We start from the raw sequence: 72,089 nt of genomic DNA on the forward strand, positions 1-72,089 counted from the left end.
GATCATGTGATGACCGGAGTGACGTCACCACAGGTCCTGTAACTGTATTTAATGCTCACCACAGGTCCTTTTCAACAAAAGAGGCAGAAGTAGATGCCGGGCTGCGATCAAGTGGACTAAGGTGAGTTAAATTATTTTTTATTTATTTTTTAACCCCTCCAGCGCTGTTTTACTTTGCATTCTGTATTCAGAATTCTATTATTTTCCCTTTATAACCATGTTATAAGGGGAAATAATACAATCTACAGAACACCGATCCCAAGCCCGAACTTCTGTGAAGAAGTTCGGGTTTGGGTACCAAACATGCGCGATTTTTCTCACGCGAGTGCAAAACGCATTACAATGTTTTGCACTCGCGCGGAAAAATCGCAGGTGTTCCCGCAACGCCCGTGTGAAAGGGTCCTTAGGGACGCGCACTACTTTGAACACACCCATTCATGAAAACCTTAGACAGCAAACGGGTGCTTAGGAAACTGAAAAGCTTTTTGTTTTTTTTAAATTGCTGGGTTTTTTTACAGACAAAAAACAATCAAAACTTTCTGAGCTTGGAGGTTGCCAAAGGACTGGGCAAATTTAAATTCAGCATGTCTTACCCCTCTTTCCTCCCACATCTGCCATCAGGGCAGTAGGGAGTTCCCCATAGGCAAGGTTGTCTGTGAATTCTGATGACTTTTATCTAAAGTACATGGTCTGCTGAAAGGGTCTTTCTGGGATCAGGATGTAGATGGCCATAAGTATCAGATTGGTCAGTGTCTGACACTAGACACCCCTTGAGGGTCAGCTGCTTGAAGGGGCTGCGGAGCTCGTGTGATCGCTGCAGCCTCCTCATTGTTTACGTGGCTCAGTCTACCTAGTAGTGCCGGTCCCGAATATTGGAACATCATTGATACACTGCTGCTACAAAGTAGACCAATGCAAACAACGAAGAGGCCACAGACTTTCATAGCCAACCCTGAAGATAAGCCACCGTCAGCCCCCTGCCTTACCAAAAGGCCAATATCCGTGCCTGTAGAAATTGCTCCTCTCAGGAAGATTTCTATAGAGAAACTTGTAAATTACGTTCCAGGTTTCATGCAAGGGATTATCCCACTCCCGTATTACATAACGTGGCCAATGTGGACTGCAACTGACTCCTAGCCCCCGAACAGAAACCGGTGTCATATCCTCTGATCAGATTGATAGCCACATTTGATAATCACAATAACTCAATACATAAAATATTGGCCAATATTGAGAATGGACACAGACCTTTCTGCCGGTTCTGGACTACCCCAGTATAACATATCGTAGGGGTAGGAGCCTAAAAGATAGTCATAGTACTCATCCCAAACCAAAGGGCACCTGGTTAGACAGAAGACCCCCGGGCACTGTAAGGTGTGGGGGGGTGTACAGCGTGTGGGCATATCCTTACCACAATAATAGCTGTTCCATCGGTTAATAATTCCAGTTTCACCATCTGCTAATTGCAAAACACTAGGAGTCATTTATCTGAATGTTCTTGCCCTTTGGACTATGCAGGAAAAAAACATTTGTGTTCTAATATCCTGAACCCAGAGAACACGAAGAAGTGGCATGTCAGGAAGCGGATTTTTCTATAATACACTCCACATCCGCTTATTTGCTGCCTGGTATGTATTCTGCAGCCGTTTACACTGCGGAGAGAAGAATAAGATGTAAGATCTAATACACCGTATATAATAAACCATAAGATACCCACCAATATACACTGCTCAAAAAAATAAAGGGAACACTTAAACAACACAATGTAACTCCAAGTCAATCACACTTCTGTGAAATCAAACTGTCCACTTAGGAAGCAACACTGAGTGACAATCAATTTCACATGCTGTTGTGCAAATGGGATAGACAACAGGTGGAAATTATAGGCAATTAGCAAGACACCCCCAATAAAGGAGTGGTTCTGCAGGTGGTAACCACAGACCACTTCTCAGTTCCTATGCTTCCTGGCTGATGTTTTGGTCACTTTTGAATGCTGGCGGTGCTTTCACTCTAGTGGTAGCATGAGACGGAGTCTACAACCCACACAAGTGGCTCAGGTAGTGCAGCTTATCCAGGATGGCACATCAATGCAAGCTGTGGCAAGAAGGTTTGCTGTGTCTGTCAGCGTAGTGTCCAGAGCATGGAGGCGCTACCAGGAGACAGGCCAGTACATCAGGAGACGTGGAGGAGGCCGTAGGAGGGCAACAACCCAGCAGCAGGACCCCTACCTCCGCCTTTGTGCAAGGAGGAACAGGAGGAGCACTGCCAGAGCCCTGCAAAATGACCTCCAGCAGGCCATAAATGTGCATGTGTCTGCTCAAACGGTCAGAAACAGACTCCATGAGGGCCCGACGTCCACAGGTGGGGGTTTTGCTTACAGCCCAACACCGTGCAGGACGTTTGGCCTTTGCCAGAGAACACCAAGATTGGCAAATTCGCCACTGGCGCCCTGTGCTCTTCACAGATGAAAGCAGGTTCACACTGAGCACATGTGACAGACGTGACAGAGTCTGGAGACTCCGTGGAGAACGTTCTGCTGCCTGCAACATCCTCCAGCATGACCGGTTTGGCATTGGGTCAGTAATGGTGTGGGGTGGCATTTCTTTGGAGGGCCGCACAGCCCTCCATGTGCTTGCCAGAGGTAGCCTGACTGCCATTAGGTCCCGAGATGAGATCCTCAGACCCCTTGTGAGACCATATGCTGGTGCGGTTGGCCCTGGGTTCCTCCTAATGCAAGACAATGCTAGACCTCATGTGGCTGGAGTGTGTCAGCAGTTCCTGCAAGACGAAGGCATTGATGCTATGGACTGGCCCGCCCGTTCCCCAGACCTGAATCCAATTGAGCACATATGGGACATCATGTCTCGCTCTATCCACCAACGTCACGTTGCACCACAGACTGTCCAGGAGTTGGCAGATGCTTTAGTCCAGGTCTGGGAGGAGATCCCTCAGGAGACCGTCCGCCACCTCATCAGGAGCATGCACAGGCGTTGTAGGGAGGTCATACAGGCACGTGGAGGCCACACACACTACTGAGCCTCATTTTGACTTGTTTTAAGGACATTACATCAAAGTTGGATCAGCCTGTAGTGTGTTTTTCCACTTTAATTTTGAGTGTGACTCCAAATCCAGACCTCCATGGGTTGAAAAATTTGATTTCCATTTTTTTATTTTTGTGTGATTTTGTTGTCAGCACATTCAACTATGTAAAGAACAAAGTATTTCAGAAGAATATCTAATTAACTCAGATCTAGGATGTGTTATTTTTGTGTTCCCTTTATTTTTTTGAGCAGTGTACTAATACACCGTATATAATATACCATAAGATCCCAACCAATCTATTAATACACTTATTAATACGATGACAACTGATGGATTGCAGGGTGGTCGTAACCATGGAAACAAGCAGTGTATAATGTAATGGAAAAATTAATCCAGCTACCAAAAGAAGCAATATGGACAATCACAATACATTAGTAAGGCCCCTTTCACACAAGCGAGTATTCTGCGAGGGTGCAATGGGTGATGTGAACGCATTGCGCCCGCACGGAATCCGGACCCATTCATTTCAATGGATCTGTGTACATGAGCGTTGTTTTTCACGCATCACTTGTGCTTTGCGTGAAAATCACAGCATGTTCTATATTCAGCGATTTTCACTCAACTCTGGCCCCATAGAAGTGAATGGGGCTGCGTGAAAATCGCATCCGCAAGCAAGTGCGGAAGCGATGCGTTTTTCACTGATGGTTGCTAAGAGATGTTGTTTGTAAACATTCCGTTTTTTATCACGCGCGTGAAAAACGCATTAAATCGCATTGCACCCGCGCGATAAAAACGAACGCGATCGCAGACAGAACTGAATGAACTTGCTTGTGAAATCGCGCATTTTTCACTGAACGCATCCGGACCTATTCCGCTCACGCTCGTCTGCAAGGGGCCCTAGTGTCTTGTATTCACTTTCTCTACATGATAAATGCCATTTGCTGAAGTGCGACAGCCCCTATAATACACTTATGTATGCCGTGAATAAATTAGCTTTAATTAGTGTTAATTACACACAGCACCTCATTCCAAAATCTGCATTCATGAATATTCATTGCCAACATTTTTTGCTCACGTGCAGAACACCATGACTGGCATTCTGTCACCGCGCGGCGCTCGGCTCTGCTGTGTCCAGGAGATCACAATTGATTTGAATAGAAATGGAGGGCGGCTGAGGAATACAAAATGTACAGTAAGGTCGTGTTCACACATAGCGGGAAGAATCTGAACAGAAATCATCGGATGCTCATTCATATTTGGGAAAATATGGGTTTGGTCCTATGTAATGCATAGGGTTAAAATCCACAATACTGAAAAAAAGGCATACGTGGGCTTCCCCTTAAAGGGGTTATTATACGTTTTTAAGTTGTCCACAGGATAGAGGTTTAAAGGGGTTTTCCCGACACCTGGCTTAAAGGGGTTTTCCCGACACCTGGCACCCCAACAATCCTATGAGTACTGTGGCCTTCTCACAGCTTACCAAGCACAGCGCCATACATTGTCTAGTGGTTTTGCTTGGTATTGCAGCTCACGCTCATTCACTTCAATGGGACTGAGCTGCTCCTAGGCCATGTGACAGGAATGTTACATCTCTGGCCTACGGTAAGCTGCGAGGGGCCCCGGCACTGTAGCAGCTGATCAGCAGGGGTTCAGGTAGTCAGACTCCCACCGATCCTGATAGATCATTAGTATGAGACACTTGGAGAACCCCTTTGAAGGGTTATACCCATCTAATACATTGATGGCATATCTCTAGGACATGGACCAGCAACCTCCGCCACTTCAGCTGTTCAGAAACTACAACTCCCAGAATGCTTCATTCACTTCCATGGGAGATAGAAGAACAGCCAAGCATGTTTGCATGTTGGGAGTTGTAGTTTCACAGCAGCTGGTGCGCCGAAAGTTGCTGATCCAAGAATGCCAGATAGGTGAGAGCACTGAACATGCCTGGCATTCACTTCTATGGGAGTTCTGAAAAGAGGGTGGCTGCGCTTGCGCAGGGTCTTCTTCACTTTGGGGGCTTGTTCTGGAGATAGGAGCAGGTCCCAGAGGTGGGACCCGCACCTATCTGACACTGGTGGTGTATCCTAGCTATATGCCACCCATGTCTGAGAAAAGAATACCACTTTAAAGTATCTGAGTGGAGGGGGACCAACTGCTGGGGACTCCACCGATTCTGATAAAGGGGGTCCTGTTCCTCCGTATGGATAGGGTGGCCGGTTGGTCTTGCGTGCTGTCGCCTTTGTCCTGTCGTCCGCTGTCTCCAGGAAATTCTATGGAGAGTGAATGGAGCAGAAGTCCAAGCTCAACCTGCTGATCCATTCATGTGGGGGAACGGGACCCCATTGGGATCGGTGGGGGTCCCAGCAGTGGGATCAGATACCTATCCCCTATCCTCTAGAAAGAAGATAAGTCATAAACGTGTTACATCCCCTTTAAATTCATAAAGTTTATTAAAGGGGTTGTGCATGCGTACTGTTAGTCCGATCTGATACATCTGCGCAAGTCGCATTACCTTGAGATCAATGTATGATGTGTAAGGGGGCAGTCCCTGGTGTTCCGCAGGGTACCGCCACATGGGCAGACTGGGAACTTAAAATGGCCCTGGAAAAAAACCTAAATGTGGCCCCAATGTTGTAGGTGGGTCCAAATAGACACAAGTAGGCAGGGCCAGCAATACCACAGTGCAGCACAATATACTGCCCCAGCAGCACCAAATACCACAGTGCAGCACAATATACTGCCCCAGCAGAACCAAATACCACAGTGCAGCACAATATACTGCCCCAGCAGCACCAAATACAACAGTGCAGCACAATATACTGCCCCAGCAGCACCAAATACAACAGTGCAGCACAATATACTGCCCCAGCAGAACCAAATACCACAGTGCAGCACAATATACCGCCTCATCAGAACCAAATACTACAGTGCAGCACAATATACTGCCCCAGCAGAACCAAATACCACAGTGCAGCACAATATACTGCCCCAGCAGAACCAAATACCACAGTGCAGCACAATATACTGCCCCAGCAGCACCAAATACAACAGTGCAGCACAATATACTGCCCCAGCAGCACCAAATACAACAGTGCAGCACAATATACTGCCCCAGCAGAACCAAATACCACAGTGCAGCACAATATACCGCCTCATCAGAACCAAATACTACAGTGCAGCACAATATACTGCCCCAGCAGAACCAAATACCACAGTGCAGCACAATATACTGCCCCAGCAGAACCAAATACCACAGTGCAGCACAATATACTGCCCCAGCAGAACCAAATACCACAGTGCAGCACAATATACTGCCCCAGCAGAACCAAATACCACAGTGCAGCACAATATACTGCCCCAGCAGAACCAAATACAACAGTGCAGCACAATATACTGCCCCAGCAGCACCAAATACAACAGTGCAGCACAATATACTGCCCCAGCAGAACCAAATACCACAGTGCAGCACAATATACCGCCTCATCAGAACCAAATACTACAGTGCAGCACAATATACTGCCCCAGCAGAACCAAATACCACAGTGCAGCACAATATACCGCCTCATCAGAACCAAATACTACAGTGCAGCACAATATACTGCCCCAGCAGAACCAAATACCACAGTGCAGCACAATATACTGCCCCAGCAGAACCAAATACCACAGTGCAGCACAATATACTGCCCCAGCAGAACCAAATACCACAGTGCAGCACAATATACTGCCCCAGCAGAACCGAATACCACAGTGCAGCACAATATACTGCCCCAGCAGAACCGAATACCACAGTGCAGCACAATATACTGCCCCAGCAGAACCAAATACCACAGTGCGGCACAAAATACTGCCCCAGCAGAACCAAATACCACAGTGCGGCACAAAATACCGCCCCAGCAGAATTAAATACCACAGTGCAGCACAATATACTGCCCCAGCAGAACCAAATACCACAGTGCAGCACAATATACTGCCCCAGCAGAACCGAATACCACAGTGCAGCACAATATACTGCCCCAGCAGAACCAAATACCACAGTGCAGCACAATATACTGCCCCAGCAGAACCAAATACCACAGTGCAGCACAATATACTGCCCCAGCAGAACCAAATACCACAGTGCAGCACAATATACTGCCCCAGCAGAACCAAATACCACAGTGCAGCACAATATACTGCCCCAGCAGAACCAAATACCACAGTGCAGCACAATATACTGCCCCAGCAGAACCAAATACCACAGTGCAGCACAATATACTGCCCCAGCAGAACCGAATACCACAGTGCAGCACAATATACTGCCCCAGCAGAACCAAATACCGCAGTGCAGCACAATATACTGCCCCAGCAGAACCAAATACCACAGTGCAGCACAATATACTTCCACAGCAGAACCGAATACCACAGTGCAGCACAATATACTGCCCCAGCAGAACCAGGTACCACAGTGCAGCACAATATACTGCCCCAGCAGAACCAGATACCACAGTGCGGCACAATATACTGCCCCAGCAGAACCAAATACCACAGTGCGGCACAATATACTGCCCCAGCAGAACCGAATACCACAGTGCAGCACAATATACTGCCCCAGCAGAACCAGGTACCACAGTGCAGCACAATATACTGCCCCAGCAGAACCAGATACCACAGTGCAGCAAAATATACTGCCCCAGCAGAACCAAATACCACAGTGCAGCACAATATACTGCCCCAGCAGAACCAAATACCACAGTGCAGCACAATATACTGCCCCAGCAGAACCAAATACCACAGTGCAGCACAATATACTTCCCCAGCAGAACCGAATACCACAGTGCAGCACAATATACTGCCCCAGCAGAACCAAATACCACAGTGCAGCACAATATACTGCCCCAGCAGAACCAAATGCCGCAGTGCAGCACAATATACTGCCCCAGCAGAACCAAATACCACAGTGCAGCACAATATACTTCCACAGCAGAACCGAATACCACAGTGCAGCACAATATACTGCCCCAGCAGAACCAGGTACCACAGTGCAGCACAATATACTGCCCCAGCAGAACCAGATACCACAGTGCGGCACAATATACTGCCCCAGCAGAACCAAATACCACAGTGCGGCACAATATACTGCCCCAGCAGAACCGAATACCACAGTGCAGCACAATATACTGCCCCAGCAGAACCAGGTACCACAGTGCAGCACAATATACTGCCCCAGCAGAACCAGATACCACAGTGCAGCAAAATATACTGCCCCAGCAGAACCAAATACCACAGTGCAGCACAATATACTGCCCCAGCAGAACCAAATACCACAGTGCAGCACAATATACTGCCCCAGCAGAACCAAATACCACAGTGCAGCACAATATACTTCCCCAGCAGAACCGAATACCACAGTGCAGCACAATATACTGCCCCAGCAGAACCAAATACCACAGTGCAGCACAATATACTGCCCCAGCAGAACCAAATGCCACAGTGCAGCACAAAATACCGCCACCACAGTATTCAATTGCTGCACTGTCCTGTGGCCACTGATAAGTACCTGATGCTCCTACATTAAAGGATCGGATCGTTATATACCAGACTAGTAGCTGCGGGGGCGGCTTCGGTGGCCCTATGGGCATCGGCCCAGGGGGAAATTTCCCCCTAGGGTCTATGATGGCCAGTCCGGCCTTGATGTCAGCCATTTTTTTTTTGTGTCGAATGGGTGTGTCGGAACCTCCACATCGCACGCAACTCACAGTCGAATTGCGTCGTAGAAAAGTCGCGTGACTGCTATGAAAAACCGTATGTGACTTCATGTCGTAGCATAATTACCCAGGGCAGCACATGGCAACCTAGGAATACCGTCACCATAGTGAACTATTATATAGATAGTATTGGGAACCCCCTTTTTATGAAAATGTGTGGGGATGAGCTGGATAAATATGGCACTGACTATTCAATGACTGAATACAGATGTATATAATATTTGGCATAAGTTCACAATCTGAAAAATGAAGCAACACAACCACTTCGAACATGATTCCGGATATGAAGGGTTAATAGTAAAAAAAAATTCCACAGCAGTGACAGGACGGTCACGTGACATGGCTGCGCGCTTCTCGGCGGTCGGCTGCTTTGGGCTCCGCTGTTTCCGGTCGGAGGGCATTGAGCGCTGCGCACTGGCGGACAGGGCTATGTGAGGCGGGCGGCGGGCTGTCGCTGTACCGGAGTCAGAGCTCACGTCACCCGGTAGCGGACTAGGAGCCGTCAGGATGCCGGGGCTGCAGATGTTCGGCCGGCGCTGGGCCATCGCCAGTGATGACCTGGTGTTCCCCGGAGCCTTTGAGCTGCTGGTGAGGTTTATCTGGTGAGTGATGTGCGGATGTCACCGGGGGAGACCCCCTCGGCGTGCTGGGACTTGTAGTGACTGACGAGGCCCCCCCCCCCCAGGCTGTCATCACGTGACTTACTGATGTTTTTGACACTTATTGCTCACAAGTAACATTTGGGGCCCCCACCTAATAGGGGTTTCTGGCTGATCACATCCTCCATGGAAGTGCAGCCGGATGGGGAGCACTGCAGAGGGGTCGCACAGGATGGGCTTGGACGCCCCCGTTCTCAGGAGCAGTAAGACCCCCCCCCCCCCATATTTAAAGGGCTTCTCTCAGCAGGATCCTTATTAAACCAGCCATATGTCTGGTAGGGTTGACCCTGCTGATTAATTAAAAGCATACCTTCCTTCCCCCAATCCGTGACTGGATTTAAGAGCAGTAAGGGTTTATAAAGTAATATGCAAATTCCGGCTATAACAAGTTACCCCTATCCCTACTTTTGGGACCCCCACCGATCACGAGATAGCTGATCGCTCCCATAGAAATGAATGGAGCAGGCTTTATGGCTGGTTTAATAGGGTTGATCATGATGACAGATTTTGTAACAGTCATTGTGTAATCAAAAATTGAGAAGTACATTTCATGAAAACCTGAATGTTGTAACTAGAGATGAGCGAATTTCATATTTTAAAATTTGTTGGCTGGTAAAAGCAGAATTGCGTTATGGATTCCGTTACTACGGACCATAACGCAATTCTATGACGGAATGCCTTTAGAGTCCTCTCCTGCATAACGGAAACGGTACAGATCCGTTATGCAGCCTATAGACTTCTATTATGACGGAATGGATAATGGAATGCTTCTAAAGCAGGCATGCCCAATCTGCGGCCCTCCAGCTGTTGCAAAACTACAACTCCCATCATTACTGGACAGCCCACAGCTACAGTCCTGATCAAAAGTTTAAGACCACTTGAAAAATGGCAAAAAATCATATTTAGCATGGCTGCATCTTAACAAGGTTCCAAGTAGAGCTTCAACATGCAACAAGAAGAAATGGGAGTGAGACAAAACATTTTTTGAGCATTCAATTTAATGAAAACAACGAATAAACTGAAACAGGCTGTTTTTCAGCTGATCAAAAGTTTAGGACCACACCTCCAAAAAAAACCTAAACCCCCCCCAAAACAGAAATCCAACTTCCAAACATGAACTCAGTAATGAGTAGCTCCGCTGTTATTGTTTCGGCATGCTTGATGCAAGCGTTTCCATGAGGTGAGTGGGAACATTTCTCCAAGTGGTGAAGACGGCCGCACGATGGCCATCTACTGTCTGGAACTGTTGTCCATTTTTGTAAACTTCCCTTGCCATCCATCCCCAAAGGTTCTCAATTGGATTTAGATCAGGGGAACACGCAGGATGGGCCAAAAGAGTGATGTTATTCTCCTGGAAGAAGTCCCTTGTCCTGCGGGCATTGTGTACTGTAGCGTAGTCCTGTTGAAAAACCCAGTCGTTACCACACGGACGAGGCCCTCAGTCATGAGGAATGCTCTCTGCAACATCTGGACATAGCCAGCGGCCGTTTGACGCCCCTGCACTTCCTGAAGCTCCATTGTTCCACTGAAGGAAAAAGCACCCCAGACCATTATGGCGCCCCCTCCACTGTGGCGCGTAGAAAACATCTCAGGTGGGATCTGCTTGTCATGCCAGTAACGTTGGAAACCATCAGGACTATCAAGGTTAAAAAAATTCTCATCAGAGAATAAAACTTTCTTCCACCTTTGAATGTCCCATGTTTGGTGCTCTCTTGCAAAGTCCAAATAAGCAGTTCTGTGACGTTCAAGGAGACGAGGTCTTTGAAGACGTTTTTTGTTTTTGAAGCCCTTCAGTCTCAGATGCCGTCTGATGGTTCTGGGGCTGCAGTCAGCACCAGTAAGGGCCTTAATTTGGGTCGAGGATCGTCCAGTGTCTTGACGGACAGCCAATTGGATCCTCCGGCTCAGTGCTGATGAAATATTTTTGGATCTTCCACTTGACTTTTTTGTTCCATAATCCTCAGGATCATTTAAGAAATTCCAAATGACTGTCTTACTGCGTCCCACCTCAGCAGCGATGGCGCGCTGTGAGAGACCCTGCTTATGCAGTTCAACAACCCGACCACGTTCAAAAAGGGAGAGTTTTTTTGCCTTTGCCATCACAACGTGTGACTACCTGACAGAAAATGACAATGAATCCACATCTTTGCACAGATTTGGCCTTTTGAAGGCATGTGGTCCTAAAATTTTGATCAACTGAAAAACAGCCTGTTTCAGTTTAATCGTTATTTTCAATTAATTAAAAGCTCAAAAAATGTTTTGTCTCACTCTCATTTCTTCTTGTTGCATGTTGAAGCTCTACTTGGAACCTTGTTAAGATCCAACAATGTAAAATATGATTTCTTGCCATTTTTCAAGTGGTCTTAAACCTTTGATCAGGACTGTATCGGCCTACAGAAGGGCATGGTGGGAGTTGTAGTTTTACAACAGCTGGAGGGCCGCAGGTTGGGCATCCCTGCTCTAAAGGCATACCGTTATACATTCCGTCATAGAATTGCGTTCTTTTCCATGGTAACGGAATCCATAACGCAATTCTGCTTTTACCAGTAAACGAATCGCAAATGAATTTCATAAGCGGAAATTCGCTCATCTCTAGTTGTAACTTCCATCTAGTAAGGAGAACACCGCTTCTGTTCTCTTCCATCCAATGTGTAAATGGGTCAAAGAGGAAACTGGAGATAGTAAGTGTAAATCATGCTGGGAGTTGTAGTCCTACAGTAGCTGGGGAGCCACAGGGTGTTTTTCTGAGGGTGCCATGGCACGTGTGGCCTGCATGCAGTTTCCAGCTGGGCTGCCTCTATCTGTGCCCGGCACCCACTGCTCAGCCGCAGTCATGTAGTGGCACCCTAACTTTAGGCAGGGATCCATATGGGCACATTGGGGGAGAATTATCAAACTGGTGTAAAGGAAGACTGGCTTGGTTGCCCATAGCAACCAATCAGATTCCACCTTTCATTTTTCACTGCTCCTTTGGAAAATGAAAGGTGGAATCTGATTGGTTGCTATGGGCAACTAAGCCAGTCTTCCTTTATACCAGTTTGATAAATCTCTCCCGTTGTCCTGTCATTTAAAGGGATATCCCACCTACGTTTGAAGCTGTGTACAGGGTTCAAAATGTCCATCAATAAAAAATATCCCCATCCGACCTGTGTCTCCATAAGAGATACACACAAGCCAATGGCCGCGGGGGATGTTGTACTCAAGCTGACTTGGTGCCGAAGGCAGGAGTTTCAGAATACGCTCCACCACCCTTGGGCCTGGACTTCAGTCTTGGTTTCTGGAAGATTTAGGACCACTTTTACACAGTCAGTGTTTGATCGGTGATTTTCCTCAGTGATTGTGAGCCAAAACCAGACATGGAGTCTGCACAGTGATCAGGTATAATGGAAAGATCTGCTCCTGTTCTGTGTTTGCATGGTGCAAGTCCGCCGAGGCTGGTGATTGGCTGCAGCACGCACGTGTATGTCTATGTCACCACTGCAGCCGTGTAAACAGAGACCGGAGTGCAGAGCTGGCACTGGGGGAGATTAGGTGGTCAGAGTGTCACGCTCCAGACTTGCAGCCCAGCAGCTCCCGTCCTGACCTCCCAGCACTGCCGGGGTCCCGTAGCATTATATTTATTTATGATGCTTTGTAACCCTTACACTTCTGCAATGTATTGGATAAGGCCTCATTCACACATACGTGTATTTTCATGGACCACGGTCCGTAAAAAAACCGTCCTGCTTAGAGCACAAACACACTGCGTCATTGGTTGCTATACTGCGCTGTACAGTAATACACTCGTATGATCTATATGAGTGTGTTACTGTACAGTGGCACAAAGCGCACGGCGTCATAGCAACCAGTGACACTGTGCACTCGACAGGCCGGGTTTTCACGGACCGTATGTGTGAATGAGGCCTAACGCTTATGGGATTATGTCAGCGTTATCCAATACATTCCAGACCTCTAAGTCCTCTTTCACACGGGCGTTCCGGGAAAATGCGCAATTTTTCAGCGCGAGTGCAAAGTGTTCTAATGTGTTTTGCACGCCCGTAAGAAAAATCGGCATGTTTGGTACCCGGACTTCTTCACAGAAGTTCGGGTTTGGGATCGGTGTTGTGTAGATTTTATTATTTTCCCTTTATAACATGGTTATAAGGGGAAATAATAGCATTCTTAATACAGAATACTTAGTAAAATGTCCATTGAGGGGTTAAAAATAATAAACAAATTTAACTTAACCAATCCACTTGATCGCGCAGCTCCTCTTCTTTCGACTTTCTTCAGGACCTGGCTAAAGGACCTTTGATGACGTCACTGCGCTCATCACAAGGTCCATCACAGTGACGTCATCAAAGGTCCTTTAGCCAGGTCCTGAAGAAAGTAGAAAGAAGAAGAGCTGTGCGATCAAGTGGATTGGTTAAGTTAAATTTGTTTATTTTTAACCCCTCAATGGACATTTTACTAAGTATTCTGCATTAAGAATGCTATTATTTTCCCTTATAACCATGTTATAAAGGGAAAATAATAAAGATCGGGTCCCCATCCCGATCGTCTCCTAGCAACCGTGCGTGAAAATCGCACCGCATCCGCACTTGCTTGCGGATGCTTGCAAATTTCACGCAGGCCCATTCACTTCTATGGGGCCTGCGTTGCGTGAAAAACGCACAATATAGAACATGCTGCGATTTTCATGCAACGCACAAGTGATGCGTGAAAATCGCCCCTCATGTACACAGCCCCATTGGAGTGAATGGGTCCGGATTCAGTGCGGGTGCAATGCATTAACCTCACGCATTGCACCAGCGCGGAATTCTCGCCCATGTGAAAGAGGCCTAAGGGTTACATAGCGTCATAACGCAATATAATGCTACTCGACCCCAGCAGTGCTGGGAGGTCAGGACGGGAGCTGCTGCGCTGAGTCGGGAGCGTGACACCCTCTTGTGTGAAACCAGCCTTACTATTTTAACACATTTAGGGAAGATGGGCTTTTGATTAATTCGGCCAACCCCTTTACAGTCTATGAACCCTTTCAGAGGCACTTTTTTTTTGCTTATGACTGCATTTTACTCATTTTGGACTAAAAATCTTTTTTTCAATTGGTCTTTATTAAAAATTTTCAGCAGTTTTTGTCATAAACACCTGGGACCCCCGCCGATCAGCTGTTTGAGATGGCATCGGCACTCCTGTGAGCGCCGTGGCCTTCTCACAGCTCACCAAGCACAGCGCCGTACATTGTATAGCGGTTTTGCTTGGTATAACACTCAGCCACATTTACAGAACTTCATCGAGACCATGTGACCGATGAACATGATGTCACTTGCCTAGAAAAAGCTGGAGAAGTCGGCAGCACCGCTGCCTTCTCGAACAGCTGATCATCAGGGGGGTCCCGGGTGTCGGACCTCCACCGATCAGATACTGATGACCTGTTAAGAGGAAAGGTCATCAGTATTAAACACTCGTTTAACCCCTTTAAGCCATAGTCTTATCAGTAGGATAAGTTATGAGGTCAGGAGCTCAGAGATAAGAAGCCGTCAGCAGTATAAGCACAGAGTCTGGTACTAGAGAATCTCAAAGCTATACAGAGATTATTTATTTTTTATAGAGAACAATTGAAAAAATGGTACACTTCAATAATGATAATAATAAATTACCCCCTAACGTACGCCTATAGTAAAAATAGCAGATTTCCAATATGTTGAGATGGATGATCAGTCATTCATGTTCATCTGTATTTTCTCTTCTTTTCCAGGTGGATTGGGATGTTGGCCCTCTACTTCGTCCATAAAGGGCACTTTGATTGCCCCGGGGGACCCCTCCTGCAGAGCTACTTCATTGTACTGATTGCCATGCTGGGTGCAATTATCTGCTCCGTGTCGGCAATCGTCTATATCAGTATGCAAGGTGGGAACAGCTCCTTATAACCTCATCCTACATTTGTGAGCAGCGCTGTTGCTATGCCATATACTCTTTGAACTACCTCAAGTGTGAACAGAGCCATACATTTCACCTCCTTCTTTCTCTCCCTGACTTTCTATCTATGTACAACATGTAAGGCTACTTTCACACTGGCGTTTTGGCTTTCCGTTCGGGGCTCTCACCAGCGGTCCAAAACGGATCAGTTTTGCCCTAATGCATTCTGAATGGAAAAGGATCCGCTCAGAATGCATCAGTTTTCAGTTAACAGCGAAATTAATTGATCCCAACGGTAGGTTTCTATTTATTAAGGGAAAGGTCTCAAACTCAATGGTTACCCTTGCAGCTATATATGCACCTAACAAGGGTCAAATTAAGTGGCTGATACAAGTTCTAGAGTCTCTGAAGGAATTTTAGTACTAGGAGGGGATTTCAATCTTGCACTAGATCATGGGATGGACTCCACATCTGCCACGACCCAGTTATCGGGAAGACAGAAGCGTAGATTGCAGATAGCTCTGGCAGATATGGGTCTATCTAATGTGTGGAGATTGTCTCACCCAGAGGAGAAGGACTTCACCTTTTTCTCTAAAGTGCACGGTTCCTACCAGCGCATTGATTATATATTTTTATCTAATACCGTTATCCCCATGGTTAGAGAAGCCACCATAGGGTCGATCACGATATCGGATCATGCCCCGGTGAGCCTGAAGTTAGTATTGAATGGCATGCCTGCAAGGTCCTGGTCATGGAGGCTCAATTCAACCCTTTTGGAGGAGAATGAACATAAAGATAGGGTTAAGAAGGTAATCCTAGACTATTTTAGCTTAAATGAAACCCCTCAGATGTCATGCCCGATATTGTGGGAGGCCCACAAAGCTGTAGTAAGGGGAGAGTTTATCAGTATAGGCTCCAAAGTTAAAAGACAAAGAACACAATTGATAAACTCTCTGCTCTTGCAGATTTCCACACTGGAAAAGCTACATAAAAAGGCGCAGACAATTGAAGTTTTAAATCAGCTAAAATCCCTAAGATCTCAGCTAAAAGACAAGTTGAACATTAAATCTGCTAAAATGTTACAGGCTCTGCGTTTCAAATACTACTCACACGGGGATAAGAGCTCTAAATTGATGTCGAACCTGCTAAAGGCACAGAGGAATAAGTCCTTTATTCAAATAATTAAATCAAAAGAAGGCCACAGATTAACGGCTACGCCGGCTATAGCGAAAGAATTCTGCAGGTTCTATACTTCATTATATAATCTGGAAGGGGAAAGAGGGCCCGAAACTAGGGATAGTATGTTGCTGCAAAATAACATAGATGCTTTCCTGAAATCTATTGATGTGCCTGCCTTGTCTGCCAGGGATAGAATAGATCTACTGAAGCCATTCACTGAGGAGGAGGTTGCTAAGGTTCTCAATAGCATCCCACAAGGAAGGGAAAGATCCGGAAGCGTGTGGTAGCTATCGCCCAATCTCACTCCTTAACACAGATTTAAAATGGTGGGCTAAATTGCTAAGTCATCGTATAGCAGGTTTGTTGCCTGGGTTGGTGGGGGAGGAGCAAGTTGGGTTCGTACCCGGCAGGGAAGGCAGGCACAATGTTAGCCGAGTGGTTAATGCAGTTTGCTATGCTAAAAAGAAAAACATGCCTTTAATATTGCTAGGGACAGATGCTGAAAAGGCTTTCGATAGGGTTGGTTGGCCTTTCATGCGTAGTACCTTGTTGGCGTTTGGCTTCCCTGATACATTTGTCAGAGCAATTTTCTCCCTGTACTCAGCTCCCACAGCCCGTATTTTAGTCAATGGTACATTGTCTGACCCCTTCATTATTAAGAACGGTACTAGGCAGGGATGTCCCCTCTCCCCATCTTTATTTATATAAGTCCTAGAAACACTTCTGCTGAAGTTCAGGCAGGATCCCAGTATCAGGGGAATCAAGGTCAGGAGTGATATGCAGAAAATGGCAGCATTTGCTGACGACTTGCTGCTATTAGTCACCAACCCTGTCGAAGCAATGAAGCAAATATTAGACACCTTTAAAGCCTTTGGGGAGATTTCCAATTTTAAAATTAACATGGAAAAGTCTGAAGCCATTGGAGTCTCAATACCCCCTTCCCAAATGAAAAAGATAAGAGGAATGACCCCCTTTAAGTGGCCCTCCACTGCGATTAAATACTTGGGAGTCATGATCCCAGCCAATCCTTCCCAGCTGTTCCAGCTTAATTACACTCCGTTATTAACAAAAGTGCAAACGTTCCTGAATAAATCCCTATTACCCAGAATTTCATGGTTAGGACGGAAAAGCGTATTAACCTCATACATCCTACCCCAAATACTTTATATGTTTCGCTCCCTCCCAATAACAATACCCAGATCATTCCTGAACAGATTGAGATCTATTATGGGGAAATTTCTATGGGGTAATAAAAAAGCTAGATTAGGGCTCTTTCACACCTGCGTTATTGTCTTCCGGCATAGAGTTCCGTCGTCGGGGCTCTATGCCGGAAGAATCCTGATCAGGATTATCCTAATGCATTCTGAATGGAGAGTAATCCGTTCAGGATGCATCAGGATGTCTTCAGTTCCGGTACGGAACGTTTGTTGGCCGGAGAAAATACCGCAGCATGCTGCGCTTTTTGCTCCGGCCAAAAATCCGGAACACTTGCCGCAAGGCCGGATCCGGAATTAATGCCCATTGAAAGGCATTGATCCGGATCCGGCCTTAAGCTAAACGTCGTTTCGGCGCATTGCCGGAGCCGACATTTAGCTTTTTCAGAGTGGTTACCATGGCTGCCGGGACGCTAAAGTCCTGACAGCCATGGTAAGTGTAGCGGGGAGCGGGGGAGCAGTGTACTTACCGTCCGTGCGGCTCCCGGGGCGCTCCAGAGTGACGTCAGGGCGCCCCAAGCGCATGGATCACGTGATCGCATGGATCACGTCATCCATGCGCATGGGGCGCTCTGACGTCATTCTGGAGCGCCCCGGGAGCCGCACTGACTGTAAGTATACCGCTCCCCCGCTCCTACTATGGCAACCAGGACTTTAATAGCGTCCTGGGTGCCATAGTAACACTGAAAGCATTTGGAAGACGGTTCCGTCTTCAAATGCTTTCAGTACACTTGCGTTTTTCCGGATCCGGCAGGCACCTCCGGCAACGGAAGTGCATGCCGGATCCCAACAACGCAAGTGTGAAAGAGGCCTTACCTCACTCTCTACTTATAAGGAAGAAGAGACATGAAGGTATATCTTTGCCAGATATCTCCGCCTATGTTCAGGCTATCCATCTAGAGAGATGGTTGACTTTAACTAGAACTGGGGATAATCCTCTACATGCACGCTTTGAAAGAGAGGTATTGGGGAAAAATAGTACACACTTGCTATGGCACAAACCTCCAACTTTAAACCCTCAGGAAATTATAAGTGTTATAACTAAAAGTACTATTAAAGAGTGTCAGAGGTCATCAGCGTTAAACTTAAACAAAGGAGATCTATCCCCTATTACTCCTCTCAATATATTGCCCTATGTCCTTTCAGATAGAATTATAGAGGCCAATCCGGTGTGGGAATCTGTATCAGAGTTCAAAGTAGGGGACCTTTTGAAACTGCCTCTCACTACCGATATCTTTGAATCTCTCAGAGGGGAGCCACCTAGAGTAGGATCAGATATTCAAAAATGGGACTTTGAAGTAACATGTAAGAAGTTTAAGTTATCTAAAAACCACTCGAAGATAGATCCATCTTGGTTAGAGACTATGGTTCTATTGCCAAAATTGCCAACTAAAACTTTATCCTTAATATACAGACAGATTCTAGAGAAAAGAGGAGACAATCCGCCCACTTACCTTAAAGAATGGGAGAAGGAACTAGGGATAAGTCTTGATGAACCTAACAGGGCCTTTATTCTGTCACATTCACATGGTTTCTCCAGATGTGTCAGAGTGCAGGAGAAGTCACTCAAAACCTTAACCAGATGGTACCGTACACCTGAATTTCTCCGAAAAATCCACTTAATCAGCTCTAGTGAATGCTGGAGATGTATGGAGGATGTGGGTAGTATTTCCCATATATGGTGGCATTGTCATAAAATTAGACAGTTTTGGGATTCAGTGGAGGAGACTATGAATAGGATCTGCTCAGGGAAATTGTCACTTACTGCCCCCCTAGTTCTGTTGTGGAGGCCAGAGGGCAATTTTACTCCTAATAAAAATAATCTACAGACACATATGATAACAGCCGCCAAGTTATTGGTTCCAGCTTTATGGAGAACTACAGAACCGCCTAGTATAGCCATGTGGTATGAGAAAATGAATCACCTATGCAGAATGGAGGAATTGGCCAGTTGGGAGTCTCACAACAGACAGGGGTTTTTGAAAACTTGGCAACCTTGGTTGTCACACATGGTTACTCAACAAGAACAGAGACCCTGAGATACCGCCATACGGAAAGTATTGGAGGAGCAGAACTCCTTTCAACCCAGAGGGGAACCAATTTGAATGTAAGAATAGGGTCTATCTTAACATGTGTCTCAAGATATGGTTACAGTTTTTGCGGAAGAAAAACAGGTCTATAACACACTTTTTCTGGTATATAGTCTTCAGAATGCGGCTGATCAGGTCTAAAGAGCGAACCATCTCGACTCTTAAGTGTTATCTAAAGATTTTGTTTTAAGGTCCAATTTTTTGTTATGTTAATTATTTTATGTTCATTAAAGTGGGAAATTCATTGTATGGAACCTGCAATCTCACAATGCATGATATGTTAGGTTTGCGAACCACTTGTTATCTTTGGATAGAGGTTATACTTGTGACTTGCACTAATTTGCCATTTAGACCAGTTGCACTGGTCATGCCTTTTTCCTAATTATTCAAAAAGTATATGTGATATTATGCTTTATTGTTGTAAACTTTAATAAAAAGAGAAGAATGCATCAGTTTGTATCAGTTCTGTCTCCATTCCGCTCTGGAGGCGGACACCAAGACACTCCTTGCAGCGTTTTGGTGTCCGTCTGACGAAACTGAGCCAAACGGATGCGTCCTGGCACACAATGTAAGTCAATGGGGACGGATCCGTTTTCTATGACACAATCTGGCACAATAGAAAACGGATCCGTCCTCCATTGACTTTCAATAGTGTGAAGACTGATCCGTCTTGGCTATGTTAAACATAATACAAACGGATCCGTTCTGAACGGATGCAGACGGTTGTATTATCTGAACAGATCCGTCCATGACTGATCCGCACAAAACGCGAGTGTGAAAGTAGCTTAATCTGCATGGGCATGAACGGTCACACTAACAATTGGTCTTCCCCATGCAGTTTGCATAGGCCCCTGTGAGGGTCACTGATTGATGTGTTAGGCCTCATTCCCCCTTCCAGTGATTCATGGACATTAGAGAACACGGACAGCACACGTAACCATTCATTTTAATGTGTGTTTTCACACATCAGTGTTTTAGCACGGAAGCTAGCCGTATTTTTGTCCGTGTCCACGGATCCATCACACCCATTATAGTCTAGGGGTCGTTATCCGTGTTTCATGGAGAGGAGATGCTTTGAAAATTAATTTAAAGCTGTGCAGTGTCCATGGAACACGGATGACACACGGAGAGCAGACACACGGATCCTTCACGGATTTCATCACAGACACAGATGTGTGAATGAGGCCTTACGGTTCTTCACGCACACTTTTGTATATGACCTTAAAAAAAAGCACCATGCTAAAACAAGTTGCACTTTTTTTTTTTTTTTTTTAAGCTGCAAAATACCCAATTGAGGTCTATGGGAGAAAAATGCCAGGCAATGAGGGCAAACCGCCAGACCCAGAGCATGCTGCAATTTGAAAAAAGTTGTACCTCCAAAGGTGAAAAAACTCCACTAGACTAAAACGCCTGTTAGTATATCCTACAGATTTCCAGGTAACATCTGGAGCTGGCGTTTTTTTTGCAAAAATAAAAGTGGTAAAGATGATGCACCAAACAATGCAGAATGCTACATAACCGCCCCTATTCATTATGCCATTATGCCCCCGGTAAAGATACCCATACACCTCCAACCGCTAATGGCTAAAAGCTTGTTTTGCTGACGGTTATTCTTCCCGACTCCCCAAAACACGTGCATTTATGTGGACAGTAAGCCACTGCAGACACCTATGGTGGTGACTTATCTACCTTTTGGGAATTAAAGGATTGGGCGTTATAATTCAACATGTCTAATCCTTTAGATGTTGGGGAGATTTGGATCGCCCGCATACACGTAAGCTGGTCGGCCACTCCTGCAGAAACCGGCGGCTTCGGCTGAATTTACTCTTGTGTGTATTGGGTTTACTCTTGTGTGTATTGGGACTTCTGCATCTGTGACCACAGTCTGATGGCTCCTGAAATCATCCATCTTTCTAGGCAGTCTGCAATTTTCTGCAAGTTCTGTCTCGTCTGAGGATCAGCTTTTCACTGCTTTGGTTGATACAGATGATGACACGTATGTATGAGGAGCTTCAGGCAGAATACTGATGGAATATCTAGCATGCCGATACTTGTGTCATTCCGCTGAAGGCTTTCACAACGACCAAGGAATGATTGTGGTATTGTCACATTGTAAAACCGTAGTATGGCGGTATCAGACACGCAGTACGTTTTGGCCAAATGTTGTTTACATTACAGTAGAGTGGGTAAGCAGCGGCCAGACGCCTCCGATGCCGCTCATCTAGGGAAGAAACAATGTAATTGGAAAGGTCTAAATCCTATCTGTTGGATCCTTGTGTAGAAAGTAGTGTAATGTCTCAAGACAGAAGCGTTACTTAAAGGGGTTGTCTGAGCTTTTTAATATATATCAGATTTGCGGGGGTCTGACACCCGGCACCCCCGTCGATCAGCTGTATGAGCAGTGCGCACGTGCCGTCTCTTTTCTCTCTTCCTGCTGCTGTCTATGGCAAAAACCATAGACAGCAGAAGCGGGCAGGAAGAGATAAGAGACGGCATGTGCGCACTGCGCGCGCCGTCTCCTCATACAGCTGATTGGCGGGGGTGCTGGGTGTCGGACCCCCGCCGATCTGATATTGATGACCTATCCTGAGGATAGGTCATCAATATTAAAAAGCCCAGACAACCTCTTTATTGAAGCACTCCCACAATTTTTTTTATTCTCTGACCTATTAGAAAGGTAATGTTCTTACCAGTGACTGTATATGTGAGTTATAACCTCCCTTCTGATCCTCAGCTGTGTCATGTGACCAACACTCTTATCTCCAACCGACACAGCATCTTATGTATGGACAGGAAGCCCATTTCTTTATGTATTCCTATGGGAGCCTCAATGTCAGTCTCCTAGGAATGCATAGACAAGTAACTGACTTCCTGTCCTGTGTCAGTTGGAGATCAGAGAGTTGGTCACATGACACAGCTTAGGATCAGAACGGAGGGGATAACTAACATATACAGTCACCGGTAAGAAGATTACCTTAACTACAGTTTATATTATGTACCCTTCTAATGGTCCAGAGAAGAAAGATTTTTGTGGGAGTGCTTCTTTAAAGACACACTAAATTGATCAAACCTTGTACGGCATTTAATAAATTTGCCACAAATCACGGCAACATAGACTCCTGCAAAATTGATAATCGTCCCCTATACGTCTGTTGACGTCTCCAGTGGACTTCAGCCTCTGCCTTTACAGCGGCAGAGAAATGACAGCTCCCAGCGTGTCCTGACAGCTGCAAGCATGCTGGGGGTTGTAGTTGGAGAGCACTGGGAGAGGTACAAACTGAAGAAGACTCGACACATTGAGGTGTTAGTTTTGTTTATATTATATTTGTATTTCTTAATCTTTTTTTCCCTTTTGTTTTGCAGGTACAATCGCCAACCCGGGGCCCAGGAAGTGCATGCCCAAACTGGTGTACATCCGCCTGGCCCTCTATCTGCCAGAATTCGCGTGGGCCATTATGGGGGCAATCTGGGTGTCGGATAATGGGGTTCACTGTGAGAAAACCGTGGTGAATGTCATTCTGCTTACTGTTGTCGCTAGGTAAGAGCCTCACCCTGATCTTTCGAGAGTTTCTTTGGTTTTATGGCCTGTTGACCTGTTTAAAGCTGGATTCTCACACAGTTGTTTTCGTGGTTTAGTAGCATATATATATATTTTTTTTAACATGCTTTTTTTTGATATTCGCTAAAAGTCTGTGGGAATTTGAACTTTTTTTTTTTTTGCTAGTGGTGTTTTTTTTTTTTTAAACACAGCGTGTTGAGGCCATTTTTCCATACCCTTGTCTATAGCAGACAAATTCAATTAACATGTGTTACGAAAAAATTTCTACAAAAAAAAAAAGCACACCTTTTTATCACTGGGTTTTTTAGCAGTAAAAAATAAGCCCAAGCAAGTGTGGGAGCTCTAAATTAGTATTCCCACCTCCAAACATTTTTGGCCTATCCACAGGAGGTGGGAATACCCCTTTTATTGGAGTTTTGATGCCAAAAGACTGGTGATGTGATAGCACCAATTAAATGCCCCCCAAACTTGCATCATGGACCAATTGTTGCATGTAAAGTATGCCAACTGAGCAATTTTGAATTGAAAATTTAAGTTGCAATGTCACCAGTCACGTGATCCTTCTTAACCAATCAGCCCCCAGGGTTGCCCTGTTTTGGAGATGTATTACTTTCAGAACTTTGACAAAAAAAATTCAGGGTGCCCCTCCTTGGGTGGTTTTGCTGACATACAGGTGCCATCATGTATAGATCTGTTTTAATATTAAAGGGGTTGTCGGGTTCAGACATATCCCTGTTTTTTACCCAGACAGCTCTTCTGACATGAGCATATATGCTCCGATGCTATCCTTTGTCCTGCGCTGAATCGCCCAGGACAAAGGCTTTTTTTTTTGAGATCCGGTGACGTACCGGGCTCTCCATGGGTAAAGCTAGGCAGAGGCTTCTGCCTAGCAGTAAGCCCAGTGATGTCACCGGCACTAATGGAAGGGCCTGTAAAACGGCTAGGGCAGCGCTAAAGCCCGCCCTTCAGTGCCAATGACATTACCGGCAACGCTGCTAGGCGGAAGCCTCAGCCTAGCAGTGTGAAAGTATAAACAAAACATCCCTTGCCCTGCGCGATACAGCGCAGGGCAAGGGAGAGCATCGGAGCATGAAATGCTCCGATGCTCATATCAGAAGGGCTGCCTTGGTGAAAATGGGGGTATGTCCGGGTTCAGCTCTGAACCCGGACAACCCCTTTAAAGGGAAAGTATTATATAATATAGCTTTGTGTGACTGGTCAGTTTGAGGCCTGGGCTAGACTGTGATCTGTAAGTGATATGTAACATACATAATCAAGATGTTGATGCCATCCAGCACAGGCAGTAGGGGGGGGGGTAACCCCAAATGGCCAACCCTTTCTCGGGATTAGAGGGATTTTCCTGGAGTTAAATGTCAATGACCTAAGGATAGACCATAATATCTGATCATCCAACATCCTCACTGTTTGAAGGGGTCGCAACATGTGGGCTGCTGTCTCTTCATAGTATACCAAGCACAGCGCCGTTCATTGTATAGTGGCTGTGCTGGGTACTGCAGCTCAATCCCTTTCACTTGGAATGGGACGGAGCTGCAGAAAGGTCTGATGAACATTACATTACAGGCCAAAGAAAAGAAGCCACTGCACTGGCCTGAGTGTCGCAGCTTGTTCCAGCATCTGACCTGCAGGGGCCCCAGGAGTTGAACCCCCACCAATCATATTAATAACTTGTTCTGAGGATAGGTAATCAGTGTATATGCCGGCTCAATATTCACGCCTCATGAGATATTGCAGATGAAGGGCGCAATATGTAAAGCCCGAAACTTTAATGATGTAAAGTCCGGCTGAATAAAAACACTAATTGCATTGAAAATTCCTATTGGTGTGCTGTCTCAAACTCTGATTAATCGATAGGTCGTCGGTGTATAAGTCCTGGACAAGTCTCTCTGCAGTCAGTTGGTTGCAGCAAGGCATTGTCACTGGGGGAAGCTGGGTGGGAATATCAATATAAGTGTAGCATATTCAATTAATGAATGCATTCGGAAATTCTTTAGACCCTTTCACTTTTTCCCATTTTGTTATGTTGCGGCTTTGTGCTCAAATAAATATATATATATTTTTTTTAAGTTTTCCCCTTCAATCTGCATTCCATACCCCATAATGAGAAAGTGAAAAGAGCATGTTCAAAATCTTTTTTAATTTATTGAAAAACTAAAATCTACCATTGACATAAGTATTCAGACTTCGGGCTCATGCACAAGAACGTATTTTCTTTCCGTGTCCGTTCCATTTTTTTTGCGGACCGTATGCGGAACCATTCACTTCAATGGGTCTGCAAAAAAATACAACATATCCTATTATTGTCCGCATTACGGACTAGGATAGTACAGTTCTATAAAGGGCCAGATGTTCCGTTCCGCCAAATACGGAATGCACACGGATGTCATCCGTATATTTTGCGGACCGCAAAATACATAGTCAGGTCCATAGATATTGGGACATCGGACACAATTCTAAAATTTTTGGCTCTATACACCATCACAATGGATTTGAAATGAAACGAATAGGATGTGCTTTACCTGCAGACTGTCAGCTTTAATTTGAGGGTATTTACATCCAAATCAGGGGAACGGTGGGGGAATTACAACAGTTTGCATATGTGCCTCCCACTTGTTAAGGAACCAAAAGTAATGGGACAGAATAATAATCATAAATCAAACTCACTTTTTAATACTTGGTTGCAAATCCTTTGCAGTCAATTACAGCCTGAAGTCTGGAACGCATAGACATCACCAGACGCTGGGTTTCATCCCTGGTGAGGCTCTGCCAGGCCTCTACTGCAACTTTCTTCAGTTCCTGCTTGTTCTTGGGGCATTTTCCCTTCAGTTTTGTCTTCAGCAAGTGAAATGCATGCCCAAATCGGATTCAGGTCCGGTGCTTGACTTGGCCATTGCAGAACATTCCACTTCTTTCCCTTAAACTCTTTGGTTGCTTTTGCAGTATGCTTTGGGTCATTGTCCATCTGCAGTGTGAAGCGCCGTCCAATGAGTTCTGAAGCATTTGGCTGAATATGAGCAGATAATATTGCCCGAAACACTTCAGAATTCATCCTGCTGCTTTTGTCAGCAGTCACATCATCAATAAATACAAGAGAACCAGTTCCATTGGCAGCCATACATGCCCACGCCATGACACTACCACCACCATGCTTCACTGATGAGGTGGTATGCTTAGGATCATGAGCAGTTCCTTTCCTTCTCCATACTCTTCTCTTCCCATCACTCTGGTACAAGTTGATCTTGGTCTCATCTGTCCATAGGATGTTGTTCCAGAACTGTGAAGGCTTTTTTAGATGTCGTTTGGCAAACTCTAATCTGACCTTCCTGTTTGAGGCTCACCAATGGTTTACATCTTGTGGTGAACCCTCTGTATTCACTCTGGTGAAGTCTTCTCTTGATTGTTGACTTTGACACACATACACCTACCTCCTGGAGAGTGTTCTTGATCTGGCCAACTGTTGTGAAGGGTGTTTTCTTCACCAGGAAAAGAATTCTTCGGTCATCCACCACAGTTGTTTTCCGTGGTCTTCCAGGTCTTTTGGTGTTGCTGAGCTCACCGGTGCGTCCCTTCGTTTTAAGAATGTTCCAAACAGTAGTTTTGGCTACGCCTAATGTTTTTGCTATCTCTCTGATGGGTTTGTTGTGTTTTTTCAGCCTAATGATGGCTTGCTTCACTGATAGTGACAGCTCTCTGGATCTCATCTTGAGAGTTGACAGCAACAGATTCCAAATGCAGATAGCACACTTGAAATGAACTCTGGGCCTTGTATCTGCTCATTGTAATTGGGATAATGAGGGAATAACACACACCGGGCCATGGAACAGCTGAGAAGCCAATTGTCCCATTACTTTTGGTCCCTTAACAAGTGGGAGGCACATATGCAAACTGTTGTAATTCCTACACCGTTCACCTGATTTGGATGTAAATACCCTCAAATTAAAGCTGACAGTCTGCAGGTAAAGCACATCTTGTTCGTTTCATTTCAAATCCATTGTGGTGGTGTATAGAGCCAAAAATGTTAGAATTGTGTCGATGTCCCAATATTTATGTACGGTCGTGTGCAAGAGCCCTTAGTTGAAGCACCTTTGGCAGTGATTGCAGCCTCCAGTTTTCTTGCGGATGATGCCACAAGGTTTCCACACCTGGATTCGGAGATTTTCTAACATTCTTCTCTGCAGATCCTCTCAAGCGCTGTCAGGTTGGTTGGGAACCATTGGTGGACAGCTATTTTAAAGTCTACTTGGGATCAAGTTATGGCTCTTTCTGGGACACTCAAGGACATTCAAAGTTGTCCCTAAGCCAGTCCTGTGTTGTCCTGGCTGTGCGCTTAGGGTCATTGTCTTCGTGGAAGGTTAACCTTCGGCCTAGTCTAAGCTTCAGGGCACTCTGGATAAGGTTTTCATTAAGAATATTTCCGTTGCTGTACTTTGCTCCATTCAGCTTTCCCTCAACTCTGACCAGTCTGTGTCCCAGCCACTGAAAAATATCCCCACATCATGATGCTGCCACCACCATGTTTCACTGTAGGGATTGTATTGGGCAGGTGCTGAGTGGTGCCTGGTTTCCTCTAGACATGATGCTTAGAATTGAGGACAAAAAATTCAATCTTGATTTCATCAGACCAAAGAATTTTGTTTTTCACAGCCTTTAGGTGCTTTTTTTTGCAAACTCCAGGTGGTCCTTCAAAGAGTATTTTACTGAGGAGAGGCTTCTTTCTGTCCCCTCTGCCATAAAGCCCAGATTGGTGGAGTGCTGCAGTAATGGTTTACCTTCTGGAGGTTTCTCCCATCTGCACAAAGTCTCTGGAGCTCAGCCAGAGTGGCCATTGAGTTCTTCATCATCTCTCTTTTACCAAGAACCTTCTCACCCAGAGTCCTGGTTGTTCCAAACTTTATCCATAAGAATTATGGAGGCCACTGTGCTCTTGGGAACCAGTGCAGCAGAATTTTTTTTGTCCCCTTCTCCAGATCTGTCCCTCCACACAATCCCGTCTCTGAGCTCTACAGGCAGTTCTATCTTCTTGGTTATTGCTCTAATATGTATTGTCAGCTGTGAGACCTTATACAGACAGGGCTGTGTCTTTCCAAATCACGTCCAATCAACTTAATTTACCACAAGTGACTCCAATCAAAGTGTAGAAACATCTCCTAAGATGTTTAAGAGAAATGAGAGGCCCCCAGAGCTAAATGTCAAGTGTCATAGCAAAGGGTCTAAATACTTATGTACATCCCAAATTTTTGTTTTTCCTTTTTAATAAACTTCTAGAATTCTGTTTTCACTTTCTCATTATTGGGTATTGAGTGAAGATTGATGGAGAAAACTCTTCTTTTTTTTTTTTTTTTTTTTTTTTTTTTTTTGTTTATTTTAGCAGAAGGCTGAAAAATAACAAAATGTGAAAAAAGTGTAACTAAAAACTTTCCGGATGCATTGTGTTATTTTCTGAATATTTTTATTTGAGGAGTAGTGGGAATGCCTAATATGTGTACCTGAGGCTGGTTGTCACCTGCTGTCTCTCCATGTATTCCAGTTGGATCATCATGCTGTTCACCACTATAGCCGTCTTCATCGTGTTTGATCCACTGGGACGCAAGAAAGCTTTATATTATGTGAGAGATGAAGATCACAACCTGCAGAGCAGCCAGTCCGAGCAGCTGATGTACAACCTGAAGAAGACTGCTACTAGGGTGTGGGAGACCCGCATCCGCCTGTTCTGCTGCTGCATAGGCAACGACAATGACAACAGGGTGGCTTTCTCCAGCATCGCACAGCTATTCAGCAGCTACTTTGCTGTAAGCCATTCTCTGCAAATATGGTTGTTGTGGCTTCTTTTTTTTTGCATTGCATAAATAGCTTTTATTTAAAGGGAGCCCGTTGCAAGGATGTTCCGTTTAAATTTTGGCCTCTTTATGATGCACTTTTAAAGAGAGAGAGTGCAGTTGCATTTACTATATGAACCCCCAAAAAGCCAATTGCTGTGCTAAAACACCCCTCTAACAGCTCGAGGTACCGTCACACAATGCTTTCTGGTGTAACTCAAGACTAGTACACGATGACAAAAGCCAAGTATATGCAAACTTAAGAAATATATTACATTTAAATAGGTATTCCTATCACATAGAGTGATCGTACGTCACTAGGATGTGCCATCACTTTATGATGGGTGAGGGTTCTGACCTCTGGGACTCTCACCGGACCAGAAAATGAAGTATTGACCAGCACGGCGGGTGTCCAGGAGCACTGCGCTACAGGGAAATGCTGAAGGGGCCGCAATGCTTTGGCCTTTGCATTCTCAGGGTCAGTGGGGGTCCCACAGGTCAAATCCCCACTGATCATAAAGCGGTGGTGTATTCTGGCAATATGCCATCACTTTATGAGATGAAAATACCCTTGTTAAGTAGCAATCTTGTAACATTGGCATGCCCCTTTAAGATTGGATATTCTGTGGTTCTTGCCTTTACTTCTAGCTGCCAACCATGCTGGGGTGTTTAAAGGGGTTGTCTGTACTTTTGTGAAATCTCCCTTAGGTCAGAAAAAAATAAAGAAATGGTCTGTACTCTCCCTTCAGTCCGTCTCATGCTCTAGTCGTCCTGCAGTGATGACCTCAAGTGCATCATTCACTGCTGCCAACCACTTGGCCTCAGCAGTCACTTGCTGGACATGCAAGCTTACTACAGGACCAGTGGGGACCAATGTGGTGTGTCCATGGCTAAATGTTTAAAGGTTTTGTCCCACGATAAATCTACATTTTTCACACCAGCACCTGGATCAGAATATTTGTAATTGCATGGAATTAAATATTTAGTATAGCCACTCAGCTATTCACTAAAATCTATCTGTATAGCACCACCTGGCGTTTGCCCCTTTTTCTAAATTCTCTGTCCAGCTCACTGAGGTTGAAAGGGAAGCAAATGAGCTCTTAACAACCTCTCCCTCTGATGCCACCAGATGTAAGGCAGCTATCCTATAAGTCAATATTCAGCCCTTTTAAATAGGCCTTGAGACATGACTTGGATATTAAATAAGCCAGCATCTCATCTGCAGACAGCTGTTTCGGGGTGATTGCCCCTCATCAGTGCAGAGCAGAAAGTACTGGCTTAACTGGGTGAGAAGCCTAGGGCAGGATTTGGGGGTACTATCTCTCCTTGGGTAGAGAGCGCCTTAGTCGGTGTGAGGAGACTTAGTTAATATCCGAGTCATGCCCCAAGGCCTATTTAAATGGTTGAACATTGACTTCTAGGATAGCTTCCTTACATCTGGTGGTATTAGAGGCAGAGCTTGTTAAGAGCTCATTTGCATATCTTCTTCCCAGAATTCCAGAGGAGCATGTATGGCCTATAAGACTCCTGACACTGATTTAAGGCACTTTCTCCCCAAGGAGAGAGAGAGAGCACCCCCAAATGCTCTCTGAGGTTGACACACATGCTTAGTTCTATTCTTCAACTGCCACCAGCTGCAACAGACAGGACATGCCCCCTCAGCTGCAACAGACAGGACATGCCCCCTCAGCTGCAACAGACAGGACATGCCCCCTCAGCTGCAACAGACAGGACATGCCCCCTGAACTGCCAGCTTGAAATAAATCTAGCACCAACAATTGCACCAATGACAGCACATGCACCAACAATTGCACCATGGATCTCTGGGTCCATGCGAGGTTCAGGGCTGGTTCTAGCTTTGTTAGAAATAGATTGCCATGTCCTATATGATATAAATAATGGAAGTGGGGCACACTCTAAAAGTATAGGGATCTTTAATAACACTATTAATAACAATACAATAAGATATCAGAAAGCATAAAATTAAATGGAAAGCAGCAGATAAAATAATACCGACAATAAGATAGGTAATGAATTTAAAATGGCAATAAATACGGAGTATATATAAAATGTATTAAATCAGACAATATATTCGGTATGTATATGGATCCCAATATGAACTTTTAAGATAAAAACATTGAATTTGAATATTCGATAAGATAATGTAGGTAGTTCACTGGTTGTGCTTGGTATAATGTTCCATACAGGATTTATGCAATAGTATAGATCATCCTCTCCTGCAGACAGTCCTTAATCGCCAATATTGGCAGTAATCAAAGTCCCAAGCGTATGCAGCCTGAGAATTTAGTTATACAGTAGTCAGGCTGTTCATACGCACAGCGGCGTCCCGCTGTATTTGATATGAAGAGTGATCGCTTACTGGGGATGTGCAGAGGCTTAACCGAGGGTCTTTTAATGCTGGATAGTGGGCTCTCGACTCGGCGTGTCTGTCTTGACTCCGGTCTCAAGAGCTGATGTCCAGATTCGAATTTTGGCGCCAGTGAGGTTTGTTTGCTGCACGTGGTGTGGTTACCTTTCGTATAATAGCAGTAGCTCACTTCGGCAATTCGCTGGTTAAAGTAGCGGTTATCCAGGCTTCCTCGGTCTTGCAGGGTCTCTCTCCTTGATGGGGGGATTAATACCAGACGCGTTTCGGGGATTTACAAGAATGACCCCTTCCTCAGTGGTAGGGGTCATTCTTGTAAATCCCCGAAACGCCCGAATTGCCGAAGTGAGCTACTGCTATTATACGAAAGGTAACCGTATAAGACAACGTATCTTATTGTCGGTATTATTTTATCTGCTGCTTTCCATTTCATTTTATGCTTTCTGATATCTTATTGTATTGTTATTAATAGTGTTATTAAAGATCCCTATACTTTTAGAGTGTGCCCCACTTCCATTATTTATATTATTCACTATTTTCAGACTGGGTGTTGTCTGTTAAGTGGGTGCACCTCTGTGTGGTTCTCCACCTCATTTTAGTGCGACATTACGTTATTCGTTAATTATATGTCCTATATGATGTCTAATTTTCATTGTCTTACATTACTTTTAAAGGAACACCCTGACCTGAACCGTGTCATGCACTGCCGCCCTCTGCCCCTGCTCTACGTGTAACCCGGGTTTACCCAGAGTGTTCCTTTAATCTATGTGTTGAGAACTCGAGAACTTGGTCTTCAGCTCTACTTTGGTTTGGTCTTCTTGTTTCAGGACACAGACTTGGTTCCCAGTGATATAGCGGCAGGACTGACTCTCCTTCATCAGGAGCAGGACAAAGTGGAACTCAGCCGGGATCCGGATGAAGTGTTGTCCCACTCGTCATCCCCACCATCTGAGGTAGTCCTGGTCATGGTTAATGAGTTATCCGCCTGGGACAATTCCTTTAGAAGGACACCCCCTCCGGAAGATTAGCTGTTCTCCCCATAACGCTACTTCTCTTTTTGTTTTAGAGAGACAATCTGGATGTGGAGTTGGCGAAGGCGGCTCACTACATGCAGTTTGCAGCCGCTGCCTACGGTTGGCCCCTCTATGTGTACAGCAACCCCTTCACCGGACTATGCAAACTGTGCGGAGAATGGTGAGCGTCTTGTGTCATCTATGTTGCTCTGCTTTTAGGATGATGAGAGTCATTCTTTGTGTATTTTGACGTGAACCATTCACATCTAATCAGAAATGAGGCAGCATAATATGGGGGGGGGGGGGGGGTTAATTTTCAATTATTTCATTCATTACACACCTGTAACTGGACTGTGTAAATGCTGCCAGGACTCCTCGAAAAAGCAGAGGAGTCCTGCTTCCCCACTTACCTTACATGATTAACAGCTTGTCCATCTGCAACATGGTGGGCCTTCCAACCACACAATAAGACCACATAGATCTGATCAGTTTTCTTTTCTAGTTGCCAGAACCGGAGGGCCCAGAGTGATATTGTGGGCGGTGATCACCTCAATTGCCATTTTGGCTCTATTCTGCAAACAACAGGACTACAGTATCGGGATTTCATCCACATCTCCTTTCATAACCGGGTGAGGCACTGACCATCATGCCCCCGCAGTGGTCTATATGTATTTCCACGGCTTCTCTAATCAGTTCTCATTTTGTGTTGTAGATCTATGAAATCCCATTTTTTGTTGCCCTCGATCACAAAACAGAAGCCATCTTGGTAGCTGTAAGAGGAACACTGTCCCTTGAGGTAACTGATGATTGAGGAACATTTTTTGGGATACGTGGGTATGTATAGGTTATCTATACCTATGTCCTATCTGGATATTCTGGATCCTTTGGCTCTGAGTCTTAAAGGGGTTTCCGGGAATTTACAAGCAATGGCTTATCCTCAGGGGAGGCCACTTTCTGATCCACAGCGGTCCAGCAACCAGTATCCCCACAATTAGCTGTTCAGGTGCCAGAAGGACAAGGCTGTGTAGCCAATGGTGCTGGTTACTGCAGCATTGCCCCTAGCATCCAGCTATGTCCTCTGAACGGGATGTAGCGGGGCAGTTCTATCACCAATTTCCTGTACCAGATCTCCTGCAGAACAGCTGATCGGTGCGGAGTGCCGCCAATCAGATAGTGATGGCTTGTCTTGAGTATAGGCCATCACTGGTAAAATCTTGAACAACCCCTTTAAGTGCATGTATTTGCCTCTCTAGTTTTCTATTATGTTACCTTATGCTGTTATGTTTTTTTCTATGGTGTAGATGTTTAAAAAAAATAAATAAAAATCATCATAGGCTTAGGGTACTTTCACACTTGCGTTTTTCTTTTCCGGCATATAGTTCCGTCCGTGGGGCTCTATACCGGAAAATAACTGATTAGTTTTATCCCCATGCATTGTAAATGGAGAGTAATCCGTTCAGGATGCATCAGGATGTCTTCAGTTCAGTCGTTTTGACTGATCAGGAGATAATACCGCAGCATGCTACGGTTTTATCTCCGGCCCAAAAAAACTAAAGACTTGCCTGAATGCCGCATCCGGCATTTTTTTTCTATAGGAATGTATTAGTGCCAAAATACCAGAATGCCGGATCCGTCCTTCCGGTCTGCGCCTGCGCAGCTCGCTTTAAAATGTGAAAAAAATAAAACGGATCCGTTTGACAAACGGACAGACGGATCTGTTGTAATGCATTTTTAAGACTGGTCAGGATCCTGATCAGTCTTAAAATGCAATCAGGTGGCATACGTTTTGCCGGATACGGCAACGGATTCCTCTGCCGCAAGTGTGAAAGTAGCCTTAACAGGTTGTTCACATTGTACAATCACAGATCATCCGCACAGAAAGTAAAATTATCACATGGTGTTCTTTGCTGGGACCCCAGAATCCCCCCCAAGACTCACAAAGCAGCTTATGTGTGGCCGTGCCTAGTACTGCAGCCCCCCACTCACTACAGTACTGATTAGTGTGGATCCCAGAGATCAGACCCTCGGCAGTGAAGCGATTACTTTAGTTAGTGGAATATGAAATCCCCCCCCCCCCCATTACTACTTTTTACTGACCCCGAATTCTGCTCTTTGTAGGATGTTCTGACCGACCTGTCAGCGGACTGCGAGAATCTGCACACCGATTGCGTGGATGGAGATAGCTTTTCACATAAGGTGAAGAACCCATTCATTCATTGTCGATCCATAACCTACTAGAAAAAGGCTTGGGCTCTATGGCTGGACTTGCACTGCCCGATTTTATGGCCCAAACTGATGATGGAGCAATGATCAAGCCGTATGGTCCTCTTCCTAGAATCACTCGGGATGCCTTCTGTCCCTTGTGTGTGTAGATTTACAGATGTGCTGGAAAATCTCCACAACTGTGGCAATTCTTCGTAGAACATATATTTGGAGCCATGAAGTCCAGTAGCGCTGCCACTCTAGGCTCAGCAGAGCTGATATTGTCAATTTGTAATATAAATGTATTATGTGATTTTACATAGGGTATTCAGTAAACCTCCCACATTAATTTACATCGCACAATGTATACCGTTTAATCAAAAGTTTTACCCATCGAAGTCAAGGAAGCTCAGATCTAGGGCGCTGTTTGCAGGTTCCCCTCTGCCTCTCGGTGACACGTTTAGGCTTTGAATGACGTTTATGGAAGATCATCTGTAAAATTCATCTTTTTTAGGGCATAAGTCAGGCTGCTAGTTACATCTACAGAAGGCTTATAAATGATGGCATATTGAATCAAGCATTCACTGTTGCACCGGTAAGTCATTGTCCATAGACGTAACTTAATTATTATTATTTTTTTATCTATGACGCTGCATTATAATTTCTTTGACAATTTTTCATTTTGTTTTCTTGCCAGGAATACAAGCTTGTCATTGTAGGACATAGCTTGGGGGCTGGAGCAGCTGCTGTGTTGGCAGTGCAACTTCGAAGTTCTTTTCCTACTCTGAAGTGCTATGCATTTTCACCACCAGGGGGCCTTTTCAGGTGAGAAAGCCAGGGAACCTGTCCTCAGGATTGAGGCCTCCAAACTGCCACCAACCTCATCTCCAGGAGGATGACGGCTTCAAGATGATGTATAGTTTGAGTGATCTGGCATGAGTCCAGAAAAAGAAGTTCGAATGCTCTGTTCTGTGGGGGAGGACCCCCACGAACCACCTTTAGCAGCACTCCGCCAAGCCCAGTGCACCTAGCTCCACTGTGTATGTGTTGAATGTGCAGGAGGTGGCGTGTCATGACGTACCCAGCCTGCAGGACTCTTCCAAATGGCATCTCCCACGCCATGACTCTTTATATGCATTGAAATACAGCATTCATACTTCTTTTCCTGATTGACACATTGTTCAAAAATATACCAGACCATCACTGTGAAGATGTCACCGTCCTGGATAATAAGTGGTGGGCAGTTTAGGAGCCTAACGCCTGGTGACAAGTTCCCATTTACGCCTAAATTCATGACCCCCATTGCAACTTGTCAATTTGCAGAACCAGACACATGGCTGTGGACAGCACATAGATGACATCCGTGTGCTGTCTGCATCTGTATGTCCGTTCTGCAAATTATAGGATGTGTCCTATTTTGGTCCACAAAATGCTATCCATGGACCCACTGAAGTCAATGGGTCCTCAAAAAATAATAAGTGAATGGCACAAGGACAGTATCTGTTTGCGGACCACAAAATACCTATGGTTGTTTGCATGAGGCCTTAGGTTGGTGTAGAAGAAAGGTGTGTCACAAGGTCAAGGACATAGGGGCACATTTATTAAGACCGGCGTTTTAGATGCCGATCTTAATAAAGGCACTGTGCTGGCGGTGGATCTGCCAAAGTTATGAAGAGACGCCCTGGCCTCTCCATAACTTCGGCGCATCCGGCGCCAGTTCTAAATGTAAGACTGCTTCCTTGCTGTCTTACATTTAGACCATTTTTCTACACCTAAAACAGGTGTACAAAATGGTGAATGAGACGGCCTGCCGACCCTTCCCCGCCCACGTCACGCCCACAATTTTAGACCTGGCATGAGTGAGGCGAAGTCGCAAATAGCAGCGCAACTAACCGTTGTGCCGCCATCTGTGCCTGTAATATGCCTAATTCAGGCGTATTTCAATATAGTAAATGACCCCCATTATTTTCATTTTTGTTTAAGAACTCTTATTGCCGCTTCTAGTTCAGACCACAGTGGGGTCAGGATTTTATTTTGATATTTTTGGGCCTATAGCAATGATGGGCACCTCCGCTGTGGCCCTTGACTACGGAGTGCCGCACATTACGTGCAGTGTCCCTTGTCTAGCCATATCCATTGGTCTTGCTTGAGCGATCACTCCCCATTATAGTACATAGGCAATAAAGAAACCGTTTAAAGCAAACCTGCAGAACGTTGGGTGCATTCCTTTTGAGGGTCTTTCTACAACTTCCTCAAGTCACAGGCACAGCACGTCGTACAGCAATTGATACCTGCCCTCATAACCACATCCCACCTCCCAAAATTGTGCCAGCCACATAAACTGTGCTGCCTATTGCCCCATATTTAGACCCCCTTCTCTCATATAATATATTTGCCTACCCCAGGCTGCAGTCTTCTTTCCCCAGCTCTCATGTCCTTCCTAATGCTGCCACCTGCTGGCCAAATTATTTACATCCCGTCTTAAAGGGAACCTGTCACCGGGATTTTGTGTATAGAGCTGAGAACATGGGTTGCTAGATGGCCGCTAGCACATCCGCAAAACCCAGTCCCCATAGCTCTGTGTGCTTTTATTGTGTAAAAAAAACTATTTGATACAAATTAACCTGAAATGAGTCCTGTCCCTGACTCATCTCAAGTTAATTTGCATATGTATCAAATCTTTTTTTTGCGCAATAAAAGCACACAGAGCTATGGGGACTGGGTATTGCGGATGTGCTAGCGGCCATCTAGCAACCCATGTCCTCAGCTCTATACACAAAATCCCGGTGACGGGTTCCCTTTAAAGAGGACCTTTCATCTGTTTAACCCTAGTCTAATTAGGGTCTTACCTTATAGGGTGGCCCCCACTGATGTCATAGCATTATTTTTTTTAAAGTCCCCCGTTTGATTTTGGCGCTTTATATTCTAATTAGACGACTCGGTTATACTAGGCGGAGACTGGAGCTGTTCTCTGCGATGACATCAGTGGGGGCCACCCTATACGGTAAGACCCTAATTAGACTAGGGTTAAACAGATGAAAGGTCCTCTTTAAACAATGTAAATATTTAAAAGTAATGTGTCTTCAGACAATGACATATTGTTTAAATTAACATTTATTTATTTTTAGATTTTCGTGTTTGTTTTTTTTTGTTTTTTTTCTCCATATCACTATATTTAAATGAAAATCCTGCAGTGTTTTCACACTGGCCACTAGGCCAAGACTTCTGGTTCTTTGAGAGCACCCACGCAGGCCATAAACACAGTGGACAGGAGGTGGCCCCATTGACTTCTATGGTAGAGTTTTCTAGGCATGCTCTGTGACGTGTGCAGAGGACAGGAGGGAGCAGATAAGCTGTGATACCACCTATTGTGAATGGTGTTATCTATACAGAGGTGTTACTTGTCATTGTAATTCAGCCGGTGGTCATAATGGTAATGGCTACTAAAACGTTACCTGTACAGAACAGGAAATCATGACCGATCATTAGAATTAGTGACCAGGGGGGCATGGCCGGCGAGCGATGTGAGTAGACGGGCTGTGAACATCTCCCGCCGCCATAATCCTGAAACCAACCTGTTAAAGATCCTGTCTGCCCGCAGAGAGCCCTGAAAGACGGCAGAAAGGTCTACTATAGCCACAGAAGCCATACCGGGGGAGTCTGGAGATGGCCAAGGGACGCAGCAAGCAGGGAGAAGGAAACGGTGAGCCTGATATCCAAGATGGCGCCGTAGCGGGAGTGCAGGGGGCCGACAGGGAGGAGCGATTTTCCCGCAATCCATCTGCTCCAGAACAGTCTGCAGCAATATCAGACCCAGAAGAGCCGGGCAGAGATAATAACCCAAAGTGAGGGAGAGGAAGAAAATCCTGCAGCAGCCAACCGGAGAGATGGAGGCGCCAGAAGGTGCTGATGATGAAATGTCTGTAAAATCTCCCACTATATCAGATGTCTTTACTGCAGTCAAACAATGCAATGCGGCTTTACTTATTTTAAACACCAAGCTGGGGGGAATAAAAGAAGATGTCTCCGTTATCAGGCATGATTTACAGAAAGTGGCGGAACGTGCACAGCTGTGGAAGGAAGAGTGAGCAGTCTGGAAGATAATCTCCTGCCATTACAAGCCATAGCGCAGAAGCATGCTCAAGAGAGAACAGCCTTATTTGCCAAAACCGACGATCTCGAAAATAGGCTGAGAAGCAATAATATACACTTGGTTGGAGTTCCTGAAATAGTGGAGGGTAACAATCCAGATGTATACTTAGAAACATGGCTCAGTCTAACCTTTGGGACTGAAATATTATGTAAGCTGTTTGCGGTGGAAAGGGCGCATAGAGTTCCCGCCAGGCCGACCGCCCAGACCAGTATTAATCAAAGTCCTGCATTACAAGGATCGAGATGCAATTCTTCGTAAAGCTAGAGAGCGATCGGATCAGGAGATGAACGGAGTCGAGGTGTCGTTATTTCCGGACTATTCGGTAGAGGTCCAGAAGAGTTGGGCGTCATTTATGGCTGTCAAAAGAAGGCTGCGTCGGTTGCAAGTTCCATACTCCATGATCTACCCAGCCAAACTCCGGGTCGTGGCTCTTGGATCTACTACCTTCTTAGAATCGCCTAAAGATGTGCTGCGATGGCTGGACGTCCATGAAAAACAGATGCTTCAAGCAGTTCCAGATTGATCTGAAAGGGACTGGTGACTATATACGTCATAAATGTCTAGTCTATGTGCAGGGGGTTGATTAGAGGGAATGCAATAGTTGATAATGCAAAATGTTCCCCTAATGTCCCTTGCAGGGGTTCAGGTGCCCCTCTGTTAGCTCAGGCTCCGGAGAGCTACCTCAGTTACCGTACATTTTGGTTGAAAAAGGGGAAAATGTATGTTCAATATTGGGCTGTTTTTATATTTCCTCCATTAAAGGCTAACTGTCATATATATATTTTTTGGAGTGTTGGATTGTGGTGATTAATATCACCTTAGTGGCCCTATTTAAACTTTTCACTGTGTATTCAATTACCCCTTAATTCCACAGTTTTGTTCCCTGTACTGCCTACTTTTACCTGTGCTTAAAATAGGGTTGCTAGGCATGGTACGTCTATCTGTTGAAGGACGGAGGACGCAGGAGCATGCTGCGTGCAGGGTCACATTACTGACAGCCAGGGACTGTAGGTAAATGATTAAAGCCAGGTCCTCCCCAGCAGCTGATAACAGTGCCTGGGCTGTGTGCACTTCTCCCTGTCCCTGCGCTTGGCAGACGCTCCCTCACTCAGCAGAGCTGGAGAATGCAGAGTTGGAGCAGCGCAGACCAGGGAAGGGAGATCTGCCATCTGCTCAGTGTATAAATGAAAGCAACATGTGGTAAGAGGACCCCTTTGTGCTGGAGATTAACCCTTTAGGGGGGAGGGCTCTGGTTACTGACACTTTTGGGGGGCTATTGTTACTGGCTAGTGAGGGCAGGCGGGATTGGCCTCAGGCTAAATCGGAGATGGATAGGATGGGCCTAGCCTTCTGTTTATTCCTCATACTCTAGAGCAGAGGTGCACAACTTGCGGCCCGGGGGCCACATACGGCCCTTGATACCATTCTGTGTGGCCCCCAACCATCTGGTAACAGACATGTATGCCTATGTCTTGTGGCTGCTCACATGTATTTTTCATGTATTTCTCCCATTAGATGGGAGTCCTGGAAGTGTAACTAGACATTATTGGTATATAATGTGTGTTCAATATGCCATAAGTACAATATTTCAGTTGTTAATACACGTTTAAATTTAAATTTCGGCCCTCGTCATTGGTTCAGTCTGGCAATGTGGCCCCCAACCAGGAAACGTTGTGCACCCCTGCTCTAGAGGGTTAAGTGTTTTAATCCATAGACGTGTACCTTTTCAACTGTGCAGGTCCAAAATCGACCGGGAGGAACGATATGTAGGGCTATACTGTACCCTCTTTAATGTAGAATGTATTTTAATGTTTCTATACATCCTTCCGCCCTTCTCTAACACGGTTTTAACGCAAGCATTGGCATTTGCAGCCTCGGAGCCTCATTTGCCTATATTGTTTCTTGGCGACTTCAATCATTTTGTGAATAATGTACGGGACCCTAGAACTCCTTTTGGTAGGTGATTAGAGGAATTGGGACTAGTGGATGTTCGGAGGGTCAGGAATCCTACGGATAGGTGTTTTTCTTGTGCCTCTCTCTCGCGCATCGTCTTGGCCCTGGATATCACAGGTCTCCTATGCTCCTCGTGTGTTATCAGACCACTCTATCCTGTCGGCTGGTTTAAGGGTGGGAGAGGCGCGGAGGCCGAGATGTGGAGGCTGGAAATGAAACCCATTCTGGATACAATCGGTGAATATGGTGGAAGTTAGAGAGCAGGTGCGGGAGGGTTCACGAGGGTTCAGCTGAAATAGGAGTGATATGGGATGCACTGAAGGCATTTCTGAGAGTTACTGTACCTTTTTATTGCACAAATATCCAGAGTTAAAACCAAAACTAGAGCCATGGGGGAAGAGCTTAATCGTAGACTAATGGAGAAGGAGATGCTTCATGTAGCTGATCCCTCCCCATCCTACTTAGCGATATGGAAAGAGGCACTTAATGTGTACAGCTTGGAACAAGCCGGTAATAGAAGATTCTTTATGAAAAAGCGGGCCATTTGCTGGCGACAGTAGCTAGGGCTCAGTACACATGATGAAGACTGGTTCTGGAATGGTGGTTTCTGAGACCCCTGAGCTTCTTAGTGTTTAAGCAGTTTTAGGCTACATGCACACAAATGTATTTTGTTTCCGTGTCCGTTCCGTTTTGTTTTTTTTTGCGGATAGAATGCGGACCCATTCATTTCAATGGGTCCGCAAAAAACACAGACAGCACACAGTGTGCTGTCCGCATCAGTATGTCCGTTCCATTGCGCTGGGGAGTACGGACAATGAGAAAGCGACTGGCCCGGATGGGTTACCAGCTGAGGTATTTAAATCCATGGGGGAAGATTTTTTGTCAACATTGCTAGAAGTCTTTATGAAGGCGCGGGAAGTGGGGCGACTGCCTAATTCACAAAACCACAAACAAATATTTTTTCAATATATAGCAATTCCTGCAATATCGCAACTAAATCACAGAAGGCAAGAATTTAAAACGTAACTTTTAATGTTAATAATTATAACATGAGCCACTTCAAAGACTGCCTAATTCCTTTTCTGAAGCCACCATAGTAGTCCTCCCTAAGCCGGGAAAGGACCCTGTCTTGCCTGAATCATACAGACCGATTTCTTTGCTCACAACAGATGTGAAGATCCTATCCAACATCTTAGCGAATAGGCTGGTAGGAGTTATGTCTGTAATACATCTAGATCAGTCGGGGTTTATACCATCTAAGTCTACTGCAATTAATTTAAGGAGACATGCAGGCGGTCCCGGGGGGCTCACTTGGCAAAGCAGTGATGTCACTAGATGCTGCAAAAGCGTTTGATAGTGTCGAGTGGGGCTACCTATGGGCTGTCTTGCAAAATATGGGATTTGGGCCCGTATTCTTATGGCTTCGGTTATTATATGTGGCTCCTAAGGCTCTATTCACACGTCCGTGGAATGGGTCCGCATCCATTCAGCAATATCCGGAACGGGTGCGGACCCATTCATTCTCTATGGGGCAGGAATGGATGTGGACAGCACACAGTGTGCTCTTTGCATCCGCATTTCCGGAATTCAGCCCCGATCTTCTGGTCCGCAGCTCCGGAAAAAAATAGAACATGTCCTATTCTTGTCCGCAATTGCGGACAAGAATAGGCAGTTCTATGAGGGTGCCGGCCGGGTGACAGACGTGTGAATGGACCCTAAGGCTAAAGTCAGAGTAAATAATGAGCTATCGGAGAGTTTCGTGCTGGAAAGAGGGACCAGGCAGGGGTGCCCGTTATCGCCTTTGCTGTTTGCCATCGCTATCGAACCGCTGGCTGCACTTGTTAGGCAAGACCCCCAAATTCATGGCTTTAAATATCCAGGGGCGGAGGGAAAACTGGCATTATATGCAGATGACATGCTTCTATTTTTAGATGATGTGACGACTACGGTAGGTAGGGTAATGGAGATCATAGATCAGTTTGGAAAATATTCGGGGTTGACCATCAATTGGACCAAATCGGCATTAATGTTGATGTCTCCCCCAAGAGAATAGGAGATTGGTAACGAATGTTCCGATTTTGTGTGTAGATACCTTTTTAAATACCTAGGCATACGGATTACGTGTAATATACAGGACTATAGTGTTTCTAATATCTATCCACTGTTGAAAATGAAAATTAAAGGAGAAGGTAAACACATGGATGAAAATACCTCTCTCGGTTGGGACGTGCCAACTTAGCTAAAATGATCCTTTTTTAAATCAGATCATTTTTATTGTAGAAATGTACAACAATAAAGCATTGTTACAAATATAAACATGTTGTATCACATAATTTGATATACAACGTCAATTCCACTGGACAATATGATAAATCAACAAATGTCTATGTGGATTATAAAACTACCGCAACATACCCTTCCCACCCCTCCTTCCCCCCAACTCCCACTTCAGCACTTTATGGACTTATCCGAGTATTATTCGGTGCTAATCCTCCAGCGGCCCCACAATTTTTCATATTTTTGAGGACATCCCCTCTTCTTGAACACCATTTTCTCATAAACTAACATTGTGTTTACTTTCCTTCTGAATTCCTCAATGACTAGAGGGCATGACTGAATCCAATGTAAGGCAATCAGCTTCCTTGCCACATATAGTAATCGGCCAGCTACAATCCTTTCTGTCTCCTCCTTTCCAATATCTGACACATAACCCAGAACACATACTTTTGCTTACTAGACCTCACAGATGCCCGGGCTCCTTCCAGACCGCTCTCTCTCCCATCTGAGGACGCCTCTGTCTCCTCACGATCTTTCAAGCCCGCTCGCGCCTCTCCCGAATCGCGGGCATATTGACTGAGCCGCGCCGCCACATTCCGGCTCATTTCTTCCTGCGGGTCCTCCCCTTCGTCCTCCTCGGCGCCATGTTGCGGCCGCTCCTCTCTGAAGCTCACCTGGGATCCTTTTGACATTTTCGCCGGCTTCTGTGAACTCCTGACCATTGTCCCCGCGATCTTACGGCTGTCCCACCGCTGCAGAACGTCTGTAATTAGCTTTTCGGTGACTTTGCAGGATAAACGGCAGGAGCTCTTCACATGTGCGCCTTACTCCATGCCGCGCTAGGCCACGCCCCTCAGCTAAAATGATCTTAATGGCACAACAGCTATATGTCCTGCATAATGCACCAGTATGGCTCCCAAGGTATCTACTCCGTAGGATGGATGATATATTCAGAGATTTAGTATGGAAAAAGAGCTCCAGAATAGCTCTGTCTAAGTTGCAGCTGCCTAAAACAGAGGGAGGAATAGCCTTGCCTAATCCGTGGGTAGGCTTCCTTTCTGCACAATTACAGCGTATGCGGGGATGGGGGATAGAGGATGGGGACAATGCCTGGGATTCCAGAAGACTAATTGTACAATCCCTGGTATCTGAAAAATCTCTAATAGGGGCATTAGAGGCACATAGATTTAGGTTATGCTCTCCTGGACTACCTACTTTACTCTTTATGCATAAAGTGTGGTGGAAGGTACGAGAAGTACTGGGGGTAATTGGATGTACGAAATATACCCCTATTTGGAGGAATACACAGTTGGGGGAGATTTACAAGCTGGAAGGATTTGATAGCTGGGAAAGGGCTGGGGGTCACTAGGATATCACAACTCTGTTTAAAGGGGAACCTCCAAATCCTTTCAGCAACTGCAAACAGAGTTTCAATTATCAGTGTTTTATCAGTACTTGACGTTAAGGCACGCCGAGTCCAGAACGAGTGCGAGATAGTCTGGCCTGTACTACTGGATCTATGTCGGAAGATAGATGGAGGGATGTTTTAGGGGCAGTACCCACGGTATCTATGAGTGTGTCGCTCACAATTGTTTCTAAGACTTCGTGTATATAAGTCTGCGAGCGGACTCTAAATGCCCAGGGTGTGCTGCCCCGGAAGCAGACCTGATCCACATGTTCTGGTCTTGTACGGAACTGGAGCATTTTTGGAGTGCGGTGTATAAACAAATAGAAGAAAGCTATGAAGTTATGGTACCGAGGGTTCCTCTTGTGGGGTACCTTGGATACGTAGAAGATCTGTCAGTTTCCACAGATCACAAACAAGCTATTGCTAAGTTATTATACACCGCACGCAAATCTATAGCTAAACATTGGATACAACCAACCCCTCCACCTGAGCCGGAGTGGATAAGTATGGCTAATCATATGATCTCCATGGAAAGTGGTATTCATATTAGAAGGGGCACTATAAAGAAATTCGAAAAACAGTGGAGGGTGTGGTTGGCTGGTCCTGGTATGTTGTCCCAGAGATTGACGCATATATGGAATGACATGGTTATTAGCGGATTTGGAACATACAAGTTAGTGAAGTATCTAAAGTGATATCGGGTGATGTCTGTGGTGGAGAAGTATGGCCACACGGAGAGAGGGGGGGGGGGGGGGCGAAGATTTGAGGGGTTATAGGGCAATACTTATTGTTTAAAGAATAACAGTACACAATTGTTGTAAATGATTTTTTTTTCTGTAAAAGACGGGTGCCGATACATGCAATGTAAGTATGGTCTATGTGTAATGCTATGTTGTATGTGAAACGCAAATAAATCTGATAAAGATCTGATTTTAAAAAATAAATAAAATTGTGACCAGTCTGAATATTGCAGGATTATATACATTTTTTAAAGATAGATAGTGACATAAAAAATAAAAAAAATACAAAAAAAAAAAAGTTTAATATAAAAACGTTTTAAACAATGGGTCATTTATTATTATTATTTTTTATGATACATTCCCTTTAGAGTTGTGTTCCAGGTATTTATTACTAATAACCTATCCTCAGTTGGGGACCCGACACCAACGACCAGCTGTTTGATCAGGCCGCAGCACTTGGCCTCCTTGCCACTTACCAAGCACAGCGGCATCCATTGGATATCAGCCGTGCTTGGTATTAAATGGGATTGAACTGCACATAGGCCATGTTATCAATGAACATGTTGGATATATTAGCGATCGCCAATCATCCCTCCCTCCCCAAATCCCTTTGTCCTTATCTCCTCCTTGTTCTGACCTGAAGGGGACAGTTGTCTTACGTCCAGTGGGGGTCTGACTCCTGGCACCCCCACCGATCTGCTGTTTGACCGCGCTGCTGTGCACCAAGTCAGCTCTGTACACTGGGAGGTGGCCATGAACGATACTGCAGTGCTGGCCTGATACAGTATTCTTATCTAAGCTAATGGGAAACCATTTTCTGATACTTCATTGTTGTCATTCATTACCTTGTGCAGAATGTGACCGAGTTAGTGGCGGGTTTAACCTTTTTTTTTTTTTCTCCTTCTTCTTTTCCTAGCAAAGCTCTTGCTGATTATTCAAAGAATTTTATCATCTCGATAATAGTCGGGAAGGATCTTGTGCCAAGGTGAGGACTGCTTGGAATACAGGTGATATAAACTTACATGACAGCAAATGAGACATTTTATCTTCCCTTTTACAGACTGAGTTTACCAAACATGGAAGATCTGAAGAACCGAATACTAAGGATGGTGGTGAACTGTAACCGACCCAAGGTATGTGAATCTATAACCCTAAGGGTCCATTCAGATGAACGTAAGTGAATGTAATTGACTTGAATGGGTTCGTGATCGGCAAGATACGGAAACAGGACATGTCCTATCTTTTGCGGTGCAGAGGCACGGACCCTGAAAGCCCACGGAAGAGCTTCCAATCCATGCCTCCATTCCTCAAAAGATAGGACATATCCTATCTGTTTCCGTATCTTGCAGATTGCGGACCCAATCAAATCAACAGAGTGCACACAGCCGGTGCCTGTATTTTGTGGACCCGTTCTTTGCAGCCCACAATACGGGCACTGACCCCTTCCGGTCATCTGAATGGACCCTTAGGGTGGCAGTCTCCCTAGATGCCAACCATGGGTGTCCTGGAATGCCAGATCATTAGATGCCATTTTAAAGGAGGCGCTTATTTATAGAGGAGATCTGTTAATGTTTTATATCTTCTCCCTGACTCTCATCAGTACCGGATCCTGCTGCACGGATGTTGGTATGAAATATTCGGTGGCAATCCAGATAACTTCCCGACAGAACTGGATGGCCGAAACATGGCATCTCTGACACAGCCGCTGTTGGCTGAGCAGGCTTTACTGATTCAGAAATCCTCCTCATACAGCACACTAACAGAGGGCTCCCCCGCTGATTCTCCTCGACATCCTCGTCTGTATCTACCAGGGAAGATCATCCATATTACAGAAGACAGCAGATCAGGATGGTAAGTACCTCCCGTTCATTGTGTGGAATTCTGTAAGGGTGAGTTCACACGGAATTGTCGAAAATTTGCAATGCGAATTCAGCCAAAATATGAACAGTTTCCAGTACAATACAAAACCTCATTCGCGTGTAGTGGCAAAAAATTGGCGCAGAATTTTCACAATATCACCCACATCTATCTACCCTTACCCTAAGGGGTTGTTCAAATGGCTTTTTTTAAAAAAATTGTCAGTCGAATTTTGGAGCAGACCGCAGCCCCTAGATTCCGCCGATGGCTGCTTCCTTTCTGTCTCCCATTCACTTCAGTGGGAGGCAGCGCTGAAGATCGTACCTGTCCTGCATTCCCCATCTAATACCAATTCTGGAGCACCTATTGTTAGGACTGTATGATGTGCCATTCCTTTATTATTCCTTCTAGAAATGTATAAATGAATTGTCAGTGGTCTGCAATGAAGGTCCAGATGGATGTTACCAGCAGAGGGAGTATGTCCCTGCACAGTCTGACACTATCCAATCAGTGCCAGACTGTGCAGGGACACCCCCCAACTGCTAACCCCTATCTGGAACTTTATTCCAAACTGCTAGTAATTAATTTATAACTTCTAGCAGGAATAATAAAGAAATGGCACAACATAGAGTGATAAGAATAGATTCCCCAGTATTGTTAGTACATGCAGGGATGCAATAGTTACCTTATTGTTCGACCTATAAGAGACACCTAGGTTTTAGAGGAGGAAAACAAGAAAAAAAATATTGTTCATCAGACCTCAGCTCAGAGCCACAGTCAGACCCCCAATGTTAATCAGACCTCCGCATAGACACCTAATGGTAATAAGACCCCCAATCAGACCTCAGTGTGAAGGTGAATGACCCCCAAAGCAGACCTCAGATCAGACCCCCGGCCGTTGCTCCTGACATGCGCTCTCTCCTCGTTCTTCCTGCCGTGTGCTTTGCTGTGACCTGATGTGCACAGCATAAGGTCACAGAGCACCGACGTCCTTACGCTGTGAGCCGAGGAAGACCAGGAAGCGGTGAGTACAGAGCCAGGGGAGCACTCATTCGTGTTCGCCCCATAAGACGCACTGACATTTTCATACCACATTGGTGGGGAGCGAAGGGCACAGGTCCTTTTTTTTAGTAAAATTCCTATTAGTAATCTCAGTGAAGGACATGATGAGGGCAGCCTCTCCTTAGCCCAGGGTGGCTGATGACGGAGAACAGTAGAATCCCTTGCACAGCAAATGTAGAGAAATCTTTCTTCAGCATGCACAGCACTTGATAATTAATATTGAAAAAGGATGCCCACTATTCATGAAAAGTTGTGATTCTCTACCCAACCAGTCTCAAGATCTCTGCTTGCAGTCAGTGAATGGAAACATTTATTGTTTACACCCAGAGGCTGAAAACCTTTCCCTGACCTAGTACTGCTCATATAGCTGCACTGTATAGGAATGAGCTTTCTGTTATAGCAGCTGTGTGAGACAGGTTTTCCGCCTCTGAATTCTTTGACTGCAAGCAGAGATCTTGAAAATGGTGAGAAATGGATAAGCAAAGTATATTAGAAAGTTGCATAACTTTCAGAGTATCTTCAGATCTATTATTCCTGAAACCTCCTACTCAGGCTATACGGTGTATATAGGACTGCAGAACGCCACTAGGACTGGTCAGTCATATCTAATTATTATGTCAATTTTTTTTCCCCAGTCTCTGTTTTTCGGATGTGAAATACAGCGCACAGTGGTCGAAAGAGACTTCTTTCAACAGCATTTACATCAGCCCCAGAATGATCACCGACCACATGCCGGACATTGTACAGAACGCTCTGAGGAGCCTGTGTCCGGAGCGCGCCGGCTGTATGCCCTGTCAGACTCCACCGCACGACTTGCCTACCAATTAGGTCTAAGCCATTGCAAGCAGTGCACCTTCTCACCTGTGTGGATATGGGGGGGACAAGCGAAGCAGTCTTACTAATAACACAGTAACCCTCCCTCTACTACAGGACGATGACGCCGCGGCTGAGAAACGATCCTGGTGACAAGAAACGCACACATGTTTGGTTGCCTTTTGCACTAGCCTTTTTTGTTTCTTTGGATGAGTTTAATATTTTAAGTTAAAAGTTTTGTGAAAGGGATGGAACAAGCAAAGCAAAAATTCTGCACTGCTTAAAGGGGTTGTCCGGGATTGACATATTAAGGACCGATTCTCAGGATAGGTCATCAATATAAGATCAACGGGGGTCCAGCTCTTAGGCACCCCGCTGATCAGCTGTACGAAGAGATCCCAGCTGTCCATAAGCCCTTCTGCCACCGCCTCTAGGCCATGTGATGTGTCGTTCATTGGTTACACGGCCTAGTCGCAGTTCAGCCCCATTCAAGTAATTCCCTTCCATTTTCAAGATCTCTGCTTGCTGACAGTGAGAAGATTGTTGTTTACATACAGACCTAGTCCTGCTGTTGCATCCATGTATCAGTTTGGTGGTCGGGCTGTTTAGCTTATTGTCTAGACTGTATCCAACTGTATCAGGGGAAAGAAGGACTAGCTGTGTATGGGTTTGAAGCCACTAAATGTAAGCCAGAATACCTTTAAAGGGGTTGTTCACCCCTGGGGACCCCCCTCCCCCCAATGTCGCCAGACCCCCATTGGGAATCATGCTGATCTGGTTCCTGCTGCTGGGTTCCGGCTCCTTTGCTCCACCGCAGCTCCTAGGTCTCCTCGTGTCAAGATCCGGTTTTGCGTAGGTCACGTGGCCGCTGCACGTCCACCACGGCAACATGTCACCCATCCATTACATGACCCAGTGACATGACGCATGGGTAAACACTTCACGGTAGTGGCCACACAACCGGTGTCTACATCTGGTTTGACCCAGGAGCTGCGGCAGGGATCAGGTAAGTATGATTCCCATAACAGGTCCGGCCACGCTGAGGATGGGGGGGGGTCTGCATAAAAGCTCTCAAGGGGTGAACAGCCCCTTTAACTTGTTTGACCGCAAGCAGTGATTGTGACATTGGTAAGGAAACACAATGTTTGTTAGAAGGTAGATAAAAAAAAAAAAAGCCAGACCCTTTGTGCAGACAGTCGGGTGGGCTGTCCATGTCCGCCATGCAGATTATTGCGTGTTCTTGTGTTATGCCTTTGTGTGTGTATGTGTAATATTATATGTGAATGCGCCGATGTGTGTAATGAAATAATGAGCCTGTTGCAGTTCTGAGAGCAGGTGCACGTTTGCAAGGTGTTGTCCTGTAGCAACCAGTTTACCATTTTTCCAAGCACCAACATGAAATGTCAGCACAATTCTTCCAGAACCGTATTACTTTTGCAGCTGTTTTTTAAATTGTCTCATGAATGCTGTCTTAAAGGAATTCTTCAGGACACTAGAAGGTTTATTGTGGCGTCTTTGCAATCCACCAGTCTGTACTATCATACGTAATCCTCAAGATCTCCTCCAAAGAACCAAGCTACTATAGAGAATGTATTACAAAGCATGGGCACCTCCAACGTCCAGTCCACTAGGAGTCGGGTCAGGACCATGACTCCGGTAGGGAAGCCCTTGCTTAGATTGTGGGTTCCCTACTGATCTTATGAGGTCCTGCTTCTGGGGACCCCTGTGATCCCTTCTGAGGAAACAATCCGTTTTGAAGTATTGTGAGGAATCTATTGATGTCTGCGGACCCTCATGGTCCTGAAGAGCAGAGACCCTGACTCCGCTCTGTCACCTCAGTCTAGTGGGGTAGACAACTGCTTTTCATTTTGGTGCACCAAAGAGGCCATTGATTGACTGCAGTGTTTGTCATGTGTTGTCGGCATGATGTCACCACTGCAGAGATCTGGAGCAGCGGTGTGGGATCTGCCAGGTTACTAATGATCACTACTTGCAGGTGGATCCCTTGTGGTGTCCGCTGTCGTCTTGAAACCAGACAGACCCTTTAAATTTGCCACCTGCTCATGTTCCCCACGCGTTGGGCTATGCAGCTTGTGCACAGGCATTGGGGGTCATTTACTATGCCCCTCTATGCGAGAAACTTTTTAAACATCATGGCGCCTTAATTTAGGGGTCCTTGCCACTTTTTGAAAAGCGGGGGCATGGTGTGGGTGGCCCGGCACATTTACCATCACTTACACCAGTTTACTGCCAGTCTACTACCAGCTGGAGTAGATTTTAATCTAGGCGCATGGACTGCCGGAGGGTGCACTTAAGTTATGACGAGTCCTGCGCTTGGTAATTCCAAAAATATTCTCTACATTATGGATCTGTATTTATTGGCATATGAAGTGAACTGAATGTCTAATGGTTTTGAACATTCACTTTATAATACTGTCCTCGCCACCAGGGCAATTCACTTCTTGCATCTTTTCTTATTATGCCTCTTTTACTAAAACTTTACTTGACTCCGTTCTTGCAATGCATTTGTGAGACTGATCCGCATCCGGATCCGTCTCACAAATGCTTTCAGACACACCCAGAACGGCGGATCCGGCGGGCAGTTCCGACGACTGAACTGCCCGCCGAATCACACTGCCGCAAGTGTGAAAGTAGCCTAATCCGTTCAGGATGTCTTCAGTCATTTTGACTGATCAGGCAAAAGATACAACAGTAGCATGCTATGGTTTTTCCTCCGGCAAAAAAAAAACTGAACACTTGCCGGATCCGGCATTTTTTCCCATAGGAATGTATTAGTGCCGGATCCCGCATTCAAAATACCGGAATGCTGGATCCGTCCCTCTGGTCTGCGCATGCGCAGACCAGTAAAAATTAGAAAAAAAGATACAAGACGGATCCGTCTGTCCGCATGACAAGCGGAGAGACGAATCCGTTCTTGCAATGCATTTGTGAGACGGATCCGCATCCGGATGCGTCTCGCAAGTGCTTTCAGTCAGATCCAGATCGGCGGATCCGGCGGGCAGTTTTGATGACAGAACCGCCCGCCGGATCACACTGCCGCAAGTGTGAAAATAGACTAATCTGAGCGTTTTAGACCACTCAGATCAGGTCATAGACTCCTTTGCCCACGTTACAATTTTACCTTTGTGTTCTGTCCCTTGCCGAGATCTTCCAAAAAATACTTTTAAAACTTATGCTAATGAAGTTCTGCAAGTGCCCAGAAGACCATACCTCTTTCACCCCTCTGGCCAGCCTTTGTTTCCTATTATTACCTCCTCCTCTCCCTCACAAATCTCACGCCTGCGCCGCAGCAGAGAGCTGTAGTGAAGCCAAAGAAGGGGTGGGTCGGCGCATGTGCAGTGCAACTCCCTGTTCCTCTGCCCATAATGGGCACAGCAGTGCGCAGGTGTGAGATTTGTGAGGGAGAGGAGGAGGTAATAATAGGAAACTGCACTACGGAGGCTCCCACTAGAAACCTCGGGTCAGCAGCAGTTGTCTGCACTACTGAGGCTCCCACTAGAAACCTCGGGTCAGCAGCAGTTGTCTGCACTACTGAGGCTCCCACTAGAAACCTGTGGTGGGCAGCAACTATGTCTGCACTACTGAGGCCACCACTACACATCTCTCAGCAGCAGTTGGGTCGGCACTACTGAGGATCCTGCTAGAAACCTGTGGCCTGCAACAGCTACATCTGCACCACTGAGGCTCCTGTCTGATTTTGCCAAAATGAAATAGGGCTGCCTGTGACTACAGCTATATTCATGAAAGGTGCCTGATCTGTACCAAAACCACCAATAATAATCTTTATTTATATAGCACCAACCTATTCCGCAGCGCTTTGCTTCAGGGGTTCATGTACAAACTAGGGCTGCACGATATGGGAATTTTGTGCGATTGCGATTAGGGCCCTAAAAATTGCGATAACGATATGCGATGCGATATTTTAAGGGAATTGTGCTAGAGGTCTATTTGCTTGGATTTTCCCATATGAGCCGCTGACTCGGCTGGGTATGACATAGTTATAGGGGATCTGTGGATGGCACTGTTATAGGGGATCTGTGGATGGCACTGTTATGGGGGATCTGTGGATGATGCACTGTTGTGGGGGATCTGTGGATGGCGCTGTGTTGTGGGGGATCAGGGGAGGACGCTGTGTTGTGGGGGATCAGGGGAGGACGCTGTGTTGTGGGGGATCAGGGGAGGACGCTGTTATGGGGTGGATCTGTGGAGGACGCTGTTATGGCGTGGATCTGTGGAGGACGCTGTTATGGCGTGGATCTGTGGAGGACGCTGTTATGGCGTGGATCTGTGGAGGACGCTGTTATGTGGGGGATCTGTGGAGGACGCTGTTATGGCGTGGATCTGTGGAGGACGCTGTTATGGCGTGGATCTGTGGAGGACGCTGTTATGGCGTGGATCTGTGGAGGACGCTGTTATGGCGTGGATCTGTGGAGGACGCTGTTATGGCGTGGATCTGTGGAGGACGCTGTTATGGCGTGGATCTGTGGAGGACGCTGTTATGGCGTGGATCTGTTGAGGACGCTGTTATGGCGTGGATCTGTGGAGGACGCTGTTATGGCGTGGATCTGTGGAGGACGCTGTTATGGCGTGGATCTGTGGAGGACGCTGTTATGGCGGGGATCTGTGGAGGACGCTGTTATGGCGGGGATCTGTGGAGGACGCTGTTATGGCGTGGATCTGTGGAGGACGCTGTTATGGCGTGGATCTGTGGAGGACGCTGTTATGGCGTGGATCTGTGGAGGACGCTGTTATGGCGTGGATCTGTGGAGGACGCTGTTATGGCGTGGATCTGTGGAGGACGCTGTTATGGCGTGGATCTGTGGAGGACGCTGTTATGGCGTGGATCTGTGGTATGACACATGGGGCCATGAGGGGGGGGCAGCATAAGACATATAGCATCTTATGCTGGTCCCCCTCATGGCCCTATGTGTCCCCTCATGTGTCCTAAACTGCGCACATAACTGGCTTTGTGTGTAAAGTATTTTACTAGTGTGTGAAACAATCTCTCTCCTATTGATAACAGGTCCAGCCTCTGTACTCACTTTCACTATGAATGCACTGCAGCGAACGGCAGCGAGCTGGCCGGCGCGTGACTGACGTCACTTAGTCACGCTCCTCCCACTTCAGGAAGCAGGAGCGCGACTAAGTGACGTCAGTCACGCGCCCGCCGGCCCGCTCGCTGTCGTTCGCTGCAGTGCATTCATAGTGAAAGTGAGTACAGAGGCTGGCCATTTTATCAATAGGAGAGAGCTTGTTTCAGACACTAGTAAAATACTTTACACACAAAGCCAGTTATGTGCGCGGGGCCCCTTCATATATAATCGCAGCATTTTCGGGTCGGCCAAATTGCCATATCGCATTTGCCGATTATCGCGATTCGATTATTTTTTCGATTTTATCGTGCAGCCCTAGTACAAACAGTCATAAATAACATACAGACAAGTCAATAATTACAAGAAGAATGAGGACCCTGCTCCCCAGAGCTTACAATCTATGAGGGGAAAGGGGCGACACAACAGGTAAAAATGAATGTATGAGGGGAGACTGCTCCACACAAAATAAGTAGCACCTCCCCCATAGCCCTCTGATTGTAAACTCTTTGCTGTGTCCATTTCTGTGCACACTTTTTACTTTGTGAATTGAGGTGGATGGATCTCATCTTTGAAATAATTAGGTCTTCTGTACATACATTGTGAATGCCCTGCTACTTTCATACAGCGCTGACGTCTGGAATAAAACATTTTTAAGAATGCTGTGGTCTTTATTCTCTTCTTCAAGGTTATACCTGTGCCCCATGACAACGCATCCCCCTGAACTTACCTGTGGCAGGGCACCCATCTCCTGTGGTCCTGGCAGTAGTATGCACACCGCCTGTTCACCAATCCGCTAATGAAACGGTGGGACTGCTGTCTGTCCTGCTTTGGGGCGTACACAGCCTGGAATCCTTGTAACGCCCCCTTCTACTAGGAGCCCCTTCAAACTGCACATCTAGAGCATACATTTTATTTTTTTGGTATTTGGGGGGCGGGGTAAAAGCTACTGATCCCATAAACTCATCAAAAGTGACCCCCCCCCCCCCCCCCAAAAAAAAAAAAAACTTTGTAGTGCTTTTATATTTCCCCATTGACTTACAGCAAACATCTGGACAAGTGTTCTTTAGGGGGGGAAAAATAGGACCCCCCCCGCCCACAAAAAAAGTGAGGATATTGTCTGTGGAGTTTTTTCTTCAAATAAATCCCAATGGTTACACAATCGGGTCTAAGGGTCCATTCACGCGTCCGCATCTGTTCCGCAAATTGTGGAACGGGTGCGGACCCATTCATTCTCTATAGGGCAGGAATAGATGCAGACAGCACACAGCGCGCTGTCCGCATTTTCGGAGCGCCCCCCCCGATCTTTTGCGGACAAGAATAGGCAGTGCTATGGGGGGCCAGCCGGGTGTATTGCTGAAGGGGCCAAATGGTACAGCCGTTACTGTACTGCCATCTAGTGGTAACTACTGCTTATTGCTACCAGTATCTTTTATCTTCTATATATATATAAAGAAGGACGCATCGATTTCAACGAAACTTGGTATACACATCCCTTGTTACCTGGAAAGAAATCTTGAGGGGGTCTCAGCTCTCTAGGACGTACCGTTCCTGAAAGATTCCCAAAAAATGACCTGCATTAGCCAATACAAGGCTGCAAGTCTTTCTCTTCATATCCCAACTGCCATACACACGGTCACATGTCCCTTATCAGCCAATAGAAGATTGCAGGCCCTTAGTCTCCACATACACACAGTTTTACTCCAGGTTTCCATAACAACCCAGCCATTTTTCTTCACTGCTGTAGGTCATCTTTAGGCTAGGGCTACACGACGACGTGTCGTGCGACATGTGACATACTGCGACGCGACAGTTGCAGAAAAATCCATCTTGGATGGATTTTTTGTGACTGTCGTGTCACAGTTGCAACATGTTGCAGTGCGACACCATAGCCTATCCTAAAAATTGTTCAGACAAAATGTCGCTCGACACATGTTGTGTAGCCCTAGCATTAAAGGGACGGACACTATGGAGGTCACTGTTAAAGAGGCTTTAACTGTGGATGTTACTGTTAAGGGGGCAGGCCACTGTGAAGGTCACTGTTAAAGGGGCGGACACTGTGGAAGTCACTGTTAAAGGGCAGGGGCCACTATCAAAGTGGCAACTTTTGTGAAGGTCACTGTTAAGGCAGCAGGGTACTGTGAGGTCACTGTTAAGGGAGCGGGGTACTGTGGAGGTCACTGTCAAGGGAGTGCGGTGCTGTGAAACCTGTTAAAGGGGCGGGCTGCTGTGAAGGTCAAAGTTAAGGGGATGGGCTGCGGTGGAGGTCCCATTTTAAAGTGGCAGGGGCACTGTGGGAGGGGTCAGTGTTAAGGGGTAGGGGGCTGTGGAGGTCACTGTTAAGGGGGCGGGGTGCTGTAGAGGTCACTGTTAAAGAGACGGGCCCCTGTGGAGGTCACTGTCAAGGGGGTGGGGTGCTGTGAAGGTCAAAGCTAAGGGGGTGGGCCGCTGTGGAGGTCCCATTTTAAGAAAGCAGGGAACTTTGGGGGGGTCAGTGTTAAGGGGTGGGGCGCTGTGGAGTTCACTGTTAAGGTGGCGGGGTGCTATAGAGGTAACTTTTATGGGAGATACTGTCAATATCTTTTAACGATACACCGAAACATTAAATGAAATATACCCGTGCGAAGTCGGGTCCTTCTGCTAGTTGCAGATAAAACTGAAAATCCATGAAGTCCCTGGCAATGTGTTGTTAATCTAGAACAGCTCTCCCCACAGGCCACCACTGACTTATGTCTATCCAGAGAATATGAAGTCCTGTAAAAAAAAATACAGAATCAACCCCTATAAAGTTATACACTGTTATGAAGTTAAATAGCAGAGTTTTAGACCTTTGTCTATGCATTCTGCCAGCACTGTATATCTGGGGCACTTCACTGACAGTAAAGGGGTTGTTCAAGTTATAAGACAACCCACCCAGTGTACCCAAAAGTGATAAAGTAATAGAAGAACATATATATATATATATATATATATATATATATATATATATATATATATATATATATAATATTCTGCAGCACTCCTTGAAAGATGAAAAAATGTGCTGTTTATTCACACATGTCATGTAGCTACATGTCATGTGTGAATAAATAGCACATTTTTTCATCTTTCAAGGAGTGCTGCGGAATTTTATTGTTTGTTCGTCATCCTGAATCGAGGAATTACCGCTGGCACCCATCTTTTCAACTTCCAAGGGAGTGCTGCCTGACTTTTTATGGATATATATATATATATATATATATATATATATATATATATATATAAATAAATCCCCCGACGGATTAGCTCATCTCCTCACCTCTGTTGCAGCAGTGAAGTAAGCTGCTATGCCCATGTGCATATCTCGATGGTAGATATGCACATGCCCACGTACCTAAGACTATAACACACTAAACCAAACCCTCAGCTGTAGGGAAGAGGGAAAGAGGCACCCAGCTCCTTTAACAACCGAAGGAGCTAGCATCACTCTAGAGGCCTAGTCAAAACAGACACAGAAGGAACAAAGGAAAAGGACTTATCTAGAGATGTGTTGGAGAAGATGATCCACCAAACTTCCAGAGCTCACACAAAGCAGAACTATAACCCGCAAAGGCTATAGGGAGGAATATATAGCCTCACCAATTACCTAAAGAGCAACACCTTGGAGGAGGTGGGATTCTGCTCAAACCCACAACAAAACAAACTGTCAGATCGAGTCACGTGCAGTAACTCTGACAGATCTCCTCAGAACACCCACAAGGCAGGGCGTGACCAGGCCCAACTTTATCCGAGTGTGCCCTGTGAAAGGCATTCACAAGGCGGCTAGCATTAACATCGGTAGCCGGAACCCACATTCGTCCCTCGGGACCGTATCCCCTCCAATGCACCAGGTACTGAAGGGAACCCCGGAGAACATGTGAGTTGAGAATTCTAGAGATCTGAAACTCCAGATTACCATCGACCAAAACAGGAGGAGGAGGCAAAGGAGATGGTTCCGCAGGTTCCACATATTTCTTCAGCAAGGACCTGTGAAACACATTATGGATCTTCCAGGCCTGTGGAAGATCCAGACGAAACGCCACCGGATTGACAATGGCCGAGATTTTGTAAGGCCCAATAAATCTTGGACCCAATTTCCAAGAGGGTACCTTCAGCTTAATGTTTTTAGTGGACAACCACACCAAATCACACACACAGGTCCGGACCAGTCATACGTCTATTGTCAGCCATTGTCAGCTCATCAAGAGAATGCCAAGAGTGTGCAAAGCAGTAATCAAAGCAAAAGGTGGCTACTTTGAAGAACCTAGAATATGACATATTTTCAATTGTTTCACACTTGTTTGTTATGTATATAATTCCACATGTGTTAATTCATAGTTTTGATGCCTTCAGTGTGAATCTACAATTTTCATAGTCATGAAAATAAAGAAAACTCTTTGAATGAGAAGGTGTGTCCAAACTTTTGGTCTGTACTGTATATGATGACCCGGATCGTATTGCTCTGGCTGAATCTAAGCTGCGTCTTTTATGCCAGGGTAAACAGTCCGCAGAGATATATTGTTCAGAATTTCGGAGATGGGCAGCTGATTCTGGTTGGAATGATGCTGCACTCCGAAGTCAATTTTGCCATGGTCTTTCGGAAAGATTGAAAGATGCATTTGCTTTTCATGAGAGACCAGCGTCGTTAGAGTCAGCCATGTCTGTAGCTATTCGTATTGACAGGTGTCTTAGAGAGAGAGAGGAGACTACTCTTTCCTGTCATATTCAGTCCAAGGACAGTGGGGCGGTCTCATTCAGTGCGCAGGGGTCTTAGTCTGTCTCAATCCTCTCTGAGGAGGAGGCCATGCCGCTGGGTTTGCTTGCCTCTGATAGTAGAGGATTCAGCTCTCAGAGGAGGGTTTGTTCTGTTGTGGCGGTATAAATCATTTAGCTAATGTTTGCCCCTCTAGGAGATTCATGGAGTTTTCTGAGGGTAATAAAAAAAAAAAAAAAAAAAAAAAAAATTGAAAAACTTTCCATTTGCTACTATTGGCAAGGTTGATGCGGAAATTGAAGGTCTGCCGTTTGCTTGTAGTTCCCGTTTTCTCCTACCTGCCAGGGTGGCGCTAGACAGCAAGAACATTGTTTGTGAGATTTTTGTAGATAGTGGAGCGGAGCAGCTGTCAATCTCATTTGCAACAACGCATGGTTTCCAGGTGTGGACTTTGGAAAAGGATATACCTGTTTTTGCTATCGATTCCACTCCACTTTCTCAAAGATCGTTAAAGGGCATAGTTCACAATATCCGTTTAACTGTGGGTGACGCTCATGTTGAGGTTTTGTCATGTTTCGTCTTAAGCGGATTACCTACTCCTCTAGTGTTGGGGCTACCCTGGCTCACTAAACATAACCCCACCATTGATTGGCAAGCAAGGCAAATAAATGGTTGGAGTGACTTTTGCAGAGAGAATTGCCTCACGGCATCTCTTTCAGAGATTTCTACCAAGACTGTGCCATCTTTTCTCTCTGAATTTTCTGATGTGTTTTCCGAGAGTGGTGTCCAGGAGTTGCCCCCTCACCGGGAGTACGACTGCCCTAATAATCTCATCCCAGGCGCCAAGCTGCCTAAATCTTGTTTATACAATCTCTCCCAACCTGAAAGAGTCGCTATGCGTACTTATATCTCTGAGAGCCTGAGAAAGGGACACATCCGACCCTTTGTTAAGAAAAAAGATGGTTCTATAAGACCATGTCTGGATTTCAGGGAGCTGAACCGTATCACGGTTCGTGACCCATATCCGCTTCCTCTGATCCCGGACCTGTCTAACCAGATTGTTGGGGCTAAAGTTTTTTCTAAGTTGGATTTAAGAGGGGCATACAACCTGGTCAGGGTCAGAGAAGGAGACGAATGGAAGACGGCCTTCAATACCCCTCAAGGTCATTTCGAGAATTTGGTTATGCCCTTTGGTTTGATGAATGCTCCGGCCGTCTTCCAACATTTTGTGAACAGCATTTTTTTTATCATTTAATGGGGAAATTTGTACTAGTGTATCTAGATGACATTTAGATTTTTTTCTCCTGATTTCAAGACTCATCGGGACCACCTATGTCAGGTCTTGCTGATTCTGCGGGAGAATAAATTGTACGCTGAACTGGAAAAATGTGTGTTTGCGGTTCCGGAGATTCAATTTCTGGGTTTTCTTCTCTCCGCTCTCCTGAGAAGGTCCGCGCTGTGCTTGATTGGGAGCTTCCTGTGAATCAGAAGGTGCTGATGTGGTTTTTGGATTTTGCCAATTATTACAGAAAGTTCATTTTGAATTATTCCTCTGTTGTTAAGCCACTCACTGATATGACTAAAAAGGGGGTGGATTTTTCCTTGTGGTCGGTAGATGCGCTTAAAGCCTTTTCTAGTATTAAAGAGAGTTTTGCTTCCGCTCCCATTTTGGTACAATTTGTATCAAGAAACCACGGCACTCTATAGCTGCTTTTAAGTTGCTTGTTTTATTTCATTATACAGGGTGGGCCATTTATATGGTTACACCTTAATAAAATGGGAATGGTTGGTGATATTAACTTCCTGTTTGTGGCACATTAGTATATGTGAGGGGGGAAACTTTTCAAGATGGGTGGTGACCATGGCGGCCATTTTGAAGTCGGCCATTTTGAATCCAACTTTTGTTTTTTCAATAGGAAGAGGGTCATGTGACACATCAAACTTATTGGGAATTTCACAAGAAAAACAATGGTGTGCTTGGTTTTAACGTAACTTTATTCTTTCTTGAGTTATTTACAAGTTTCTGACCACTTATAAAATGTGTTCAATGTGCTGCCCATTGTGTTGGATTGTCAATGCAACCCTCTTCTCCCACTCTTCACACACTGATAGCAACACCGCAGGAGAAATGCTAGCACAGGCTTCCAGTATCCGTAGTTTCAGGTGCTGCACATCTCGTATCTTCATAGACGATTGCCTTCAGATGATACGAGATGTGCAGCACCTGAAACTACGTATACTGGAAGCCTGTGCTAGCATTTCTCCTGCGGTGTTGCTATTAGCGTGTGAAGAGTGGGAGAAGAGGGTTGCATTGACAATCCAACACAATGGGCAGCACATTGAACACATTTTATAAGTGGTCAGAAACTTGTAAATAACTCATGAAAGAATAAAGTTACGTTAAAACCAAGCACACCATTGTTTTTCTTGTGAAATTCCCAATAAGTTTGATGTGTCACATGACCCTCTTCCTATTGAAAAAACAAAAGTTGGATTCAAAATGGCCGACTTCAAAATGGCCGCCATGGTCACAACCCATCTTGAAAAGTTTCCCCCCTCACATATACTAATGTGCCACAAACAGGAAGTTAATATCACCAACCATTCCCATTTTATTAAGGTGTATCCATATAAATGGCCCACCCTGTACAGTGGCGGAAATAATTATTTGACCCCTCACTGATTTTGTAAGTTTGTCCAATGACAAAGAAATGAAAAGTCTCAGAACAGTATCATTTCAATGGTAGGTTTATTGTAACAGTGGCAGATAGCACATCAAAAGGAAAATCGAAAAAATAACTTTAAATAAAAGATAGCAACTGATTTGCATTTCATTGAGTGAAATAAGTATTTGAACCCTCTAACAAAAAAAGACTTAATACTTGGTGGAAAAACCCTTGTTTGTAAGCACAGAGGTCAAACGTTTCTTGTAATTGATGACCAAGTTTGCGCACATTTTAGGAGGAATGTTGGTCCACTCCTCTTTGCAGATCATCTCTAAATCCCTAAGGTTTCGAGGCTGTCTCTGTGCAACTCTGAGCTTGAGCTCCCTCCATAGGTTTTCGATTGGATTAAGGTCCGGAGACTGACTAGGCCACTCCATGACCTTAATGTGCTTCTTCTTGAGCCACTCCTTTGTTGCCTTTGCTGTATGTTTTGGGTCATTGTCGTGCTGGAACACCCATCCACGACCCATTTTCAGTTTCCTGGCAGAGGGAAGGAGGTTGTCGCTCAGGATTTCACGATACATGGCTCCGTCCATTTTCCCGTTTATGCGAATAAGTTGTCCTGTGCCCTTAGCAGAAAAACACCCCCAAAGCAAAATGTTTCCACCCCCATGCTTGACGGTGGGGACGGTGTTTTGGGGGTCATAGGCAGCATTTTTCTTCCCCCAAACACAGCGAGTTGAGTTAATGCCAAAGAGCTCTATTTTGGTCTCATCAGACCACAGCACCTTCTCCCAGTCACTCTCTGAATCATTCAGGTGTTCATTGGCAAACTTCAGACGGGCCTGCACATGTGCCTTCCTGAGCAGGGGGACCTTGCGAGCCCTGCAGGATTTTAATCCATTGCGGTGTAATGTGTTTCCAATGGTTTTCTTGGTGACTGTGGTCCCTGCTAATTTGAGGTCATTAACTAACTCCTCCCGTGTAGTTCTAGGATGCTTTTTCACCTTTCTCAGAACCATTGACACCCCACGAGGTGAGATCTTGCGTGGAGCCCCAGAGCGAGGTCGATTGATGGTCATTTTGTGCTCCTTCCATTTTCGAACAATCGCACCAACAGTTGTCACCTTCTCTCCCAGCTTCTTGCTAATGGTTTTGTAGCCCATTCCAGCCTTGTGCATGTCTACAATTTTGTCTCTGACATCCTTGGACAGCTCTTTGGTCTTTCCCATGTTGGAGAGTTTGGAGTCTGCTTGATTGATTGATTCTGTGGACAGGTGTCTTTTATACAGGTGACTAGTTAAGACAGGTGTCCTTAATGAGGGTGACTAATTGAGTAGAAGTGTCTAACCACTCTGTGGGAGCCAGAACTCTTAATGGTTGGTAGGGGTTCAAATACTTATTTCACTCAATGAAATGCAAATCAGTTGCTATCTTTTATTTAAAGTTATTTTTTCGATTTTCCTTTTGATGTGCTATCTGCCACTGTTACAATAAACCTACCATTGAAATGATACTGTTCTGAGACTTTTCATTTCTTTGTCATTGGACAAACTTACAAAATCAGTGAGGGGTCAAATAATTATTTCCGCCACTGTATATCTTTTTTGATTTTTATATATCCATCCAAAAATTAGCCACTGGCCAACGTTTCGGTCTAGTCTTAGACCTTGTTCACGGCCTAATATATAAACAAGTAAATGTTTTAAATTAATATATACACCAATAGAAAATAGTTGTTTGTCAGGTAACATATAATATAATATAGTTGACAATGTATTTATAAGTATATCATTATTGGGAAGAAAATCTCCATCATATAAGAGAATACATAAAGGACCAAAGCCATATAAGCATATGTACATTCAGGTGATCTATCAACAACATAGTATGACACTGGATGAGAGCAGTAGTCTAAATTGGGACGCTGTGATAGTGATATCCAGATAGCGGTGACAGGATGTACGTAGGGTATCTGCGGAATCCAAACAATATAATATTAGGTAGAGACTAGAACAGTATTCCTATCATGTGGGTAATACAAGTAATATAGTTCAGACCACTTAGGTATAATGCCAGTAGACTTAGATATAATGCCAGATCTACAGATAAAGGTAACAGGTAACTAACAGAATTCCTGGTATTTGGACATATTCACAGATAGTGGCAGGATACTTAGTCATAAATTGTAGGAGCGCACATACCTTAGTCTGCATAGTAAGGAGTCTCTGGGATGGTGTAGGGACGCTAATAGTCTGCATAGTTTATAAAGGTAGCGAGGGGAGGCGTGGGGAGGCGTGTCTTGCGCCAGGTAGCTGGCGTCATAAGCGTGCGCGTATGTAGAGCGAATCAGTAGTATTCACTCATCAAACGTTAGGTAACTGGCGTCGCAAGCGGACGCATGAGCAGAGCGACTTGCTAGTGTCAGGGGCGGGGAGTAACGCCGGATGGATTATGTGCGGGCGCATGCGCAGTAGAGATCGCTGGTCTAAAAAGGGAACTGGTAGAACGTAGGCACGTATTAAGGGATGAGCGCATGCGCAATGGCAATTGCGAATCTAATAGAGAGAGTGGAATGGTGTTAAGAACATATAGCCAGCATTTATCACATGGGAATTGCTCATGATACGACATAGTCACTATCTATTTATTAGAGATAGGAATATATGTTAAAACTTAAATATTAGCTAGTCTAGGGTAATGAGTAGGTACACCTCTATGTATCCTTACATATATATCGATATATCACTATAGTATATTATGGCAGTGGCATGATACTACCTGTGTGACAGTGGTCATTTTACCTGTGGAAAATAAAGAGGAGGGGGGGGGGGTAGAGAGGAATTAATATCTGGAAGCATATCTCAAATTTATCTCACATATACAGTATATTAAACAATGAGTTGTAGTAGAGGAAGGAACAGAGTGCTAGGATGGAGACATATGAATCCAGGAACAACAAGATGAAAAAATACAAAAATCAAGAATCAAGAAATACAGAAATCAAAGTCTCTATTTAACCCACGGGGTGCCAGGGTGTTAAGTTCGAAAATCCAGTACGCCTCGCGTTGTTTTAACCACCTCAGCCCCCAGTGCTTAAACACCCTGAAAGACCAGGCCACTTTTTACACTTCTGACCTACACTACTTTCACCGTTTATTGCTCGGTCATGCAACTTACCACCCAAATGAATTTTACCTCCTTTTCTTCTCACTAATAGAGCTTTCATTTGGTGGTATTTCATTGCTGCTGACATTTTTACTTTTTTTGTTATTAATCGAAATTTAACGATTTTTTTGCAAAAAAATGACATTTTTCACTTTCAGTTGTAAAATTTTGCAAAAAAAACGACATCCATATAGAAATTTTGCTCTAAATTTATAGTTCTATATGTCTTTGATAAAAAAAAAATGTTTGGGTAAAAAAAAAATGGTTTGGGTAAAAGTTATAGCGTTTACAAACTATGGTACAAAAATGTGAATTTCCGCTTTTTGAAGCAGCTCTGACTTTCTGAGCACCTGTCATGTTTCCTGAGGTTCTACAATGCCCAGACAGTACAAACACCCCACAAATGACCCCATTTCTGAAAGTACACACCCTAAGGTATTCGCTGATGGGCATAGTGAGTTCATAGAACTTTTATTTTTTGTCACAAGTTAGCGGAAAATGATGATTTTTTTTTTTTTTTTTCTTACAAAGTCTCATATTCCACTAACTTGTGACAAAAAATAAAAAGTTCTATGAACTCACTATGCCCATCAGCGAATACCTTGGGGTCTCTTCTTTCCAAAATGGGGTCACTTGTGGGGTAGTTATACTGCCCTGGCATTCTAGGGGCCCAAATGTGTGGTAAGGAGTTTGAAATCAAATTCAGTAAAAAATGACCTGTGAAATCCGAAAGGTGCTCTTTGGAATATGGGCCCCTTTGCCCACCTAGGCTGCAAAAAAGTGTCACACATCTGGTATCTCCGTACTCAGGAGAAGTTGAGGAATGTGTTTTGGGGTGTCTTTTTACATATACCCATGCTGGGTGAGATAAATATCTTGGTCAAATGACAACTTTGTATAAAAAAATGGGAAAAGTTGTCTTTTGCCAAGATATTTCTCTCACCCAGCATGGGTATATATAAAATGACACCCCAAAACACATTCCCCACCTTCTCCTGAGTACGGAGATACCAGATGTGTGACACTTTTTTGCAGCCTAGGTGGGCAAAGGGGCCCATATTCCAAAGAGCACCTTTCGGATTTCACTCATCATTTTTTACAGAATTTGATTTCTAACTCCTTACCACACATTTGGGCCCCTAGAATGCCAGGGCAGTATAACTACCCCACAAGTGACCCCATTTTGGAAAGAAGACACCCCAAGCTATTCCGTGAGGGGCATGGCGAGTTCCTAGAATTTTTTATTTTTTGTCACAAGTTAGTGGAAAATGATGATTTTTTTTTTTTCATACAAAGTCTCATATTCCACTAACTTGTGACAAAAAATAAAAACTTCCATGAACTCACTATGCCCATCAGCGAATACCTTGGGGTCTCTTCTTTCCAAAATGGGGTCACTTGTGGGCCAGTTATACTGCCCTGGCATTCTAGGGGCCCAAATGTGTGGTAAGGAGTTTGAAATCAAATTCTGTAAAAAATGACGAGTGAAATCCGAAAGGTGCTCTTTGGAATATGGGCCCCTTTGCCCACCTAGGCTGCAAAAAAGTGTCACACATGTGGTATTGCCGTACTCAGGAGAAGTTGAGGAATGTGTTTTGGGGTGTCTTTTTACATATACCCATGCTGGGTGAGATAAATATCTTGGTCAAATGACAACTTTGTATAAAAAAATGGGAAAAGTTGTCTTTTGCCAAGATATTTCTCTCACCCAGCATGGGTATATATAAAATGACACCCCAAAACACATTCCCCACCTTCTCCTGAGTACGGAGATACCAGATGTGTGACACTTTTTTGCAGCCTAGGTGGGCAAAGGGGCCCATATTCCAAAGAGCACCTTTCGGATTTCACAGGTCATTTTTTACTGAATTTGATTTCAAACTCCTTACCACACATTTGGGCCCCTAGAATGCCAGGGCAGTATAACTACCCCACAAGTGACCCCATTTTGGAAAGAAGAGACCCCAAGGTATTCGCTGATGGGCATAGTGAGTTCATGGAAATTTTTTTTTTTTGTCACAAGTTAGTGGAATAGGAGACTTTGTATGAAAAAAAAAAAAAAAAAAAAAATCATCATTTTCCACTAACTTGTGACAAAAAATAAAAAATTCTAGGAACTTGCCATGCCCCTCACGGAATACCTTGGGGTGTCTTCTTTCCAAAATGGGGTCACTTGTGGGGCAGTTATACTGCCCTGGCATTTTCCAGGGGCCCTAATGTCTGGTAAGTAGGTAAATGACCTGTGAAATCTGAAAGGTGCTCTTTGGAATGTGGGCCCCTTTGCCCAGCTAGGCTGCAAAAAAGTGTCACACATCTGGTATCTCCGTACTCAGGAGAAGGTAAGGAATGTGTTTTGGGGTGTCATTTTACATATACCCATGCTGGGTGAGAGAAATATCTTGTCAAAAGACAACTTTTCCCATTTTTTTTATACAAAGTTGGCATTTGACCAAGATATTTATCTCACCCAGCATGGGTATATGTAAAATGACACCCCAAAACATATTCCCCAACTTCTGCTGAATACGGAGATACCACATGTGTGACACTTTTTTGCAGCCTAGGTGGGCAAAGGGGCCCAAATTCCTTTTAGGAGGGCATTTTTAGACATTTGGATACCAGACTTCTTCTCACGCTTTGGGGCCCCTAAAATGCCAGGGCAGTATAAATACCCCACATGTGACCCCATTTTGGAAAGAAGACACCCCAAGGTATTCAATGAGGGGCATGGCGAGTTCATTGAAAAAAAAAATTTTTGGCACAAGTTAGCGGAAATAGATTTTTTTGATTTTGTTCTCACAAAGTCTCCCTTTCCGCTAACTTGGGACAAAAATTTCAATCTTTCATGGACTCAATATGCCCCTCAGCGAATACCTTGGGGTGTCTTCTTTCCAAAATGGTGTTATTTGTGGGGTGTTTGTACTGCCCTGGCATTTGAGGGTCTCCGCAATCATTACATGTATGCCCAGCATTAGGAGTTTCTGCTATTCTCCTTATATTGAGCATACGGGTAATGAGATTTTTTTTTTCCGTTCAGCCTCTGGGCTGAAAGAAAAAAATGAACGGCACAGATTTCTTCATTCGCATCGATCAATGTGGATGAAAAAATCTCTGCCAAAAAAAGAAAAAGGAGGGGAAAGGCGTCTGCCAGGACATAGGAGCTCCGCCCAACATCCATACCCACTTCAGCTCGTATGCCCTGGCAAACCAGATTTCTCCATTCACATCAATCGATGTGGATGAATAAATCATTGCCGGGATTTTTTTTTTTATATATACAAAGTGTTTGCCAAAGTATATGAACACTGCCACCTCCTCAGCTCATATGCCTCGGCAAACATATCTTTTACTGCTGAGGAGAAATCTCGTCTTGCAGCGCCGCATACACCGACTTGCGTGTAATCTGACAGCAGCACAATGCTTCTGTCCGAATGCACATCAGTGCTGCAGCTGGTCGATCGGTTGGTCCACCTGGAAGGTAAAAAAAACAAAACAAAAAAGAAAAAACCAGGCCGCAAAGCAATAACTTTATTAACTTTAGAACAGAACATATTAACTTTTTTAAACTTTTTTAACTTTTTTACTTACCGGTAATTTTTTTTTTGTTTAGTTTTTTTTACCTTTATAGAACAAACCTCTCCTTCCCCATGGGACAATGTGCAAAGCGCAAATCGCCCAAAGATGTGGCGAAGTACGTTATGCACTTTATCCCAGGTGAAAGGAGAGGTTTGCAGCAGCTGAGAGTAAAAGGGCCCTAATAGCCCTGTGTGCCTGTCCTGTGAGATGCAATCCCTATGCTAGGTGTACCTGTGTGTGGTACTTCCGGAAACACTCTCCATAGCATAGGGCAGGGTGGTCAGCACAGTCAGGACAGAAATAGCGGGTGTCACGCCTTATTCCACTCCTGCTACAGACACGACATCTTTTTCGGGGTGACGGTTGGGTTGAGGTACCAGGAACGACACTGGGGAAATGTCGCTCGTGTAGACGGCTAACTACACTGGGGGATGGGGCCACGGAACCTCCTGGGTAAAGGAGGTTCTCGATGATCTCTTCCTGGAATTTGAGGAAAGATCGTGTTCTCCCAGCCTTACTGTAGAGAACAAAACTATTGTACAGCGCCAATTGAATTAAATATACAGACAACTTCTTATACCAGCGTCTGGTTCTGCGGGAAACTAAATACGGAGACAACATCTGGTCATTGAAGTCCACCCCTCCCATGAGCGCATTATAGTCGTGGACACAGAGGGGCTTTTCAATGACACGGGTTGCTCGCTCAATTTGGATTGTCGTGTCTGCGTGAATGGAGGAGAGCATGTAAACGTCACGCTTGTCTCTCCATTTCACCGCGAGCAGTTCTTCGTTACACAAGGCAGCCCTCTCCCCCCTTGCAAGACGGGTGGTTACAAGCCGTTGGGGGAAGCCCACGCGACTAGTTCGCGCGGTGCCACAGGCGCAAATCCGTTCTAGAAACAAATGCCTAAAGAGGGCCACACTTGTGTAAAAATTGTCCACATAAAGATGGTACCCCTTGCCGAATAAGGGTGACACCAAGTCCCAGACTGTCTTCCCACTGCTCCCCAGGTAGTCAGGGCAACCGACCGGCTCCAGGGTCTGATCTTTTCCCTCATAGACACGAAATTTGTGGGTATAGCCTGTGGCCCTTTCACAGAGCTTATACAATTTGACCCCATACCGGGCACGCTTGCTTGGGATGTACTGTTTGAAGCCAAGGCGCCCGGTAAAATGTATTAGGGACTCGTCTACGCAGATGTTTTGCTCGGGGGTATACAAATCTGCAAATTTCTGGTTGAAATGGTCTATGAGGGGCCGAATTTTGTGGAGCCGGTCAAAAGCTGGGTGGCCTCTGGGACGGGAGGTGGTGTTGTCGCTAAAATGCAGGAAACGGAGGATGGCCTCAAATCGTGCCCTGGACATAGCAGCAGAGAACATGGGCATGTAATGAATCGGGTGCGTTGACCAATATGACCGCAATTCATGCTTTTTTGTCAGGCCCATGTTGAGGAGAAGGCCCAAAAAAATTTTAATTTCGGAAACTTGGACTGGTTTCCACCGAAAGGCTGGGCATAAAAGCTTCCCGGGTTGGCGGATATAAATTGTGTGGCATACTGGTTGGTCTCTGCCACGACTAAGTCCAAGAGCTCCGCAGTCAAGAACAGCTCAAAAAATCCCAGGGCCGAACCGATTTGAGCCGTCTCAACCCGAACTCCAGACTGGGCGGTGAAAGGGGGAACTACAGGTGCGGCTGAAGTTGGTGACTGCCAATCAGGGTTTGCCAGCACCTCAGGGATTCTAGGGGCTCTACGGGCCTGTCTTTGCGGTGGCTGCGACGGGGTAACTAGTGCACGTGCCACCGTACCAGCTTCAACTGCCCTTCTGGTGCTCGCCACGTCACCATGTTGTACGGCAGTGCTGGTACTAGGTCCAGGGAGGGCTGCGCTGCTGGTGTATGCCTCACCACGTGATCCGGCAGCGACAGCCCCACTCTGCTGCTCTTGAAGCGGATCCTGCATAACCTGTGGTCTAGCGACATGGGGCCGGGTACGCCTGGTGCTGCCAGGGACCTCCACCTCCTCGTCCGAACTTTGGGTCAGAGAGCCACTGCTTTCCACAGGTTCATATTCTGACCCGCTAGATTCATCAGATGAGGGTTCCCACTCCTCATCCGACTGGGTCAGAATCCTGTAGGCCTCTTCAGAAGAATACCCCCTGTTTGACATTTTGGACTACTAAATTTAGGGGTATTCCCTGAGACTACCCAAGAAAAAAAGCAAACCTGTCTTACAAAGGGGAGGCTAGCGAAGTACCGGAGGCCGCTGCGGTTGATAAAAAATATCAAAACTGATTTTTTTATCGCCGCAGTGCGTGTAAAATGAATGTGCAGTGATCAAAAAATATATATTTTTTGTCACTGCGGTGGGGCGGGCGTGGGTGAACGCACGTGTGGGCGACCGATCAGGCCTGATCGGGCAAACACTGCGTTTTGGGTGGAGGGCGAACTAAAGTGACACTAATACTATTATAGATCTGACCGTGATCAGTTTTGATCACTTACAGATACTATAAAAGTACAAATGCTGATTAGCGATACGCTAATCAGCGAATAAAAGTGACTGCGGTGCGGTGGGGTGGGCGCTAACTGACGCTAACTACCTAACCAAGGGGCCTAAACTATCCCTAAAACCTAACAGCCAATACTAGTGAAAAAAAAAAAGTGACAGTTTACACTGATCACTTTTTTTCCTTTCACTGGTGATTGACAGGGGCGATCAAAGGGGTGATCAAAGGGTTAATTGGGGTGCAGGGGGGTGATCTGGGGCTAAGGTGTAGTGTTGGTGCTACTCACAGTTCAGTCTGCTCCTGTGCTGGATCCAACCGACGAAAAGGACCAGCACAGGAGCAGAGAAGCCATATAACAGATCATATTTACTAATATGATCTGTTATATGGCTTGTGATTGGATTTTTTAAAAATCGCCAGCCTGCCAGCCAATGATCGTTGCTGGCAGGCTGGTGACGAATTTGTTCTTTAACTTTTGCCGGCCCGCGATGCGCATGCGCGGGCCGGCTTGGAGCGAAATCTCGCAAGATGACGCGTATATGCGTGACTGTGCGCAGCGCTGCCACCTCCGGAACGCGAATCTGCGTTAGGCGGTCCGGAGGTGGTTAAATGTGCTATCCTGTTTCCTCCGCGTCTTGCCGATCCTACTTGTTCGAGGATTTGGAACTTTAATTGGTTGATCTGGTGGTTAGCAGAGATGAAATGGTGTGGTACTGGTAGTTCTGTTTTATGGCAACGGATATCCGATTTGTGCTTAGAGATGCGGTCCCGTACACATTGGGTGGTTTCACCCACATATGCCAGTCCGCACGGACAACGGATTAGATAAACAACGTATGAAGATGCGCATGTGTAAAAACCTTTTGGGTGGTATATTTTGCCTGAGTGTGGGTGAATGATCCTGTTACCTCGAATGACATTATTGCATTGGGTGCAACTGAGGCATGGATAGGTTCCTGTTTTTGAAGGTGCCAATGTGGTTTGTTTTAAGGAGGGTTTCATAGGACCAATATCTGCTTTCACTAGTCTATCTCTCAGATTTTGGGGTCTTTTGTAACACATGCGGACTGGAGACTGGAATTCTGGAATATCTGGATATGATTGTGTAAGGATTGGCCAATGTTTTTTTATAATCTTTTGAATTTTGGGCATGATGGGATGATATGTCACCACTAACGGGAGACGGGGAGGCGATGGAGTGGTATTGGAAGAGGAATTCGGGCGTACAGGAAGAGTCTGTTC

The 72,089-nt window shown here is 45.4% G+C and overlaps 1 protein-coding gene across 2 annotated transcripts; it reads left to right on the plus strand.

The window, feature by feature from the left end:
* Positions 1–1,561: 1,561 nt before the first annotated feature.
* DAGLB (diacylglycerol lipase beta) lies at positions 1,562–50,581 on the plus strand. 2 transcript variants are annotated; one of them, XM_040439687.1, is made up of 15 exons: positions 1,562–1,628; positions 15,186–15,337; positions 23,193–23,367; positions 28,934–29,195; positions 32,436–32,561; positions 32,675–32,802; positions 33,124–33,250; positions 33,334–33,417; positions 34,740–34,817; positions 35,338–35,418; positions 35,521–35,648; positions 46,271–46,339; positions 46,415–46,487; positions 46,955–47,205; positions 48,909–50,581. In XM_040439687.1, the coding sequence occupies exons 1-15, from the start codon at positions 1,573–1,575 to the stop codon at positions 49,099–49,101; spliced, it is 1,983 nt and encodes a 660-aa protein (XP_040295621.1). In that variant the 5' UTR covers positions 1,562–1,572; the 3' UTR covers positions 49,102–50,581. The 2 variants fall into 2 exon arrangements, with proteins under 2 accessions (XP_040295621.1, XP_040295620.1); XM_040439686.1 differs by lacking the exon at positions 1,562–1,628 and adding an exon at positions 9,113–9,391.
* Positions 50,582–72,089: the final 21,508 nt, after the last annotated feature.

Source organism: Bufo bufo, chromosome 7, assembly GCF_905171765.1.
Source record: "Bufo bufo chromosome 7, aBufBuf1.1, whole genome shotgun sequence".
NCBI lineage: Eukaryota > Metazoa > Chordata > Amphibia > Anura > Bufonidae > Bufo > Bufo bufo.

Excerpts from the sequence above, each read along its gene's own strand:
- DAGLB (XM_040439686.1), top strand. The coding sequence starts at position 9,297 with ATGCCGGGGCTGCAGATGTTCGGCCGGCGCTGGGCCATCGCCAGTGAT. Across the intron at positions 33,251-33,333 it reads ACATCTCCTTTCATAACCGG|ATCTATGAAATCCCATTTTT; the intron begins GTGAGGCACTGA and ends TTTGTGTTGTAG. Across the intron at positions 46,488-46,954 it reads TGAACTGTAACCGACCCAAG|TACCGGATCCTGCTGCACGG; the intron begins GTATGTGAATCT and ends GACTCTCATCAG.